Raw genomic sequence first — 72,089 nt, forward strand, 5'->3', positions numbered from 1 at the left:
ATGGATATAAAAACATCTAGTATAAATTATTCTCAAATATTAGGTTGCATCTGAAATACTGAGATATTTCTTTTTTTTTTAAAGATTTTATTTATTTATTTGAGAGAGAGAAAATGAGAGACAGAGAGCACGAGAGGGAAGAGGGCAGAGGGAGAAGCAGACCCCCTGCCAAGCAGGGAGCCCGATGCGGGACTCGATCCAGGGACTCCAGGATCATGACCTGAGCCGAAGGCAGTCGCTTAACCAACTGAGCCACCCAGGCGCCCCTGAGATATTTCTTTTATATTTAGATCCCCAGGCCTCATTCCAAGGGATTCTGAATCAGTAGATTTAGGTCAAAACAAAACCAAAACTCAAGATTTTTTTTTACAAGAGTCTCAGGTAATTCTGGTACATTTGGGTCCTAGGCTTCTTTGAAAAGCACTTATCCATGGAATAAAACCAAGGTCCTTTACAAGGTACACCAGGATTTGCACTGTTTACTCTGTGTTTACCTCTTATGCTATTGTTCCTTACTTTGTGTTTTATATTCTAGCTACTCTTAATAGCTTATAATTCTTTCTACTTCTACTCTTCTGTACTTTGACAGTCTTTCTTCTCTACCTAGTATAACAACCCCCTACTCATTCTTTAGCTCATGTGTCTCCTCCTCTAGGAAGCCTTCCCCATCTGAAGAGAGGATATCCTTTTCTTATCCTCCCAAAGTTTGCTGTGCTTACCTCTATCATTTACATCTACCTTTTATTAAAATTATGACTGTCTCTACCACCAGACTATAAACTCCTTGAGGGCAAGTAATCTGTCTTGTTCACTTTTATACTTTATATGGGAAGACTTTATAGGATACTACAGTATCTGGTTCACAATAGGCACTGGGCTTTAAAATCAGTTTTTGCTGAATGAATGAAAGAATGAATAAATGGCAGAATGATTGAAGCTGTTTGTTTGCAGATAGCTTTCAATATAAAATCCTATTAATGATACATTCTTGATTTTCTTAAAAACATTTATTTCATCTGAGATAACATCAAGAATGTGAGGAAAGGGATAGAGTACAAGAAGTTACATTTTAGCATGGGTAGAGAGGATAAAGGCAATATACCCCAGCCTCATTTTACAGAAAAGGAAACAGGTTCAGAAAAAAATAAGTGAGTAACCCAACATCACACAGCTTGCTAGTGGCAAAGCGAGATTGGAAGCTTTATCTCTTAGCTCTCATTCTCAAGCTATCTATCATCTATCTATCTATCTATCATCTATCTATCTATCTATCTATCTATCTATCTATCTATCTATCTATCTATCTATCATCTATATCTATCTATCTATCATCTATATCTATCATCTATATCATCTATCATCTGTCATCTATCTATCATCATCTATCTATCATCTATCTATCCATTCATTCATTTACAAATTTTTTTATTATAATCACCAGGTGCTCATCACAAGTATACTCCTTAATACCTACCACCTATTTCACTCATCCTCTCACCCACTTCCTCTGTTTAGTTGGGGTTTTGCAGTTCTATACAAATTTTAGGATTTTTCTAGTTCTGTGAAAAACACTGTTGGTATTGTGATAGGGATTGCATTAATGTGTAGATTGCTTTGGTTAGTATAGACATTTTCAGAATATTTGTTCTTCCAGTCGATGAGCATGGAATGTGTTTCCATTTCTTTGTGTTGTCTTCAATTTCTTTCATCATTGTTTATAGTTTTCAGAGTACAGATCTTTTACCTCTTTGGTTAGGTTTATTTCTACGTATCTTATAACTTATGGTGAAATTGTAAATGGGATTTTTTTCCTTAATTTCTTTCTGCTGCTCCATTTTTGGTGTACAGAAATGCAACAGATTTCTATACATTGGTTTTATATCCTATGACTGTACCAAATTTTTTATCAGTTCTAGTATTTTTGTGTGTGTGTGTGTGTGCAGTATTTCAAGTTTTCTGTGTCTAGTACCATGTCATCTGCAAATAGGGAAAGTTTTACCTCTTCCATACTGAATTGGATGCCTTTTGTTTCTTTTTGTTGTCTGATTGCTGTGGCTAAGACTTCTAGTACTATGTTGAATAAAGGTGGTGAGAGTAGACATCCTTGTCTTGTTCCTGACCTTAGGGGCAAAGTTCTCAGTTTTTCCCCCACTGAGTATGATGTTAGCTGTAAGTTTTTGATATATGGCTCTTATTATGTTAAGATATGTTCCCTCTAAATCTACTTTGTTGAGGGTTTTTTATCATGAATGGATGTTGTACTTTGCCAAATGCTTTCTCTGAATCTACTGAAATGATCATATATAGGTTTTTATCCTTTCCTTATGCAGTGATGGTTTATGTTGATTGATTTGCAAATATTGAACCACTCTTGCATCCTGAGAATAAATCTCATTTGATTGTGGTGAATGATTTTTTGAAATCTATTGTTGGATTTGGTTTGCTAGTATTTTGTTGAGGATTTTTGCATCTATGTTCATCAGGGATATTGGTCTATAGTTCTCTCTCTCTCTCTCTTTTTTTTTTTTTGTGGTGTCTTTTTCTGGTTTGCATTTCAGGGTGATGCTGGCCTGATAGAATGGATTTGGAGATTTCTTTTTCTATTTTTTAGAATAGTTTGAGAAAAATAAGTTTCTATTCTTTAAATGTTTGGTAGAATTCCCCTGTGAAGCTGTCTAGCCCTGGACTTTTATTTGTTGGGAGTTTTTGATTACTGATTTAGTCTCCTTTTTGGTAATCAGCCTGTTTAAATTTTTTATTTCTTCTGTTTATGTTTTGGTAGGTTATACATTTCTAAGTATTTATGCATTTCTTCTAAGTTGTCCAATTTATTGGCCTATAGTTTTTCATAATATTCTCTTACAATTGTTTGTATTTCTGTGGTATTGGTTATTTTTCCTCTTTCATTTGTGATTTATTTGAGTCCTTTTTCTTTCTTTTTCCTTTCCTTTTCTTTCTTTCTTTCTTTCTTTTTTTTTTAAAGATATTTTCTTTATTTACTTGTCAGAGAGAGAGAGAGCACAAGCAGGGGGAGCCGCAGGCAGAGGGAGAAGCAGACCCCCCGCTGAGCAAGGAGCCTGTTGTGGGACTCGATCCCAAGACCCTGGGATCAGGGCCTGAGCGGCAGGCAGTCGCTTAACCAACTGAGCCACCCAGGCGTCCCTCTTTTTTTTTTTTAATGAGTCTGGCTAGAGGTTTATCAATTTTGTTGATCTTTTCAAAGAACCAACTCCTGGTTTCATTGGTCTGTTCTATTGTTTCTTTAGTTTGTATATCATTTTTTTCTGCTGTAATCTTTATTATTTCCTTCCTTCTCCTGGCTTTGAGTTTTGTTTGTTCTTCTTTTTCTAGCTCCTTTTGGTGTAAGGCTAGGTTGTTGATTTAAGATTTTTCTTGTTTCTTGAGGTAGGCCTGCATTGCCATAAACTTCCTTCTTAGAAATGGGTGCTTGGGTGGCTCAGTTGGTTAAGCAACTGCCTTTTAGCCCAGGTCATGATCTTGGGGTCCTGGGATCAAGCCCTGCATTGGGCTCCCTGATCAGTGGGGAGTCTGCATTTTGAAATTAGTTGAGGTCAATGTACTTCTACTCATTAGCATCAGTTTAGCTAAATGAATCTGGCACTGTTGCCGAATAGGAATTGGTGATAAGTATATAAGCAAAATTTGCTCATTATGCTTCAATCTGACGTAGCTTCCCATCCATCATTGCTCTGGCACATGTCAATTACTATATAAAAAATCAAATGTGGGATGCCTGGGTGACTCAGTTGGTTAAGCATCTGCCTTTGGCTTAGGTCATGATCCCTGGTTCCTGAGATTGAATCCTGCTTCGGGCTCCTTGCTCAGTGAGGAGCCTGCTTCTCTCTCTGCCTACCACTCCCTCTGGTTGGGCTCTGTCTCTCTCTCTCTGTCTGCCTACCTCTCCCTCTGACCCTCCCCCCTCTCCTGCTCTCTCTCTCATAAATAAATAAAATCTTCCAAAAAAAAAGAACTATTTTTGCTGTGTCCCAAAGGTTTTGAGGCATTGTATTTTCATTTGTTTCCACGTACTTTTTAATTTCTTCTTAGATTTCTTGGTTGACCCATTCATCATTTAGTAGCATGTTATTTAACTTGCATGTATTTGTAGTCTTTTCAGATTTTTTCTTGTAGTTGACTTCTAGTTTCATAGGGTTGTGTTCAGAAAAGATGCCAGGTATGACTTCAATCTTTCTGAATTTGTTTTGTGGCCTAATATGTGATCTATTCTGGAGAATGTTCCAGGTGCACTTGAAAAGAAATGTGCATTCTGCTGTTTTAGGATAGAATGTTCTGAATATATCTGTTAAATCTATCTTGTCCGGTGTGTCATTCAAAGCCTTCGTTTTCCTGGTTGATTTTCTGTTTGGATAATCTGTCTATTGATGTAAGTGGGGTGTTAAAGTCCTCTACTATTATTGTATTACTATCAATTACTTTCTTTAAGTTTGTTATTAAATATTTTATGTATTTGGGTGCTCCCATGTTAGGCGCATAAATATTTACAATTGTTATATCTTTTTTTGGATTGTCTCTTTTATTATTATATAATGTCCTTGGTTTCTTGTTACAGTCTTTGTTTTAAAGTCTATTTTGTCTAACTGTTGCTATCCCAGCTTTCTTTTGACATCCATTTGCATGATAAATATTTGTCTATTCCCTCACTTTCAATCTGCAGGTTTCTTTAGGTCTAAAATGTATCTCTTGTAGGCAGCATATAGATAGGTCTTGTTTATTTTATCCTTTCTATCACCCTATGCCTTTTGATTGGTGCATTTAGGCCATTTACATTCAAGGTAATTATTGATAGATATATATTTATTGCCTTTTTTCTTGCTCTTTCAGCTTTTTCTTTTTCTTTTTTTAAAGATTTTATTTATTTGCTTGAGAGAGAGAGTGAGAGGGGACACAAGCGGGGGTGGGGCAGAAGGAGAGGGAGAACAGACTCCCCACTGAGCAGGGAGTTCGATGCGGGGCTCAATCCTGGGACCCCAGGACCATGACTTAAGCCAAAGGCAGATGCTTAACCAACTGAGCCACCCAGGCATACCCAGCTTTTTCTTTTTATTTACAGTTTGGGTTCAATGCAAATCAATTCCATAACATGAGCAGTTACCATGAATCAAAGCAGAAATATAGAAACATAATATACAATCCAAAATAGATATACAACATTCAGATATGAAACAAAACAGAATGTTCATTGACACATACAGTAGCTTGAGATCTTTTGGATATGGTTGTTCAGGTATAGGTTCCTAAAGATGGAGAAAAATAGCTTTGGTTATCAAGACTACTGTGGCCATATTAGATATTGGAACATCAAAGCATCAATGTATGACCATGCAAACAAAAGACCTTAGAGTGTGTATTTAAAAAGCTTTCTGTATATTGAGGCAGTTGTGAAATGAGTTACTTTCCAGAATCAAGCCCACTCTATGCTTAGGACCAGGTTCTAACTATCTAAAATTATTGACTAACAGAAAGTTTTCCAAATGTAGCTATTCCAATTCAGAGTTAAAAAGAAAAGTATTTACAAAAAGAGCATAAAAGTTTTTCTGAATTTAATGTAAGTAAGCTTAGAGTCTTCACTCCCCAAATACTTGATTTACAATTTTGGCTCCTGCACATATTTTGCCTTTTTAATTTCAAGATTTGTCAATTTTACCTTCAAAACAGATAATTTTTTAAATTGTAAAAAGCTTTCAACATAAGCAGAAATAAAAAGCATTTTGAAATTAGTTGACATCAGTGTACTTCTACTCATTAGCATCAGTTTAGCTAAATGAATCTGGCACTGTTGCTGAATAGGAATTGGTGATAAGTATATAAGCAAAATTTGCTCATTATGCTTCAATCTGACGTAGCTTCCCATCCATCATTGCTCTGGCACATGTCAATTACTATATAAAAAATCAAATGTGGGATGCCTGGATGACTCAGTTGGTTAAGCGTCTGCCTTTGGCTTAGGTCATGATCCCTGGTTCCTGAGATTGAGTCCTGCCTCGGGCTCCTTACTCAGTGAGGAGCCTGCTTCTCTCTCTGCCTACCACTCCCTCTGGTTGTGCTCTGTCTCTCTCTCTCTGTCTCAAATAAAGATAAAATCTGAAAAAAAAATGAAATGCAATGCCAAATCCAAAGCCTCAGAGAAAAGAGTTCATCTTTTAGACCTAGGAAAGATAAAACCTATTCTCATTTTCAAGGTAGAATTTTACATGTTCATACTTGTTAAGCCACATTTAAAGAAATTATCTTTACCTGTCATGGATGTTGTCTCTTCATCTTATATGTGAAACTCCAGTAGATTTAATAGAGATTGATCATCTAGTCAAACCCTTCGCATGTTCTTCAAACCAATCAAATTTGGGATCTTCAACATTTTCTATGTTAATAGTTTGGAGTTAACAGATTCAGTGAAGACCTGTTTTTTTCCTTGTCACACTAGATGTCTAGACACCATTTGAATTAGGTTTAGAAGATAGGAATGTACAGATATTTCTTGGCCTGAGGCTCTTAACAGTAGAGATGTCGAAGGAAGAATGAGATCATGAAGAGACTGGCTATTGACTGCAGAGCACAGCCAGTTGCTCTGGTACTGACATTAGGTGGATTTGGGGCAGTTGAGATATTCTGGGAAGGAGTTACTTGAAAGTGTTACAACAGTTGTTTGATTTGAATAAATCTGTGTGGGTAAGAACAGCACCAGAAGTAGCATCCTCAGTCCAAGCCTGGCCACCATTGCTCTGCCCATGTCTACTCTGTTGGCATTGGTGCATGGCTTGTCTCACTGTATGTGGGATAAGTGGGGAACCGCTGGCTTGGGCAGGTGCAGGCAAGGTCATATTTATTTATTTATTTATTTAAATTTTATTGTTATGTTAATCATCATACATTACATCATTAGCTTTTGATGTAGTGCTCCATGATTCATTGTTTGTGCATAACACCCAGTGCTCCATGCAGAACATGCCCTCTTTAATACCCATCACCAGGCTAACCCATCCTCCCATCCCCCTCCCCTCTAGAACCCTCAGTTTGTTTTTCAGAGTCCATTGTCTCTCATGGTTCGTCTCCTCCTCCGATTTCTCCCCCTTCATTCTTTCCCTCCTGCTATCTTCTTCTTCTTCTTTTTTTTCTTAACATATATTGCATTATTTGTTTCAGAGGTACAGATCTGTGATTCAACAGTCTTGCACAATGCACAGCACTCACCATAGCACATACCCTCCCCAATGTCTATCACCCAGCCACCCCATCCCTCCACCCCCCAGCACTCCAGCAACCCTCAGTTTGTTTCCTGAGATTAAGAATTCCTCATATCAGTGAGGTCATATGATACATGTCTTTCTCTGATTGACTTATTTCGCTCAGCATAACACCCTCCAGTTCCATCCACATTATTGCAAATGGCAAGATCTCATTCCTTTTGATGGCTGCATAATATTCCATTGTATATATAGACCACATCTTCTTTATCCATTCATCTGTCGATGGACATCTTGGCTCTTTCCACAGTTTGGCTATTGTGGACATTGCTGCTATAAACATCGAGGTGCACGTACCCCTTCAGATCCCTACATTTGTATCTTTGGGGTAAATACACAGTAGTGAAACTGCTGGATCATATGGTAGCTCTATTTTCAACTTTTTGAGGAACCTTTATGTTTTCCAGAGTGGTTGCACCAGCCTGCATTCCCACCAACAGTGTAGGAGGGTTCCCATTTCTCTGCATCCTTGCCAACATCTGTCATTTGCTGACTTGTTAATTTTAGCCAATCTGACTGGTGTGAGTTGGTATCTCATTGAGGTTTTGATTTGGATTTCCCTCATGCCAAGCAATGTTGAGCACTTTTTCATGTGTCTGTTGGCCACTTGGATGTCTTCTTTGGAAAAATGTCTGTTCATGTCTTCTGCCCATTTCTTGATTGGATTCTTCATTCTTTCGGTGTTGAGTTTGATAAGTTCTTTATAGATTTTGGATACTAGCCCTTTATCTGATATGTCATTTGCAAATATCTTCTCCCATTCTGTTGGTTGTCTTTTGGTTTTGTTGACTGTTTCTTTTGCTGTGCAAAAGCTTTTTATCTTGATGAAGTCCCAATAGTTCATTTTTGCCCTTCCTTTCCTTGCCTTTGGCGATGTTTCTAGGAAGAGGTTGCTGCGGCTGAGGTCGAAGAGGTTGCTGCCTGTGTTCTCTTTTAGGATTTTGATGGACTCCTGTCTCACATTGAGGTCTTTCAACCATTTGGAGTCTATTTTTGTGTGTGGTGTAAGGAAATGGTCCAGTTTCATTCTTCTGCATGTGGCTATCCAATTTTCCCAACACCATTTGTTGAAGAGACTGTCTTTGTTCCATTGGACATTCTTTCCTGCTTTGTCAAAGATTAGTTGACCATAGAGTTGAGGGTCCATTTCTGGGCTCTCTATTCTGTTCCATTGATCTATGTATCTGTTTTTGTGCCAGTACCATACTGTCTTGATGATGACAGCTTTGTAATAGAGCTTGAATTCTGGAATTGTGATGCCACCAGCTTTGCTTTTCTTTTTCAACATTCCTCTGGCTATTCGGGTCTTTTCTGGTTCCATACAAATTTTAGGATTATTTGTTCCATTTCTTTGAAAAGAGTGGATGGTATTTTGATGGGAATTGCATTGAATATGTAGATTGCTCTAGGTAGCATTGACATCTTCACAGTATCTGTTCTTCCAATCCAGGAGCATGGAACGTTTTTCCATTTCTTTGTGTCTTCCTCAATTTCTTTTATGAATATTTTATATTTTTCTGAGTACAGATCCTTTGCCTCTTTGGTTAGATTTATTTGTAGGTATCTTATGGTTTTGGGTGCAATTGTAAATGGGATCGACTCCTTAATTTCTCTTTCTTCTGTCTTGTTGTTGGTGTATAGGAATGCCACTGATTTCTGTGCATTGATTTTATATCCTGCCACTTTACTGAATTCCTGTATGAGTTCTAGCAGTTTTGGGGTGGAGTCTTTTGGATTTTCCACATAAAGTATCATATCATCTGCAGAGTGAGAGTTTGACTTCTTCTTTGCCAATTTGGATGCCTTTGATTTCTTGTTGTTGTCTGATTGCTGTGGCTAGGATTTCTAATACTATGTTGAATAGCAGTGGTGATAGTGGACATCCCTGCCGTGTTCCTGACCTTAGGGGGAAAGCTCTCAGTTTTTCCCCATTGAGAATGATATTCGCTGTAGGTTTTTCATAGATGGCTTTTATGATATTGAGGTATGTACCCTCTATCCCTATAGTCTGAAGAGTTTTGATCAAGAAAGGATGCTGTACTTTGTCAAATGCTTTTTCTGCATCTATTGAGAGGATCATATGATTCTTGTTCTTTCTTTTGTTAATGTATTGTATCATGTGGCTTGATTTGCGGATGTTGAACCAACCTTGCAGCCCAGGGATAAATCCCACTTGGTCGTGGTGAATAATCCTTTTAATGTACTGTTGGATCCCATTGGCTAGTATTTTGATGAGCATTTTTGCATCCATGTTCATCAAGGATAATGGTCTGTAATTCTCCTTTTTGATGAGGTTTTTGTCTGCTTTTGGGATCAAGGTAATGGTGGCCTCATAAAATGAGTTTGGAAGTTTTCCTTCCATTTCTATTTTTTGGAACAGTTTCAGAAGAATAGGTATTAATTCTTCTTTGAATGTTTGGTAGAATTCCCCCGGGAAGCCATCTGGCCCTGGGCTTTTGTTTGTTGGGAGATTTTTGATGACTGCTTCAATTTCCTTAGTGGTTATAGGTCTGTTCAGGTTTTCTATTTCTTCCTGGTTCAGTTTTGGTAGTTGATACATCTCTAGGAATGCATCCATTTCTTCCAGGTTATCTAATTTGCTGGCATATAGTTACTCATAATATGTCCATATAATTGTTTGTATTTCCTTGGTGTTGGTTGTGATCTCTCCTCTTTCATTCATGATTTTGTTGATTTGGGTCATTTCTCTCTTCTTTTTGAAAAGTCTGGCTAGGGGTTTATCAATATTGTTAATTCTTTCAAAGAACCAGCTCCTAGTTTCATTGATCTGTTCTACTGTTCTTTTGGTTTTTATTTCATTGATTTCTGCTCTGATCTTTATGATTTTTCTTCTCCTGCTGGGTTTAGGCTTTATTTGCTGTTCTTTCTCCAGCTCCTTTAGGTGTAGGGTTAGGTTGTGTATTTGAGACCTTTCTTGTTTCTTGAGAAAGGCTTGTATTGGTATACACTTTCCTCTTAGGACTGCCTTTGCTGCATCCCAAAGATTATAAACAGTCGTGTTTTCATTTTCATTTGTTTCCATGAATTTTTTTAATTGTTCTTTAATTTCCTGGTTGACCCATTCATTCTTTAACAGTATGCTCTTTAGCCTCCATGCATTTGAGTTCTTTCCAACTTTCCTCTTGTGATTGAGTTCTAGTTTCAAAGCACTGTGGTCTGAAAATATGCAGGGAATGATCCCAATCTTTTGGTACCAGTTGAGACCTGATTTGTGACCTAGGATGTGATCTATTCTGAAGCATGTTCCATGGGCACTAGAGAAGAATGTGTATTCTGTTGCTTTGGGATGGAATGTTCTGAATACATCTGTGAAGTCCATCTGGTCTAGTGTGTCATTTAAAGTCTTTATTTCCTTGTTGATCTTCTGCTTAGATGATCTGTCCATTTCAGTGAGGGGGGTGTTAAAGTCCCCCACTATTATTGTATTGTTGTCAATGTGTTTCTTTGCTTTTGTTATTAATTGCCTTATATAATTGGCTGCTCCCATGTTAGGGGCATAGATATTTACAATTGTTAGATCTTCTTGTTGGATAGACCCTTTAAGTAGGATATAGTGTCCTTCCTCATCTCCTATTACAGTCTTTGGTTTAAAATCTGATTTGTCTGATATAAGGATTGCCACTCCAGCTTTCTTTTGGTGTCCATTAGCATGGTAAATGGTTTTCCACCCCCTCACTTTCAATCTGGGGGTGTCTTTGGGTCTAAAATGAATCTCTTGTAGACAGCATATCAATGGGTCTTGTTTTTTAATCCAATCTGATAGCCTGTGTCTTTTGATTGGGGCATTGAGCCCATTTACATTCAGGGTAACTATTGAAAGATAGGAATTTAGTGCCATTGTATTGCCTGTAAGGTGACTGTTACTCTATATTGTCTGTGTTCCTTTCTGGTCTATGTTGCTTTTAGGCTCTCTTTGCTTAGAGGACCCCTTTCAATATTTCTTGTAGGGCTGGTTTCATGTTTGCAAATTCCTTTAGTTTTTGTTTGTCCTGGAAGCTTTTGATCTCTCCTTCTATTTTCAATGACAGCCTAGCTGGATATAGTATTCTTGGCTGCATATTTTTCTCGTTTAGTGCTTTGAATATATCATGCCAGTCCTTTCTGGCCTGCCAGTTCTCTGTGGATAGGTCTGTTGCCAATCTAATGTTTCTACCATTGTAGGTTACATATCTCTTCTCCTGAGCTGCTTTCAGGATTTTCTCTTTGTCTCTGAGACTCGTAAGTTTTACTATTAGATGTCAGGGTGTTGACCTATTTTTATTGATTTTGAGAGGGGTTCTCTGTGCTTCCTGGATTTTGATGCCTGTTTCCTTCCCCACATTAGGGAAATTCTCTGCTATAATTTGCTCCAAAATTCCTTCTGTCCCTCTCTCTCTTTCTTCTTCTGGGATCCCAATTATTCTAATGTTGTTTCATCTTATGGTATCGCTTATCTCTCGAATTCTGCCCTCGTGATCCAGTAGTTGTTTATCTCTCTTTTTCTCAGCTTCTTTATTTTCCATCATTTGGTCTTCTATATCACTGATTCTCTCTCCTGCCTCATTTATCCTAGCAGTTAGCGCCCCATTTTTGATTGCACCTCATTAATAGCCTTTTTGATTTTGACTTGGTTAGATTTTAGTTCTTTTATTTCTCCAGAAAGGGTTTCTCTAATAACTTTCATGCTTTTTTCAAGCCCAGCTAGTATCTTTAAAATCATGATTTTGAACTCTAGGTCTGACATAGTACTAATGTCCATATTGAGTAGGTCCCTGGCAGTCTTTACTACCTCTTGTTCTTTTTGTTGAGGTGATTTTTTCCGTCTTGTCATTTTGTCCAGAGGAGAATAGATGAATGAGAGAACAAAATGCTAATAGGGTAACAATGTCCCCAGAAAATATTCTCTAAACAAGTCAGAAAAGATCTGAAACAGGGGCAAAAGAAAGGGAAAGAAAGAAAAAAGAAAAAGAAAAAGATAAAGATAAAAACAAACAAAAACAGAACAAAACAAAAAAAACCAGAATATGATCAAATATGATCAGGTGGTGCCTAGATCAGTGCCACACACTAGATTTTGGGTGTATTTTGGTCTGTTTAGAAGGAAGTGCCTCCCAAAATTTTAAAGAAAGAAAAACTTATATATGTACAAAAATAAGGGTTAATACAATGAAGGGATGGAATATGAATGTAAAGATGAAAATTATAAAAGATATTATAAAAGGAATTGATAAGAAGTTGTTTGAAAAAAGAAAGAAGGGGACTTAAAAAAAAAAAGAAAAAAAAGGGAGAGAATGTGATCAGGCAGTAGACTAGAACAAAGCCATACACTAGAGATTTAGGGTATATTTTGATCTGTTAGAAGAAACTGTATCTCAAAATTTTAAAGAGAGAACAACTTATATATATATGCCAAAAATAAGGGTAACTACTATGAAGGAATAGAGTATGACTCTAAAAATTAAAAATAAAAATGTTTTTTAAAAAAGGGATTGATAAGATGTTGGTTGAAAAAGGGAAAAAGAAAAATTAAAAAAAAAAGACATTTAAAAAAAATTATCTTTGAAAGACTAAAGAATCATGGTATAAAGCCATGAATTCTATGTGCTGCATTCCCCTAGCATTGGAGTTCTGCCGCTCTCATTGATCAGTAAACTTGGTCTTGGCTGGCTGTTCTCGCTGATCTTCTGGGGGAGGGGCCTGTTGCCGTGGTTCCCAACTGTCTTTGCCTGAGGCGGAATTGCCCCACCCTTGCACTGTCCAGGCTAAGTAATCTGCTCGGGTTTGCTCTCCGGAGCTTTTGTTCCCTGTGAGCTTTCTGTACAGCTTTGGAGGCTGAGAGTGAAAATGGCGGCCTCCCAATCTCCGTCCCGGAGGAGCCGAGAACTCAGGGCCCCACTCCTCAGTGTGCCCCCAGAGAAAAGCAGTCACTCACTCCCGTCTCCCCGGTCTCCAGCCACACTCCGTTCTTACTCGGCCTGTGACTGAGCATTTCTATCTCTGGCACCCGACCCGGTGTGGAGTCTCCAAACCCCACAGATCCCTGTGGTGCGCTCCCGCGCTGCTCCTCCCGGGGGAGGAAGGTAAGTCTCCCCGGATCTGCCACTTGTTGGGTCCCTGCTGGAGGGGTAGGGGCCCGACTGTGCCGCGGATCACGGTTTATGGCAACCCCGAGCTGAGAGCCTGCGCCTCGGCTCTGTCTCTGCAGCCGGCTTCCCTGCTCCAATACATGGGAGCTCTGCTGCAGTCAGGCCCCCCGGTCTTTCTGTGACCCAGAGGGTCCTGAAACCACACTGTCCCACGAGGGTTCCACCCCCAGCTTAGCCACTGGAGCGATGTCCCTCAGCGGAGCTGACTTCTAAAAGTTCCGATTTTGTGCTCCGCGGCTCTATCACTTGCCAGAAGCAGCCGATAGAAGCCCCCTCCCCCACCGTCTATCCTCCCGAATATCACCTCGGATTCACTTCTCTGCACGTCCTACCTTCCAGAAAGTGGTTGCTTTTCTGTTCAGGGAGTTGTTGCTATTCTTTTCTTCAATCTCCTGTTGAGTTCATAGGTGTTCAGAATGGTTTGATCCCTATCCAGCTGAATTCCTGAGACCAGACGAAATCCAGGTCTCCTACTCCTCCACCATCTTGCTCCGCCCCCTGGCAAGGTCATATTTATTAACACTTTATTGTTTTTTGGTTGTTTCTGAAGATTTTCTCTGATTCTTTCTTGTCTTTCTCTCTTTCATGGTTTGTTGGTTTTCTTTAGTGATATACTTTAGTGATATATTTGGATTTCTTTCTCTTTATCCTTTGCATATTTATGATTTGTGGTTACCATTAGGTTTGTATATAACATCTTCTGCATATAGCTGTCTGTATTAAATTGTTGTTTAATTTTGAACCCATTTGTTACTCCTCTTCTCCCCACATTTTATGTATATGGTGTCATATTTCACATCCTTTATTTTGTGAGTTCCTTGACTGATTTTTTTTAACAGAAATATTCATTTTTACTACTTTTGTGTTTCCTACCATCATACTGTCACTTTTGGTTTTTCCTTTCAACTCAGAGTCCCCTTTCATATTTCTTGCAGGGCCGGTTTAGTGGTCACAAACTCCTTTACTTTTTGTTTGTCTGGGAAACTCTTTATTTCTCCTTCTATTCTGAATGATAGCCTTGCTGGATAGAGTATTCTTTGCTGCAGGTTTTTCCCATTCAACACGTCTAATGTATTATGCCATTCCTTTCTGGCTTGAAAAGCTTCTGCTGAAAAATTCCCTGATAGCCTTATGGGGTTTCCTCTGTATGTAATTGTCTTCTTTTGTTTTGCTGCTTTTAATATTTTTTCTTTATCACTATATTTTGCTATTTTGATTACAATATATCTTGGGGTGGATCTGTTTTTATTCATTTTGGTTGGAGGTTCTCTATGCCTCCTGAATCTGGATATCTGTTTCCTCCCTCAGATAAGGAAGTTTTCAGCTATTATTTCTTCAGATAAATTTTCTGCCCCCCTTTCTCTCTCTTCTTCTTCTGGGACTCCTATAATATGAATGTTATTATGTTTGATGGAGTGACTGAGTTCTCTAAGTCTATTCTCATTTTGCATAATTCTTTTTTCTCTCTTTTGTTCAGCTTGATTACTTTCCATTACTCTGTCTTCTAGGTCATCAATTTGTTCCTCTGCTTCTTCCAGCCACTGTTCATTCTATCAAGAGTGTTTCTCATTTTGTTTATTCAGCCCTTTAACCTGCTATGTTATTCCTTATCTCTGTTACTGGTTTCACTGATGTCCTCCACTTTTTTCTCCAATCCAGTGACTATCCTTATGATCATTGCTTTAAATTCTCCAACAGGCATATTACTTATATCTGTTTCACTGTGGCCTTGTCATGATTTTCATTTGGGACCAATTCCTCTGTCTTCTCATTTTGTCTAAGTCTCTGTGCCTGTTTCTATGTATGAGGAAAATCTGCTATGTTTCCTGTTCTTGAGGGTAATGACTTTATGAAGAAGAAGTACTGTAGTGCCCCCTGTAGTGTCCCCTGTTCTCCAGTGCCTGGTGATTCTGAGAGTGTCTCCAATGTGTGCTGTGCTGTTTTGTCCTCTTCAGGCCAGTCATCTGCAGAGGCTCTCTCTGCTTGTTGTGGGTAGTGTTTGGTCCCTGGCCTGAATATGGCACATTTTAACTAGGTGTTCTCTGGTCTGCTTGTGAAATGAGACCTGTTGCCACTGCCACTGGAACCGAGGCCTTGCAAAACTTCTGGGTTGGGATACATGGTATTGGCAGGGATTTGGGCTAGTCTTCTGTAGTAGGGGCCTGCTGCACTGAGATTGAGGCAAATGTGACTGGGAAGGGCAGTTCTTCTGAAGCATGGGGGGTGGGGCTTGGTGTAAGCAAGTTAGGTAGCAAATATAGGTATCACACTGGTTCCTGAGATGGTCCTGTGCTTATCCTGTGGAGGGGGGAGGGAAATAATGCCTGCCAGGTCCTTTGTACCCAGAGGGGTCTCTCTATGAATGCTGCCTCTGGGACATGCTCTAAGATGAGCAACTAACCTCTCCAATGTGTGCCCCAGGCACTCCTCAGATCACTCTTTCCATACTATATGTCTGTAGGCTGTTTGCCCTCCTTTTTCTCCAAGAGCAACCCAATGTCCTCCAAGTTCTCCCAGAGCCAACCATGCTGGCTTTTATTTATTTATTTATTTTTAAATATAAGCCTCCAGATTTTTATTTTGTTTTGTTTTGTTTTGTTTTTATTTGACAGAGAGAGACACAGCAAGAGAGGGAACACAAGCAGGGGGAGTGGTAGAGGGAGAAGCGGGCTTCCCGCTGAGCAGGGAGCCTGATGCTGGGCTTGATCCCAGGGCCCCAGGATCATGACCTGGGTTGAAGGCAGATGCTTAACGACTGAGCCACCCAGGCGCCCCCCACTGCTGGCTTTTTAAAACTCCAGGCTTTAAGCCCCACTGGTTGCAAGAACTCATGAAATTTGGCCCCTCTCACTTTCCAAGCCAGTTGTTATTGGGAGTTGTTTCCCTGTGTGGGTTCCCCTGTGCGTTAGTCTGTCCCTTACCCTTCTCCACAACCATGGCTCCATCCCCACCACAGCAGCCATCATTTTGTCTTCCAAACCATGTCTCCACACTTTCTACCTTCTTTGATGTGGCCTCTTCTCTACTTTTATTTGTGGAGTTTGTTCTGCCACTCTTCAGATTGATTTCTGGAGTATTTAAGATGATATGATAGTTATCTAGTTGTATTCATTGGAGGAGGCAAGCCTAGGGTCCTCCCACTCCACCACCATCTTCCCCTTCCCAAACTCTTTAGATTAACCATACTCTCTCCCTTCCACTAACTTATGGACCTACTCAAAGTCCATCTAAAGTTTTCACTGTCCTGGCTTTTTTTTTTTTTACCTCATCTGATATTGATAATGCTGTTATTTCATATTATCTGAACAATTCCTATGCCGTGTTTTCTTTACATAAATTTGCTTTCTCTGATATAGACACTATTGACGTGTTTTTAAACCTTTATTGTCTTTATTCTTACTATTTAATTAAATTTTTGTTTTTATAGCCTGTGAATCAAATTTGCTTCCTCATTTTGAATAACTAGCTTTGATCTGATAGATTTTTCTAGAGAAATCTCTCTTTCACTAGTAGTTAGGGCCTGGAAATGTGGTATATTAAAAAATAGAGTCTCCTTTGTTTCCCCGAATCATCCAAAGCACAATCAACTCCATGTGTGTTCCTTCTTTCACTTTTATAATCAGATGCAGAAAATCTTTAACATTCTATTGAGTCCTCCAGTTTAAATCAGTACACATGATACATTGCATGGGGGTTTTTAATACGCCTTGCAATGGAAACCTTTATCTTTTCCCTGTGGCCTGATTGTAACTTACTAAAATAAAAAAGAAAGGCCCTTTGAATAGAATTTGTGCAACATGGTGTCCTAACCAGGTCTATGAATAATTTATCAGGCAAAGATCTTGTTTCTGTTTATGAAATAATATTTTGGAGACCATTAGGGCTAGACCTGTGCAGTAGTCATAAAGTCCTTCTTGAGTTCCAGCTAGGAATATGCAAAAAAAAAAAAATTGTTGTTGCTGTAACTGCTCAAACATATGGCTAGGTTCAGGGAAATCTGTTAACTTCTTGTGTTGCATCCAAAAGTTTCCAATTATCAACAAAAGATGGCATACCAGCCCAATTACTCCTGATGTATTCCAGTCAAGGATTCCAAGTAATCATAGTTGTGTGGGCGTATGTGGTCTGAAATAACAGGAATCAGTGAAAATTTCAAGCAAAAATACACAACAGAGATCATGTACATATCACAACTAGACAAATGCATCCCACCAAGCTGAATGTGCTTTCAACAGGAAGCAAGAATTTTGGGCCACCTCCCAATCCCTGATTCATAGCCTTTGTAAACTATTTGAGATACATTTTGTTTCCAGTTTTGCAAGAAACTTCTCCAACAGCTTATTTGCTTCATATGTCAACAAACTTGAGGAAAGTATTGCCTGTTAAATACGATAATGAGAAATGGGAAAATTATTGTTAGGGCCTGGTTACCCCCAAAACTTGGACAAAGATATTATAGATTGTGACATGGAAGCAGGCTTATCTTGATGAACTTTAGTATGTCCCTTCAATTCCTAGATAACTCTTACACTCGTTGGAATGAATTGGTTGGGGATTTTTTTTTTTTTTTAAGATTTTATTTATTTATTTGACAGAGAGAGACAGCGAGAGAAGGAACACAAGCAGGGGGAGTGGGAGAGGGAATAGCAGGCTTCCCGCTGATCAGAGAGCCAGATATGTGGCTCGATCCCAGGACCCTGGGATCATGACCTGAGCCGAAGGCAGCCAGTTAACCAACTGAGCCACCCAGGTGCCCTGTTGGGGATCTTTTTAAAGTTTGCTTATATTTAGTGACTATGAGCCAAAAAATAGCAAAGTAAGAAAGGGAAAAAGACTCGGCATAGCTTCAGGAAAATACATGTGGCCTGCTTTGATGGTAAATCATCCCCAGGGATGAGGCCACAGGGAGATCCCTGGAGACAAACTCTTGACTGGCCAGATCCTGTGGCCACACACAACATTGCCTTCATCTATTCAAATATCAGCAAAAACTACCAAGCCTGTTTGTGAAAGTGGCAATTACTCAAGCTTGATCTTCCCAAAATGCAGCTCAGATCATGTCACTGAATTTCTATTGGTTCTTCATCTTTTATAAAACCAAGAACAAACTCCTCAGTCTAACTCTCAATGCCCTCCTATAATAATTTTTCAATCTTCCATTAATCACACAGATTTTAATAAAAACCAAGTTACTGGTTAGTCCATGAAATAGCCCCAGTCTTTTCTGTTTTGTTTTCTTTGTTCATGTGGTATTACAAATAAGACTGATAGCAGTACTGTTATTAATTCTAGCATTTGTTGAGTACTTACTATGTGCTGGATCTCATAACAACCTATAAGGTAAGGACATAGAGTTACTTATTAGCTGCTTAGGACCAGAGAAACTGAAAAAACAAAAGCAAAACCACAAAAATTGCAAACGACAGAGTAAGGACTTTGATTCGCTAATGTCACATGTCTGACATGAGAGTCCTCATTATACTACAGCTGAACTTCTATAAATAATCATATCTCTGAATGAGTTTATTTTCTCTGCAAATTTTTTAATAACCACTTATCAGTCTTTCTGATCCTCTACCCCACTATATGGTGAGCTGGTGGAGAGTAGGGATCACAACTTTGTGTTTTCTGTATCCCACACAACACCATGTAGGTCTTCCATTTGTTCTAGGCAAAGTCCCTGATTATCCAGATAGTAGAACAGGATTCCAAAAAGGAAAGAGGATTAGAACAAAAGGAGGATTTGGTGAGGTTGATCTCTGGCATCCCAGCTTTCTCTTTCCTGTTCCTCCTGAGAGAGGGTTCCATTCTCCAGGTCACCACCAGAATCAGGAGGAAAAAGGATGTAAGTGTTCTATCAGGGTCAGGCAGTTTTGTCCCGGACCGGGATTGTACCAGCTCTTGAGGATCAGTAATGAGTATGTTGTCTAGAACACGAAAGTTTGAAATTGGCCATGTAGGAGTATTTATACCATGGAAATTAGCAAACACTACAAATCAGTGCTTCTCCTGCCCCCCTCCCCCAATAACTTGTTTGCCAGTACACTAGGACCTGCCCAAAGATGAGAGAGACCCATGAGTCCAATTGCTTCTTGCCTTTTCCCTGCTCCCTTTGACCCTCTCAACTTTTGGATCTAGCATACTTTGTTAAGTGTCTTCTATGAACAGATACTCTGCCTGGTAATATGAAGAATACCATGATTACAGCTATCTGGTTCCTCATTGAGGAAATAAGAGATACATGAATAACATTAATGATTACTAGGTATATCATTTGTTTTTTTTCTTCATTTATTTTTAAGCTGAAAGTATACCTATTTCATATATGAAAGTATAGGATAAAAATGTAAGTGCCAAAAGGACAGGGACTTTATTTTTCACTACAGCTGCTTATATGCTGCCCAAATGCAGTGTGAGGCGTGTGGTAGATGTTAAACAGTAAATGAATGAGATTACACATAAAAAACTGACAAGAATATGATAAAACATGAATAATGCTTATCTCTGAATAAGGCAATTGTGGGTCATTTTAATTTTCTTTTTTTTTTTTTCTTTTTGTTTTGGGTTTTGTTTTAAATTTTGCAAAATTTCAATGTATTACATTGAAAGCCAAACAAAAAAGAAAAAAGAACTGGAATTGTGCAAAATGACAAGCATTAAGAGCAAGAAGTCACAAAAGTATGTCTTGCTGAAGTCTACTTAATTACAGGAGAGTTTTGTGGGAAGGCTTCTTAAAGGAAATAAGGCTTGAGGGGTGCCTGGGTGGGTGGCTCAGTTGGTTAAGTATCTGCCTTCTACTCAAGTCATGATCTTCAGGTCCTGGGATTGAGCCCCGCATTGGGCTTCCTGCTCAGGTGGGAGTCTGTTTTCTCTCTCTCTCTCCTTCTGCCCCTCCCACTGCTCATCCTCTCTCACATTCTCTCAAGTAAATAAATAAAATCTTTTAAAAAAAGGAAGTGGGCTTGAGATAGTTTTAAAATCTCCTTCCCTCAGAGTCATGTTAAGCTAGCTATCACAAGAGAAAAACCAGGTAAAATAGTTCACACTAAGGACTGAATGACTGGCAGCTGATAATCCTATCCCTCCCAGGCATCAAAAATCCAAACTGATGGATTATGCAGTAAAATCTTCTATAGCTTTACCAATTTTTCATTTGCTTCTTTACCATTTACTAAGAAATGTACATTAAAATATCTCACTATAGTGGTGGATTTGTTGGTTTCTCCTCCAAAGAAAGTGCTTCATTCTGTGTAATTTTTTCAGATCTATTTTCCAGATCACTAATTTTCTCTTCATCTGTGTCTAAACCAATGTTTAAACTTCCCTTTGAGGTTCATTTTTAATTATTAATTTTTTATCTTTAGATATTTTGTTTTATTTTCCCACCTTGGCCTATCAATGTTGATACTTTAAATACTTCTGTAAAGTTCTTTACATTTATTTTGTATTTGGCACCTGGTAATTCCATCATCTGCTGTCTGTTTAGGACTGATTCTGCAGATTATTCACATCATGATGTTGATGATTTATTTCCAAATATGCTCAGGGACTTTTAAAATTCCTCTGGGATGTCTTTGAAGCGTGCCTTTAAATTAATTAAATTAAAAAGAGAATTGACTTTTGATTCTGTCCAGTGTTTTATGGCACCATCAACCTCAGGGTGCTTGGAGAGTATGAGTTCTAACTCCAAATCTGTGTGAGGGTGGCCTTACTGTGAGTTAGGAATTTGGGGGAGCTTTTTCTCTCTTATTCTGCTCCATATAGAACTAAGAGTGAAAGAGCATAGTGTTCCCACCACCTATTCTTTTATTGTTTTCCCCTATTCCATCTGCTGACCTTATTATCTTTGAGGGACTCCTGAATTTATACAGTGTTATAATACAACCTTCCATATTGCACAGTCTCAGGATTTTTCTTTTGCCACTTGACCATAGACCATTAAACCCAAACTGTTAGCTACTAAAGACTTGTAAATGAGTCTCTAGTGCTTTCTTTCTTCTTTGGATTTGTACTTTTTTGTTATTTTCTCTTCTTTCCCACTGGTTCAAACGTCTGTTTAAAAATATGAGTTTTATATTTTAGAAAAAAATTATAGGTGTTCTGTACTGGGATGACTTCTCTGGAATCTAGATTGCCTTAATGCCAAAAATGGTTTCCTGTGTCCAGGCAAGAACTTGCTATATCAGTTAAGAGGAATCACTGTCCATTACTTTCCCCTCTCCTCCACAATTTTTGTCCATCTTTATCCTCTCCTCATCTTCTCATCTATTTCAACTAAAAAATAATAAAATCTCCCATTTATTTGAACATTTGCTATGTGCTAGTACTGCTTTATGTTCTTTACATGTTTTGTTTAATTAAGTCTTTTGAGTATAGGTAAAATTTTAATCTTTATCTTCAGAGGAGGACCCTGAGGTTCAGAGAGGTTAAGTTAATGTGCCCATAGAAGTCTGCATGCTTGCCCTCCAAACTATATGGTCTGTCATGACAGACTGATGGGCAAACTAATGTGAAATTCCCAAGTAAGTGTCTTGAACTCAAATAAGTTTAGGAAACACAGTTAATGAAAATTAAAGGGGTTTATTAGCAGAGAAATCTCAGCCTTTAATATATTAAATGTGCACTGTGAGTCTTTAAGGGAGTAAAGTTCATAGTTTTTGCTAAACTCTTTTGGCCACACAACTCTTTTTTTTTTTAATTTAAATTAAATTAGCCAAGGTAGAGTATATTATTAATTTTTGATATAATGTTCAATGATTCATTAGTTGAATATAACACCCAGTGCTCATCATATCACATGCCCTCTTTAATTCCCATCACCAAGTTACCCCACCCCCTCCTCATCTCCCTTTCTGCAGCCCTCAGTTTATTTCCCAGAGTCAAGGGTCTCATATGCTTTGTCTCCCTCAATGATTTCTTCCCATTCAGTTTTCCCTCCCTTCCCCTGCACTATTCCTTATGTTCCATTCATATGAATGAAACCATATGATAATTGTGTTTCTCTGATTGACTTATTTCACTTAGGATAATACCCTCCAGATCCATCCATGTCGATGTAAATGGTAGATATTCATCCTTTCTGAGGGCGGAGTAATATTCCATTATATATATGAACCACATCTTCTTTATCCATTTATCTGTTGAAGGACATCTCAGCTTCTTGCACAGTTTGGCTATTGTGGACGCTGCTGCTATAAACATTGGGGTGCATGTACCTCTTATTTTCACTACATCTGTATCTTTGGGGTAAATACCCAGTAGTGCAATTGCTTGTCATAGGGTAGCTCTATTTTTAATGTCCTGGGGAATCTCCATACTGTTTTCCAGAGTGGCTGCACCAGCTTGCATTCCCACAACAGTGTAAGAGGATTCCCCTTTCTCCATATCCTCGCCAACAATTGTTGTTCCCTGTCTTGTTAATTTTAGCCATTTTGACTGGTGTAAGGTGGTATCTCATTGTGGTTTAGATTTGTATTTCCCTGATGCCAAGTATGTGGAGCATGTTTTTCATGTGTCTGTTGGCCATTTGGATGTCTTCTTTGGCCAAGTGTCTGTTCACATCTTCTGCCCATTTCTTGACCAGATTATTTGCATTTGATAAGTTCTTTATAGATCTTGGATACCAGCCCTTTATCTGTAATGTCATTTGCAAGTATCTTTTCCCATCTGTAGGTTGCCTTTTAGTTTTGTTGGTTGTTTCCTTTGCTGGCCACACAACTCTCTTTTCCAATGGAGTGTCTCCAGCATCTGTAGTGACATAGTACACATTTGGGAAACGTTGCCCTAAAATGGTGAAATTTATCCCTCTCCTTGAAGCATCAAAAATTTTGGAAATTCCAGAGAAAGATGAAAGAGTCTTTAAACATTATAGTAATGATAATAATAAACACCAAAAACAGGTACCCAGCTTGATTATTCTAATCATGCAGACTTGTCTTCAAATGACTTTTCCAATATTCACAACCAGCCTAAGATGACTTATCACCAAGGGCATTCAAAAGACTGTCACAGTCTATAACAGACTTAGTTACTGAGGTGGATTCTCTAATTTCCTAGTATACTGACAGCATTGTTGGCGCAAGTGAAGCCTCAGGAAGACATTAAAAGGGTAACCCTCAAGGGCACCTGGGTGGCTCAGTCAGTTAAGCATCTGTCTTCTACTCAAGTTGTGATCTCAGGGTCCTGGGATCGAGCCCCATGTTGGGCTCTCTGCTCAGCGAGAAGTCTGCTTCTCCTTCTCCCTCTCTGCTTGCTCTCACTTTCTCTCAAGTAAGTAAATAAATAGAATCTTTAAAAAAAGGGGGGGGTAACCCTCACTGGGAGATATACATTCAGTGATGCTGAAGTCCCAAGCAGTGTCACCAAAAGGTATACACAAAAATGTTAACAGCGAATATCATTAGGTGGTGGGATTATGAATGATTGTTATTTTTTCTTTTATCTGTGTTTAAAAGAATTCAACAATATTATGTATTAATTTCAGAATTTAGAAAAGCGCTTTTGAAAAAGGAATTTTATAACTACTTAAAAGGGCAATTAAGTTTTGAAAATTGAGGATTTTGATTCTCAGAGAGGAAAGTAACTTTTTCAAAGTCACAATCTATCAGAAGTCAAATTGGAGTTCTTGACTCCCTGACTAGGACCATCCTCAGAATACTATACATTACCCTATAGTCACTGAGACATTACCCTATAGTCACCCTGAGCCACTGGCAGGGCTGTCCCTCCTCAGGAAAGGAGTCCTCCAAAAAGGAGAAACATGTGTCTTCTGGGCAGGTGGGTCCCCCTCCCTCTCTGGACAAACGGGAAGGCTATGCTGATAATTCCACAGATTTCTTGCCTGTGCTTCAAGATTTGCTAATATTTTCCTCACTAGGGCAGTGTCATGAAAGGAGGAGAAGGGCTTCCTATAAGAGTGGGAGAATTAATCTCTCTCAAGTAACCATCCTGTAATACATGAAGCATTGTTGTTGCTGTTTTATTCCAGCCAGTTTATTGCTGTTGAGCACCCCCAGAAGAGATGGGGAAAGAATGTTACTTGGCTTCCTCTCTTGGGAAGAATGACTAGAACCACCTAATATGAAAGTTTGGGGAGTCTTTCACTGCTGAGGTTAGGAGATTGGGAGGTCTATGGTGATTCTGGAACTCATTTAACAAAATAGACAATGAAGTAATTGATTCACTGTTTTCATTTAAAATAGCATTTTTTTGTGTTTTTTTCTTGTGGAAATAAGAGCTTAGAAGGATGATGGTATAACATTGGAGAAATGGTGTTGGAACCTCATCCACCTGTATTTGCCTTCCTGTATAACTTGAGCAGTAGAAGTTGCGAAATGAGGGATGAAACAAGGACTGGGAACAGATATCCTTTCTCACAGTGACATAGAATTGGAGGAAGCACTCAGAAAGCCTTGGTACCAACATCTTAATTTTTTATATGGGGAAACTAAATTCTACAGGTGTGGATATGTTAGGTATTTAACTGTTTATTGAGTCCTTTAAAGGTCTTCAGAGTATCTATGAATTCTTGTACTAGTTTCATGTACTTTCTTATTCTATTAAAATCTGCTTTTCCTCAAGCACTGACAATAAAATACAATCAAAGCTTAAATAAATAAATAAATAAATAAATAAATAAATAAATAAGCATCTATTACGTACTAGATACTGAGCTAGGCATTGAAGGTAGAGCAGAAAACAATATAGATGAGTCCCTGCCTTCTGCAATCTAGAGACCAAGAGAGGTAAAATGACAAAACAAACCCTGAACCAGAATCCATATCTTTTAGGTCCCAATTGGTAATCTTTCTTACATTTTCCATCTAATATACTTTAGAAACCTAATATTTTCTTTATGATTTTAGGCAACTCACTAAACATGTAGGCTTCAGTTTTACTAACATACAAAAATAAACTTGTGTGTTTACTCATTCACTTATTTATTTGCCAGCTATTTACTGAGAACTGTCTATATCCCAGACATAAAGCTCACTGAGCTCACAGAATAGAACCTTTTTACTGAGAGCAAATTTACATATGTCAGCAATGCTCTCCAAATAGTGACCAAATTCCAGGGTTGGCTGTATTTTATTTTTGCCATTCAAAGTTGGCTTACTCCCCTAGGTACCCAAATCCCAGCTTGGATTTCCTCTCCCCTTTTTCCTTCCTCTCTCTCTCTTTTCTGTCCATCCATCAATGTCCCCTGCTTTCCTTCCATCATTTTACTCCTCCTTTTCCTTCTTTCCTTTCTCCTTCCCTCTCTTATTTCTACCCATCATCTTTCCACTTGAGGAAACCTTAACCTTAACCTTAATAGCAGTGAATTAATTTATAGTAAGAGATTTCAAAGTCATAAATCTAAACACTTTCATTGGCACAGTTAGCATATTCTTGCTTTGTAGCTGCTGCAAATTGTAACTTTTATTTATTGTTCCTAAATAAGAACTGTTCCTAAGTTTCAAGCTTTTATTTAACATAGGGAACATTAATACTGGATTATATTCACCACTGTATCAGGAAAACATGTTACTAGCATTAACCCCCAGATGGGCAAGGGCAAGAGGGAGAAAAAGGAAAAATGTAAGACGACATGACTGATTTTTGACAAGTCCAGATAAAAAGGAAGAAAAAAACACTGGTCCTTATCAAGGCAAAAAAAAAAAAAAAAAAGTACTGGTCTTTATCAGGGCAAATAGTGTTATCTCCCAATGTACATAAGAATTTCCAATATTAACTAACCTGTACTCTTCAAAAGACATTTTCTCATAGCTGAAGAATCACATTCACGTTGGCAGCTGATTTATTTATTTATTTATTTATTTTTTTTTAAAGATTTTATTCATTTATCTGACAGAGAGAGACACAGCGAGAGAGGGAACACAAGCAGGGGGAGTGGGAGAGGGAGAGGCAGGCTCCCCGGTGAGCAGGGAGCCCCATGTGGGACTCGATCCCAGGACCCCGGGATCATGACCTGAGCCGAAGGCAGACGCTTAACGACTGAGCCACCCAGGCGCCCCTGGCAGCTGATTTATAAGGGCAAGAATGTGGGTTCTTGGATCATTGCCTCATCAGAATGGAGAAATCATAGAAATAAGTGGTGCTCATCTGTTTGTTTATTCAGTTCACTTGCATGTAATTTTTTCTTTCAATTTTCAGGTTAATGAAAAGCAGTTACTTGAAGTTAGCAAGAGTTTATTGGCATATTGCTAAACACTGCATAACAACCCTTTCAGGGTCTTATTTCAATAAGTAAACAAGACGAATTTGCATATTCTTTTTGAAGGTCATTATTATAGTAGCTCAGAGACTGACCATCCCACTGAGATGTTCTTCCTGTTAATCTGGGAGCTGCATTCATTCACTGTTCATGGTTGTGTGTGTGTGTGTGTGTGTGTGTGTGTGTTTCAGCAAGTACAGTTGATGTCTCTATGGTCTAATTGGTGAAGAAAGCAAGTCCTAGCTGGAGAAGCACAAAGCTGGCTTACTCTCTTGGCAGGATCTTCATGCTGCCAGGATTTGGTTTTTCTTAGGCTGGAAGCACTCTCCTGAAGACCACGAGCATGTCATTTAATGCATTTTTGTATGGGTAGGAAAAATGATAATTTCTTTAGTTCCCATCTATCCCAGAGCAGGAAGATCACAGACAGTAGTCTGGGAAGAAAACTGTTCTACAGAAAGTCCCACTTGATACTCCATCCCACTGTGTTTTTACTCTTTTACTTAATGTCTGTACTTCTGTTTCCTCTTCTACAACACTGTGCTATCATATTTTAAATGCAAAGTTTTTTGCAGAGTGCCACAGGTAAGTGCTTAGTATCTCGTGGTCATAATTACTATTATTTGACTACTACTCTCACTACACCATGATGCTACTACTGTCAGTATTTCTATAATTACTACTCTAGGTCATCTCAGTACTGTGTTTGTACACTTAACAACTACAGTATTATTTTAAATTTCACAGAACTGATGTTTACCAAGTCTGTCTTTAAGTAACAGAAAACTCAATTCACACTGGCTTAAGAAAACTTAGAAAAGTTTCATGGCTAGTAATACAGTGAGCTAAAATAACCTGAAATCTTCCCACTACAAGCCAAAAGAAATGCTGGATACATTTTTTTCAGAAGATTTTAAACTATCAATTCAATTTAAAAAATAGTTTTCGACTATTCATATTATCTGTATCATCATGGATGAGTTTTGGTATTTGTGGTTTTTCAGGAAATGGTCCATTTCATCTAAGCAGTCAAATTTTTACGTGTAGAGTTGTTCAAAGTATCCCTTTATCCTTTTACTCTCTGCAGGGTCCTCTGGTAATATTTTTCTCTTTCGTTCCTGATATTAGTAATTTGTGTCTTCTTTCTTCTTTTGGTCAGTTTTGCTATAGGTTAATTTGTATTTTCTTGATCTTTTTACACAACAAGATTTGGCTTATTTTGACTTTATTGTTTTTTGTTTGTTTATTTGTTTTCAATCTATGGACTTCTGATTTTATGTTTATGATTTCCTTCATTCTGTTTATGTTGGGTTTATTTTGCTCTCCCTTTTCTAGTTTCTTAATGTCCTTTCTGTAAGCATTTGATGCTATAAATTTCCCTTGAAGCACTGATTTAACCATCACACAAATTTTGATAGGTTGTGTTTTATTTTTGTTTAGTTTAAAATATTTTCTAATTTCTCTGGAGAGTTCTCTGATGCATGGATTCATATAGAAGGGTGTTGTTTAATTTCCTAGTGTTTGGAGATTTCCTGTTATCTTTCTATTATTATTGGTATTTTAATTCTATTATACTCAGAGAACATACTTTGTGTGATTTCAATTCTTTTAAATGTGTTAAGGTGTGCTTTATGATCAATATATAATCTATCTTGATAAATATTCCATGTGCACTTGAAAAGAATATGCATTCTGCTCTTGGTGGTGGAATGTTCTAAAAATTTCAGTGAGATCCAATTGGTTGATGGAGTTGTTCAGTTCATCTACCTCCTTGCTGATTTTCCATTAGTTCTGTCAATTACTGAAAGAGGAAAGTTGAAGTTTCCTGATATAATTGTGGACTTGTCCATTTTTGTCTGTAGTTGCATCAGTTTTGCTCAGTACATTTTGAAGCTGGTATTAAAGGTGCAAACATATTTAGGATTATTATGTCTTCTTGGTGAAATGAACATTTTATCATTATGTGATGCCCCTCTTCATCTCTAGTGACTTATTTTGCTCTGCAATCTTCTTTGTTGATATTATTACAGCCACCTCAGCTTTCTTTGGATAGGGTTTGCATAGAATCTCCTCTTCTATCCTTTCAGTTTTAACCTACCCATATCATTACAGTTGAAATAAGCTTCTTGGAGACAGAATATAGTTGGATCATTTTTTAAAATTTTTGTTGTTGTTTTGACAGTCTGACAATCTGTCTTTTTCTGATAATCTCTGTCTTTTAGCTAGTGTTCCTCAACTAAGGATGCTTTTGACACTTCCCTCACAGATATGACAATCAAAAATGTCTTCACATATTGACAAATCTCCCTTCTTCTTTCTCTTAATCTGTCTCTGTGTCATTTATTTACTTATTTTCCAGATACCTCTTTTTTTAAAACATTATTTTATTTATTTATTTGAAAGAGAGACAGCAAGAGCGAGAGACGGAACACAAGCGGGGTAGTGGGAGAGGGAGAAGCAGGCTTCTTGCTGAGCAGGGAGCCCGATGCGGGGCTTGATCCCAGGACCCTGGGATCACGACCTGAGCTGAAGCCAGACGCTTAACAACTGAGCCACCCAGGTGCCCCTCCAGATACCTCTTGATGGGAAAAATTGCTCCCAACTGAGAGCCATTGCCCTAGAGATTTCAATATGCATCCTACACTTGTTATAATCTACTTTGCCAGTACATTTCCTGAAAAATGCAAGAATCATAACTTGATTTCATTTGCCCTGTCCTACCTCTTGTGCTATTCTTGTCATGTATTTTATGCTATATGTTCTAAGTTTCAAAAGACATTATTATCATTTTTGCTTTAAACAGTATTCTTTTATATTTATCCACATGTGCTTTTTCAATGCTTTTCTTTTCCTTCAAATTTTCTATTTCTAGCCAAGGAAATTTCCCATCTGCCTAAGGAATTCTTTTTACTATTTATTTCAATGGTGTGTTGCTGGCAAAGGATTCTCTTTATTTTTGTTGAAAGGAAATATTTTCACTGTCAATTCTAGTTAGGCTCTTATTTTCTGTCACCACTTTAAAGATGTCATTACATTGTCTTCTGACTTCAGTGGTATGTCAGTTTGAGTTCTATAAGAAGGAAACATAGGATTAAAAGTGCAACAGATTTGTTAGAGGGAAATGCCCATGAAAGATAAAATGAGAAGGAGGGGAGTAGAGTAGGGAGAACTTTTAGACAACCAGGAAGTTCTGGCACCAATGAAAGAAGAGAAGAAAGAAAGGAATGGGTCAGAAGAGACTCATACTGTAGAGCAGTTCTGAGAAATGCTTGGCCAGGCCAATGGAGACCTCCTGAGTCAAAGCTGTTAGAGAACTCTTATATCTACTGAAATGACCTTGTTCTAATAACCCACTATGCTCATTCATTGGCTGGAAGAAGCCCAGAGGAAGTATGACGTGACCTAAAGATTTCATTGGATTCAAAAGTGCAGCAGCTGTCCATCAGATATGCTTGTTGCATAGCTTTTTAAAATTTTTAAATTTAAGTTCAATTAACATATACTGTATTATTAGTTTCAGAGGTATTTAGTGATTCATCAGTTGCATACAACACCCAGTGCTCATTACTTCAAGCGCCCTCCTTAATGCCCATCATCCAATTACCCCTTCCCCCCATCCACCCACCTCACCTCCAGCAACCCTCAGTTTGTTTCCTAGAGTTAAGTCTCTTATGATTGTATATATATATTATAATATTGATGATAGTAATATAATATAATATTAATTAATAAATCAATATAATATTGATGATAATATAATATAATATATATTATAATACATATAATATAATAACTATAATATACATTTTATATATATATATAACATCTTCTTTATCCATTCATCTGTCAATGGACATTTGGGTGTTTGGCTATTGTGGGCATATAAACATTGGGGTGCTGCTATAAACATTGGGGTGCATGTACCCCTTCAAATCACTATGTTTGTATCTTTTGGATAAATACCTAGTAGTGCAATTGCTGGGTTGTAGGGTAGCTCCATTTTTAACTTTTTGAGGAGCCTCCATATTGTTTTCCAGAGTGGCTGCACCAGTTTGCATTCCCACCAACAGTGCAAGAGGGTTCCCCTTTCTCTTCATCCTCACCAACATCTGGTGTTTTCTGACTTGTTAATTTCAGCCATTCTGACAGGTGTGCGGTGGTATCTCATTATGGTTTTGATTTTTATTTCCCTGATGCCAAGTGATGTTGAGCTTTTTTCATGTGTCTGCTGTCAGTTTGCATCTTTTCTTTGAAGAAATGTCTGTTCATGTCTTCTGCCCATTTCTTGACTGGTTTTTTGTTTTTTGGGTGTTGAGTTTGATAAGTTCTATATAGATTTTAGATACTAGCCCCTTATCTGATAAGACATTTGCAAATATCTTCTCCCATACTGTAGGTTGCCTTTTTGTTTTGTCAACTGTTCTTTTGCTGTACAAAAGCCTTTTCTTTTCTTTTTTTTTTTAAGATTTTATTTATTTATTTGACAGAGAAAGACAGCAAGAGAGGGAACACAAGCAGGGGGGGTGGGAGAGGGAGAAGCAGACTCCCCGCCGAGCAGGGAGCCCGATGCGGGACTCGATCCAGGGACTCCAGGATCATGACCTGAGCCGAAGGCAGTCGCTTAACCAACTGAGCCACCCAGGCGCCCCAAAAGCCTTTTCTGTTAATGAAGTCCCAATAGTTCAATTTTGCTTTTGTTTCTCTTGTCTTTGGAGACATGTCTAGCAAGAAGTTGCTGTGGCTGAGGTCAAAGAGGTTGCTGCCTGTGTTCTCTTCTAGGATTTTGATGGATTCCTGTCTCACATTTAGGTCTTTTATCCATTTTGAGTTTATTTTTGTGTATGGTGTAAGGAAATGGTCCAGTTTCATTCTTCTGCATGTGGATGTCCAATTTTCCCAGCACCATTTATTGAAGAGACTGTCTTTTTTCCATTCGATATTCTTTCCTGCTTTGTTGAAGATCAGTTGACCATAGAGTTGAGCGTCCATTTCTGGGGTCTCTGTTCTGTTCCACTGATCTGTGTCTGTTTTTGGGCCAGTACCATACTGTCTTTATTCTGCAACTTTGCTGAATTCCTGTATCAGTTCTAGCAGTTTTTGAGCGGAGCCTTTGGGGTTTTCTACATAGAGTATCATGTAGTCTGCAACAGGATCTCCTGAAGGAAGATTTGAGGGGCACAGTTCCATGGCTACCATACATAGTTTCTTTTGAAAAGTTAGTTGTCAATCTTCTTGTAGCTCTCCTTAATATAATGAGTGTTTTTACTTCTGGGTGCTTTTAAGAATTTCTCATTGTCTTGTTTTTCAACAGTTTCTATAATGTGTCTAGGTATATGGTTTTCTTTGTATTTATCATATTTGGGGATTGTTGAGCTTCTTGGATTGGTGGGCTTATGTCTTTAATCATTATTGGAAATTTCTCAGTCCTTGTTTTCAAATATTGCTTCTGCTCCATTCTCTTTCCCTTCTCTCCTTTTAGACCTCCATTATATGTATATTATGGTGTTTAAGTATGTCCATTTGGATGTACTCTTTCTCTCTGGTTTGGTTTCTGTGGCTCAATTTGAATAGTTGCTATCAATCTCCCTTTGAATGAACTAATCCTCTCTTATATGTCCAGTTTGCTCTTAAACCCACCCAATGAGTTCTTAAATCCAGAAATTATATTTTTTTTCAGAAATTATATTTTTCAATCCTAAAAATATCCATTTGTTTTAATTTTAGATTCTGATTCTCTTTTGAAATCTTTTAGTATTTCCTGTGTTTTCTTTGACATGTTTGCTTACTTACTGTATTGTGCTTTTATTACAACTTCATTATCTCAATCCTGTGTGGGTTTGTGTTTATTTTATTTTATTTCTTGATTATGGATCACCTCTCCTACTTCTTTGAATGTATGATACATTTTGCTGTATGCTGGATATTGTATATAAGAATTGTAGACACTTCTGATGATATCTTCTACCAGAGAGAGATCCTTTATTTGTTTGCTAGGCCTATGGGGCCAGGGGTTAATTTCCTCAATTTAATCATATACTGATTAACAATATTAGCAAGATTTAATCCACCCCTGGTTTGTCCCTATTCTTTACATATGGTCTTTCCAGGCTTTTGACTGAGAACCCAGAATGTCTATGTCTTAGCCCTAAGAAGAACTTTTCCCTCTGGATTTAAGTTCATCAAATTATCCACAGCTTTTATGTCTTTAACATGTTTCTTTCTATTCAGCCATTTGTTTTTATTTGTTGCAGCAAGAGCTTTGACCTGCTGTGACCTGCTACATTGTATCCAGGAGGAGAAGTGTATTTAATCTGTTATTCTTATTAATAATGTTGTATCAAATAATATTATACATATCCCATTACATACAAGTACTAGTACAGTTATAGGATAAATTTTTAGATCAGAGATACATGCATGTGTAATTTTGATGGACAGAATGTTAATTCAGTGACAACTTGATAGATGGGTTGGAAAAGACCAAGGATAAAGTTTACTTACCTCTAGTTTTGTTTCTGTTTCTAGTGACCTACTAAGTAAAAGCTAATTGTACTCATGCTTAAAACATTCTCCAACTTTTCCTATCAGTTTTTTTTTTTTTTTTTTTAAGCTGGAATGTTGATGGCTCTAAGTGCTTTCATGGGCTCAGTACAGATGTTAGGAGATTTTTAATGGCTGCAGTGTAGTGCATCCGTTTTTCACACCAATCTCAGATTCTGAGTCAGGAATAGCTAGTTTTGTGATTCAAGAATAGAAGGGACAGAGATGGCTGTAATTTCTCCTTAGGGCTGTAGCAGAGGAGAAAATCTGAGGATAGTAAAGAACATGAGATGATGTCTCTGTTAAGAAGAAATCTGTTCCTGCCTCATTCTTGGCCCAAACAGCTGTAAGCCTGATAAAACAATATTGCATGTTAGTTTCAGGAATGTAACTCAGCCATTTCAGTGTTTCCTTTCCGGGTCTCTGTGGACTTCTAACCCTCACTTTAACAGTAAGGCTATATTATCCTCATTTTCTCCTGCCATCACTCGGCTGTTTTTCTTTCTCCTGGGTTCAGTGAGTCATTTCCTCAAGTCTTCCCTGGTTTGGCTTCAACAATTTAGGATAATCATCAAGAGCTGTCCTTTTCTCTTCTTCAGGCTTGAATTCCTCTCACTGTCAGAGATCCTTTGCTTCCCAGTGTCTGAGGTAGGTGGGATCCACCTAACATCCTTCCTTAAATCTTAGTGTGTGTGCTAGAGAGCCAGACAGACAGACCATGAGGAAAAGGTAACAAAATGAATGTTTCAGGGGGGAGGTGAGGGGAGGGAGAGAGAGAGAGAGAGAGAGAGAGACACTGACTCATGCTTTCAAGTTGTTGATATGAATGTGCTATTAAAATATTTAAACTATTAGAAGTTTCCTTCAGAATAACATGAAAACATTCAATGTTTTGTGAGAAACTTGATGTGGCTTTCTGTTCTGTCTCCCAAGTATCTGTATTCTTTCACCTGGTATAGTTGTCAAGCACTGGAGTCCTGAAGTGAGACAGGATCTGTGTTCAAATACTGACACTACCACCTTCTAACTGTATAACCATTGGCAAGTTATTCGACTTGCATGTGTTTTTGTTTCCTTATCTGAAAAAATGGAGAGCATAATAATATTCATCACACAAGACTGATGGAGCAATTAGATGAGGAAAATCACATAGGAAGTAGTACTTCATCACTGGCTGCCATTGTTACTGTCATTCCTATGGGAATTTAATTTATGCCTGCCAATTGCTCATATGTTTTCCTGGGATGTTCACATGGTATTTAATAAACAACTAGGTCCAGATCAGGTGTCAATAAACTACAGTCTACCGGCCAAGGCTTGCCCACACCCTGTTTTTGTAAATAAAGTTTTATTGGAATGCAGCCACATCCATATGTATATATGTTGTTTATGGCTGCATTTGCTGTATAATGGCAGAGTTGAGTGGGTGTGACAGAGACTATATGACCCTCAATGCCAAAAAAATTTACTAGTTGGGCCTTAATAGAAAAAGTTTGCCAATCTCTGGTCTAGAAAGTCATATTTTAATTGTTTTAAAGTATATAAATAGTTGTGGACAAATTTGTAATTCTGTGTCTCAGTTTCTCTAACTGAAAAATGCATGTATTAGATAAGATGACTCTTAAATAGGACCTTTCTAGAACTATTCAGATATCATTGTAACTCCTGGAGTCTGGGAATTTGTAATTGGTTTGCTCTTTCTGGTGGGCTCTTCTACAAGCTGTAAGGAGAGATAAAAAGCAGAAAACAACCCTCAGTAACTGAGATGTCAAATATTGTGGTAAATCATAAGAGGTGATTTATTCCAGAGAGGGAGATGGCAGTTTTGTGAGACTTTAACTTTTTTCTCTGGCTAGGTACAGGAGATCTTAGTAATCACTGCGCCTCTTCCTGCCGATTTAACAATTTTCCTAGTTCTTTGGCTTTAAAAAAAAAATCATTATTTCTGTCTCCCCACTGCCTGCCCTCCATACCACTTTCCTTTCCAGGTTGGCCCCTGCCTTTTTGTCTTCCTCCAGCATGACTCCTTTTTCCAGTGGTTTCTCAGCTCCCTGTTTTCCACCCTCTCCTTCCTTCAAATGTGATGGAGGTGGAGGCAGATTGCCAAGTCTCCCAGCCATCCTCAGGCAGGATAAGGGTACTGTTGCTGGATAGCTCAGGGCCTGAATTTCAAGCAGTTGGGGGAGGGGGTGGCGGTGGGGGACTTGGACAAGTGAGTCATATGAAAAGGGAAATACCACCAACTGGTAATCTGTGTCCTTTGAAATTTAGGGTTGAAAAGCAGGGAAGCCTGGGGGAGTCTCACAATTTCCAGTGGGTACCTGGGGAAGAGCCTTAGACCATGAGTCAGGATTTTCTGTTTTAGATCTGCCACAAAGTAAGTGTAGTGTCCTCAGGCTGGTCCTTTGTCTTCCCTGAGCCTTGGTTTCTCTTTGTAAAACGAAAATAATTGCTTTCCTGCTTTCCTCACAGGGTTTTATGATGGTCACATGTATGTGGAAGAGCTTTTTTTTTTTTAGATAAATCTTTGATTTATGTTTTTCCCATTTCAAAACTATCTTGTGTTTATGTGATATAAGAACATCTACCATTTTATGGCCACTCAGCAGCATCCACCCTCCTTCAACAGAACCCTGATTTTCTTCAAGAGTCAATCTTCTACCATTGTGTATAATCTTGCTGAGAGGGAAAATCCAGCTGCCTGGGCCTCAAAGGCCCAGATTGTTCCTTCCCTGCTTCCTGTAGCCGAAAGGTGGGCAGAGGCATCAGCTCAGCCCATGGAAGCCTTCTGCTGAGACTTTTTATTTTATTTTATTTTTATTATTATTAACATATAATGTATTATTTATTTCAGGGGTACAGGTCTGTGATTCATCAGTCCTACACAATACACAGAGCTCACCACAACACATACCCTCCCCAGTGTCCATCACCCAGCCACCCCATCTCTCCCACCCCCCTCCACTCCAGCAACACTCAGTTTGTTTCCTGAGATTAAGAGTCTCTTATGGATTGTCTCCCTCTCTGGTTTCTTCTTGTTTCATTTTTTTCCTCTCTTGCCCTATGATCCTCTGCCTTGTTTCTCAAATTCCACATATCAGTGAGATACATATGATAATTGTCTTTCTCTGACTTATTTAGCTTAGCATAATACCCTCTAGTTCCATCCATGTCATTGCAAATGGCAAGATTTCATTTTTTTGATGGCTGAGTAATATTCCATTGTATATATATATATATATATATATATATATATATATACCACATCTTCTTTATCCATTATTCTGTCAATAGATATCAATGGACATCTGGGCTCTTTCCATATTTTGGCTATTGTGGACATTGCTGCTATAAACATTAGGGTGAAGGTGCTCCTTAGGATCACTACTTTTGTATCTTTGGGGTAAATACCTAGTAGTGCAATTGCTGGGTTGTAGGGTAGCTCTATTTTCAACTTTTTGAGGAACCTCCATACTGTTTTCCAGAGTGGCTGCACCAGCTTGCATTCCCACCAACAGTGTAGGAGGGTTCCCCTTTCTCCTCATCCTTGCCAACATCTGTCGTTTCCTAACTTGTTAATTTTAGCCATTCTGACTGGTGTGAGGTGGTATCTCATTGTGGTTTTGATTTGTATTTTCCTGATGCTGAGTGATGTGGAATATTTTTTGATGTGTCTGCTGGCCATTTGGATGTTTTCTTTGCGGAAATGTCTGTTCATGTCTTCTGCCCATTTCTTGACTGGATTATTTGGTTTTGGGTATTAAGTTCTTTATAGATTTTGGATACTAGCCCTTTATCTGATATGTCATTTGCAAATATCGTCTCGCATTCTGTCAGTTGTTTTGATTTTGTTGACTGTTTCCTTTGCTGTGCAAGAGCTTTTTATCTTGATGAAGTCCCAATAGTTCATTTTTGTCCTTGCTTCCCTTGCCTTTGGCAATGTGTCTAGGAAGAAGTTGCTGCAGCCAAGGTCAAAGAGGTTATTGCCTATGTTCTCCTCAAGGATTTTGATGGGTTCCTGTCTCACATTTAGGTCTTTCATCCATTTTGAGTCTATTTTTGTGTATGGTGTAAGGAAATGGTCCAGTTTCATTCTTCTGCATGTGGCTGTCCAATTTTCTCAACACCATTTGTTGAAGAGACTGTCTTTTGTCCATTGGCTATTCTTTCCTGCTTTGTTGAAGATTAGTTGACCATAGAGTTGAGAGTCCATTTCTAAGTTCTCTATTCTGTTCCACTGAAAGACTTTGACTTTTGAGTGTATGAAATTGGTGAGACTGTTCCACTACAAGAGCAAGTCTATCATTCCTGCTTTCTAGCCCCTGAAGTTGAACTGGTTTCTGCCTATTTCCAAGCCTGGTTCTTCAACTTTCCTATATTATTATTATTTTATTTATTTATTTTTTTAAAGATTTTATTTATTTTTTTGACAGATAGAGACATAGAGAGAGAGGGACCACAAGGCTTTTCGCTGAGCCGGGAGCCTGATGTGGGGCTCAATCCCAGGACCCTGGGATCATGACCTGAGCCAAAGGCAGACACTTAACGACTGAGCCACCTAGGCCCTCCCCTATATTATTTTTAATGAATTACTTTTTGTTTGATTTAGCCAAAATTTACTTCTGTTACCTGTAATCAAAACACCCAAATGTCATACATTCAATGTGGAGAACCATTTATGGAATACAAATTATGTATGGGGTCATGTCCTTAGTTCTCTGCATATATTATTTAATGAATCTTTACAAAAGCCTTAAGAGGTGAATATTATTATTTACTAATGACATGAGTAAACTGAGGCTCTGTGAGGCTGGAAAGCCTACCCACATTTGGATAGGGAGCCGATGGTAGAATTGGATGTTGGAACCAAGATTTGAACCAAGATGTTTTGACTCCAAACATTTTAATCCTTATGCCTTGTGAAAATGGTATAATAGTGGACATTGTGTTTTGTAAACTATGTTTTTGGGTTAGCAATTTATTACAAACATCTCTATGTTGATAATATTCCTGAACATAAAATGGCCACCTAAGAATCCATTGTTTGGATATTTGATTCACTAGCATTTATTTAATCAAATTCATATTTATTGAATTATAAAATGCACTTAATGAATATCCTTAAAATTACTTTTTGTACTTACATCAAATTTTCTTCTTTTTTTAAAAGATTTTATTTTATTTTATTATTATTATTTTTTAAAGATTTTATTTATTTATTTGACAGCGAGAGACACAGCAAGAGAGGAAACACAAGCAGGGGGAGTGGGAGAGGGAAAAGCAGGCTCCCTGCAGAGCAAGGAGCCCGATGCGGGGCTCGATCCCAGGACCCTGGGAACATGACCTGAGCCAAAGGCAGATGCTTAACAACTGAGCCACCCAGGCGCCCCTAAAAGATTTTATTTATTTATTAGAGAAAGAGAGACAGAGAGTGACAGGGATAACGAGAGAGAGCACAAGCAGGGAGGAGAGTGAGAAGCAGGCTTCCGCTGAGCAGGGAGCCTGACGTGGAGCTCGATCCCAGGACCCTGGGATCATGACCTGAGCCAAAGGCAGATGCTTAATGGACTAAGCCACCCAGGCACCCCCAATTTTTTTCTTAAAGTAAGTTCTTAGATGTGAAATTTCTGGGTTTAAAGCTCCTGCGTAATATTAAGGTTTTTGATGCATATGGACACATTGCCCACCAGAGAAATCTTGCCAAATTTTATTCCCATCAGCAGTGTGTTTGAGTACCAACAAAAGGGTTTTTTAGGTGGGGAAAAGTGCTAACAAGTGTAAAAGGCTGATTAATGAATGCCATCGCCATTTAGAGAAAAGTTGAAATGCCTTTTCAAATTATATCTACCATAACAAAATAATGTAGAAATAAAAATAAATACATAAGGTCCAAAATTTGGGTACAACCTGAAATGAGATTAGTATTCAAAGTGTAAACACTGGGTTCCTATACAGATCCTGGAGAAAGGAATTACTTTCATTCTGAGGTTTTATTTTTAGGAGCCAAATCAAAGATGAAAGCAAGAGGATGATGATGAGGATGAGGATGATGATGATGGAGAGGAGGAGGAAAAAGAGGAAGATGATCCCTTAGTGCAAGTTTGGGGGTTAAAGTAGCTGCTTAGATTTACTTTATTTCTGAGACTTTGCCTCTGCATTCATGTCAGAGACAAAGGAAAGTGAGGTTTCTCTTCAGACTTTAGGTAGCCCCTTAGTCACCCAGATTTACATATTTGAGGGAATAAATAGATCATGCAGTATGATTTAAAGGGAACAAAACTTTTCCTCTAATATTCTACTCTCATTTTTCAATAAATGCTTATTTGGTTTCTTTTGGTTAAAAAAAGCCTACATTAAGATTAAAATCTAAAATCTAAAAAATTTATTGCCCACAATGAAAACACTAGCCATAATTATTTCATAAATTTTATTCCAGTCATTTAGCAAGACCTAACAGAATGAGATATAAGATGAATTATTTTCAGAGGGACAGGGGAGCTAGAAAAGTCACAATTGTCATGGTTTGGAATAAGGGTTACTTCTAGGAAGTTTTGGAGACATTTGGGAACCAGGTGGGACATTAAGACTTCAGGAAGCCTGGAGTGAGGGTATGAAGAACCACTGATGGAAAGGGGGAGGTGTAATAGGGAGAAATGAAAATGAACTTAGCACCATGTGATAGATTTGTATAGGTATGTTATAGTAAATGCCAATAATGCAAGAAATGAGAGTCTCCCAACACCTCAAACATTCCCACATATATACACACGCATGCACACGTGCACATACACTGCATTTCATCGATTCCAGGACCCATATTGTTTTGCTGTTGAACATCTCTGAAACTGAAATGTACCTTACAATCAGTGGGTTTATGGTTTAGTTGGCAGCATTTTTTCCCTCATTACTGGTACATAAAGAAATTGTGTATATGAAAATCTATAGTATCTTCAATGTGTGTGATTGAGTGAGTGAGAGAGAGAGAGAGAGAGAGAATAAAACTGTCTTACCACAGGAAATGTCTGAAAGAATATTTTGACTACTTATTCCATTTACCTTAATCATTGTTATTATCTTAACTTTTTTGACCATTTTTAAAATTTATTCATTTGAGACAGACAGAGAAAGAGAGAGAGAGCACGAGCAGGGGAGAAAGGCAGAGGGAGAGGGAGAAGCAGACTCCAGCTGAGCCAGGAGCCTGATGTGGGGTTCAATCCCAGCACCAGGAGATAATGACCTGAACCAAAGGCAGATGCTTAACCATCTGAGCCACCCAGGCACCCCCTTTTATGACCATTTTTAAATGTACAATTTAATGGCATTAATTTTGTTTTTACAGTGTTGTACAATCATCACCACTATTTATTTCCAAAACTTTTCAACACTCCAAACAGAACTCTGTAATCATTAAGTTATAATTCCTTATTCCCCTAGGCCCTGGCAACCATATGTATGTATGTATGTATGTATGTATGTATGTATGTATGTATTTTGAAGTATAACTAACATACAGTGTGATATTAAAACATAATGGTGTACAACATAATGATTCAATGATTCTGTACATTACACAGTGCTCACCAAGTTAAGTGTAGTCACCATCTGTCATCAAACAACATTATTACAATCTTGTTGACTGTATTCCCTATGCTTTTCATCTCCATGACTTATTTATTTTATAACTGGAAGTTTGTACCTCTTAATCCCCTTTATCTATTTCACCCATCCCCCCCCCCCCCCCCCCCCCCCCATTTCCCCTTTTTTTTTTCTCTGTATTTAAGAGTCTGGAGTTTTTTGTTCATCTATTTTTCCTTTGTTTGTTCATTTGTTTCTTAAATTCTGCATATGAGTGAAATCATATGGCATTTGTCTTTCCCTGTCTGACTTATTTCACTTAGCATAATGTCCCTTAGGTCCATCCCCATTATCACAAATGGCAAGATCTTATTCTTTTTTTTTTATGGCTGAGTAATATTCCAGTGTGTGTGTGTGTATCTTCTTTATCCATTCATCTACAGATGGAAACTTTGATTGTTTCCATATCTTGGCTATTGTAAATAATGCTGCAATAAACATAGGGGTGCCTGCATCTTTTCAAATTAGTGCTTTCATTTTCTTTGGATATATACCCAATAGCAGAATTACTGAATCATATGATATTTCTATTTTTAATATTTTGAGAAACCTCCATACTGTTTTCCATAGGGGCTGCACTAATTTGTTTTTCTACCGCAGTGCACGAGAGTTCCTTTTTCTCCACATCCTCATCAACACTTGTTATTTCTTGTTTATATTCTAGCCATTCTGACAGTTGTGAGGTGATACTTCATTGTGGTTTTGATTTGCATTGCATTTCTTTTGATGATTAGTGTTGTTGAACATCTTTTCATATGTCTATTGACCATCTGTATGTCTTCTTTGTAAAAATGTCTATTCAGGTCCTCTCCCCATTTTTAAGTTGGATTATTTTGGGGTTTTTTGGTGTTAAGTTGTTTAAGTTTTTTTGTTTGTTTTTTTTTTTTAGACTTACTTATTTTAGAGAGAGCACAAGCGGGAGGGACAGAAGGAGAGAGAATCTGAAGCAGACTCTGTGCTCAGTACAGAGCCCAATGCAGGGCTTGATCTCATGACGCTGAGATTATGACCTCAGTGGAAGCCAAGAGTCAGATGCTTAACTGACTGCACCACCCAGGTGCCCCTGTATAAGTTCTTCATATATTTTGGATATTAACCCTTTATGGGATATATCATTTGCAAATATCTTCTCTCATTTAGTAGGTTAATTTTTTGTTTTGTTGGTTTTCTTCACTGTGTGGAAGCTTTTTATTTTGGTATAGTCCTAGTAGTTTATTTTTGCTTTTGTTTCTCTTGCCTGAAGAGACATATCTAGAAAAATGTTTCTATGACTGATATCAAAGAGAATACTGCCTGTGGTTTTTTTCTAAGAGTTTTATGGTTTCATGTCTCACATTTAGGTCTTTAATCCATTTTGAGTTTATTTTTGTGTATTGTGTAAGAAAGTGGTCCAGTTTCATTCTTTTGTATATAGGTGTTCGGTTATCCCAACACTGTTTGTTGAGAAGTCTGTCTTTTTCCCATTGTATATTCTTGCCTCCTTTGTCATAGATTAATTAACCATATAAGCATAGGTTTATTTCTGGGCTTTCTATTCTATTTTATTGACCTATGTGTCTATTTAGTGCCAGTACCATAATGCTTTCATTCTTGTACCTTTGTAGTATATCTTGAAATTTGGGATTGTGATACCTCCAGCTTTGTTCTTTCTTCTCAAGATTGCTTTGACCATTTGGTGTCTTTTGTGGTTACATACAAATTTTAGGATCATTTGTTCTAGTTCTGTGAAAATTGCTTTGTATTTTGATAGGAATTACATTAAATCTGTAGATTACTTTGGGTAGTATAGACATTGTAAGAATATTGTTTCTTCCAATTCATGAGCATGGAATATTTTTTCATTTGTTTGTGTCATCTTCAATTTTTTTCATCAGTTTTTATAGTTTTCAGCATACAGGTCTTTAACCTCCTTGGTTAAGTTTGTTTCTAGGTATTTTATTATTTTTGATGCAATTGTAAATGGGATTGTTTTCTTAATTTCTCTTTCTTCTCCTTCATTATGAATATATAGAAATGCAATAGGTTTATGTAAATTAATTTTGTACCCTGTGTTTTCCTCAATTCATTTATCAGTTCTAGTAGTTTTCTCGGGGAGTTTTTAGGGTTTTCTATGTATAGTATCATGTCATCTGTACATAGTAAAAGTTTTACTTCTTCTTTACTAATTTGGATGCCTTTTATTTCTTTTTGTTGTCTGATTGCTGCAGTGAGGGCTTCCAGTACCATGTTGAATAAAAGTAAGAGTGAACATCCTTGTCTTGTTCCTGATGTTATGGAAAAAGCTCTCCATTTTTTACCATTGACTATGATATTAGCTGTGGGTTTTTCGTATATGGCCTTTATTATGTTGAGGTATGTTTCCTCTAAACCTACTTTGTTGAGTTTTTAGCATGAATGAATGTTGTACTTTGCCAAGTCCTTTTTCTGCATCTGTTCAAATTATCATGTGGTTTTTATCCATTCTTTTATTAATGTGATGTATCACATTAATTGATTTGTGAATATTGAACCACCCTTGCATCCCAGAAATAAATTCCACTTGATCATGGTGAATGATTTTTTAAAATGTATATTTGAATTTATTTGATAATATTTTATTGAGGTTTTTTGCATCTATGTTCATCAGAAATATTGACCTGTAGTTTTCTTTTTCTGTAGTGACTTTGTCTATTCTTGGTATAGGGTTATCCTGGCCTTGTAGCATGAATTTGATATCTTTCCTTCCCATTCTAGTTTGTGGAATAGTTTGAGAAGAATAGGCATTAATTCTTCTTTAAATATTTGTAAATTCACCCATGAAGCCATCTGGTCCTGGGCTTCTGTTTGTTGGGAATTTTTTGATTACTGATTCAATTTCTTTGCTGTTGATTGGTCTGTTCAAATTTTCTGTTGCTTCCTGATTAAGTTTTGGATTATTATGTTTCTAGAAATTTGTCCATTTCTTCTAGGTTGTCCAACTTGTTAGCATATAATTTTTATAATATTCTCTTATAATCCTCTGTATTTCTGAAAGTTGGTTATTATTTTTCCTCCTTTATTTCCAGTTTTATTTATTTCAGTCCTCTTCCTTTTTTTCTTCATGAGTCTAGCTAAAAATTTATCAGATTTTTTCTTTTTTCAAATTACTAATTCCTGGTTTCACTGAACTTTTTTTTTTAAAGATTTTATTTATTTATTTGACACAGAGAAAGAGATAGCGAGAGCAGGAACACAAGCAGAGGGAGAGGGAGAAGCAGGCTTCCAGCGGAACAGGGAGCTGGATGTGGGGCCCCATCACAGAACCCGGGGATCATGACCTGAGCCAAAGGCAGATGCTTAACAACTGAGCCACCCAGGTACCTCAGGTTTCACTGATATTTTAAAAGTGCTTTTAATGGGGCACCTGGGTGGCTCAATAGGCTAAGCAGCTGACTTTGGCTCAGATCATGATCCCAGCGTCCTGGGATCGAGCCCCGCATCAGGGTCCATGCTCGGTGGGAAGCCTGCTTCTCCCTCTCACACTCCACCTACTTGTGTTCTCTCTCTCTCTGTCAAATAAATAAATAAAATCTTTAAAAAATTGCTTTTTAGTCTCTATTCCATATACTTCTTCTCTAATCTTTATCTGATCTAATCTTTTTTCTATTGGGTTTGGGCTTTGTTCTTTTTTTTTTCTCCTCTTCAGTTATAGTTTTAGGTTGCTTATTATTATTTTTTTTTCATGTTTAAAAAAATTTTTTTTTAATTTTTTATTTTTTTAAAGATTTTATTTCTTTATTTGAGAGAGAGACACAGCGAGAGAGGGAACACAAGCAAGGGGAGTGGGAGAGGGAGAAGCAGGCTTCCCGCCGAGCAGGGAGCCCGATGCGGGGCTCGATCCCAGAACCCTGGGATCGTGACCTGAGCCGAAGGCAGATGCTTAACAACTGAGCCACCCAGGCACCCCTAGGTTGCTTATTTGAGGTTTTTCTTGTTTCACGTGGTAGGCCTGTGTCATTGTAAACTTACCTTTTAGAAGTGTTTTGCTGCATCCCCAAAATTTTGAACAATTCTGTTTTCATTTTCATTTGTCCCCATGTATTGTTTGATTTTCTCTTTGATTTTTTGATTGACCCATTCATTGTTTAGTACCATGTTATTTAGCCTTCATGTATTTGTGTTCTTTCCAGATTTTTTTCTTGTAATTGATTTCTAGTTTCATACTGTTGTGGTAGGAAAAGATGCATGATATGATTTCAGTCACCTTGAATTTATTGAGACTTGTTTTGTTCCTGAAAATGTGATCTATCCTGAAGAATATTCTTTGTGCCCTCGAAAAGAATGTGTACTCTGCTGGTTTTGGATGGAAAGTTCTTTATATATTTGTTAGGTTCATCTGTTTTAACGTGTCATTCAAAGCCACCATTTCCTTGTTGATTTCTGTCTGGATGAGCTATCCATTGATGTAAGTGGGGTGTTAAAGCCCCCTATTATTGTTGTATTTCTGTCAATTTCTCCTGTTATTTCTGTCAGTGTTTTTTATCTATTTAAGTACTCTCATGTTGGGTGCATATATATTTACAATTGTTATATCCTCCTGTTGGATTGTTCCCTTTATCATTACACAGTGTACTTCTTTGTCTCTTGCTACAGTCTTTGTTTTAAAATTTATTTTGCCCAGTATAAGTATTGCTACCCAGCTTTCTTTTCACCATAAATAGGAATGACATCACAAGCACAGAGAAGTGAAAGGAGCAGACCCCATGCCAGGTACCCCAGGCATGGAGGACCCCACTAGGAAGACAAGTCCCCATATCATTTGGTTTTGAAAACCAGTGGGACTTTGTTTTTAAAATTGGTGGGGTTTAACTCCAGGTAATTTAAAAATTAGTGCACTTAGCTCTGGAAGAGCTGGAGAGTGATAGGAAACTGAGCCCCTGCCCTTAAAACGTAACAAATAACCTGGCTGAGATATAGCCCTAGGGAGAGGGGAAATAACCACACACACCAGTTCTCATGAGCCTTTTAGGTGGTAGCATAAGGAGAGTGCCCTGTAGTTTGGGGTAACTGCAGCCCCAGTGGATGGACTGAGAGCAAATACCTGGTCTGCCTACAGGTTCTGCTGACCAAAGAAAACCATTCAGGGGGCAGTGCAGGGAGAGTGCCCTGAAGTTTGGTGTGCACACAACTGCAGCAGACAGACTGAGTGCAGAAAGTTAGCCTAATGACTGGCACTACCTAACTATGAGCCTACACTGGCCTCAAACATGCCCCTCAACAGTGCAGGGACCAATCCCTGCTCAGTGTGCTCACAGCAAGCAAAGTGGGCCATTGCAGACAACTAGACTGAAGGCAAACCTGAGTGCACAGTAGGGTGCATGTAGTAGGATGCACACAGTCCCCATAGAAGACATCCCTGAAGCAACTGGTTCTGGTGAACAGGAGGCATTGTGCTATAGGGTATCATAGGACTTCTTCATTAAGTCACTACTTTCAACATCAGAAAATGTAGCTGACCTTCCTAATACATAGAAACAAACACAGAGAGTTAGATAAAATGAGACAGAGGAATATGTCCCAAATGAAAGAACAAGACAAAATCACAGCAAAAGAGCGAAAGTAAGCAGAGATAAGCAATAATTCAAAGTAATGATCATAAAGACACTAGACTTGAGAAAAGAGTGGACAACCTTAGCAAAGAGATAGAAAATATAAAAAAGAATGACTCAGAGATGAATAATTCAGTAACTGAAATAAAAAACACATTAGAGGGAATCACTAGCAGTTTAGAGGATGCAGAAGAATCAATCTGTAATCTGGAAGATAGGCTAATGGAAAGCAACCAGTCTGAACAGCAAAGAGAAAAAAGAATTAAAAAAAAAAAAGAATAGTTTAAGGGAACTCAGCAACATCATCAGCATCATTTACATTATAGAGATCCTAGAGGGAGAAGAGAGAGAGAAGGGGGCAGAAAACTTATTTGAAGAATAATAGCTGAAAAATTCCCTAATCTGGGGAAAGAAACAGATATCTAAATCCAGGAATCACAGAAAGCCCCTAACAAAATTACCCCAGTTAATACCAACACACATAATAATCAAAATAGTAAAAAGTAGTGATAAAGAGGGGCACCTGGGTGGCTCAGTCGTTAAGCATCTGCCTTTGGCTCAGGTCCTGATCCCAGGATCCTGGGATCGAGCCCCATATCGGGTTCCCTGCTCCGCAGGAAGCCTGCTTCTCCCTCTCCCACCCCCCCTTCTTGTATTCCTTCTCTCGCTGTGTCTCTCTCTGTCAAATAAATAAATAAAATCTTAAAAAAAAAAGTAGTGATAAAGAGAATTTTAAAAGCAGCAAAAGAAAACAGTTACATATAAGGGAACCCTCATAAGGTTATCAGCTGATTTTTCAGCAGAAATTTTGCAGGTCAGAAGAGAATGGTCTGATATATTCAAAATGCTGAAAGGAAAAACATCTGCAGCCAAGAATAATTCTATCTAGCAAAAATATCATTCAGAATAGAAGGAGAGATACAGTGTTTGCCAAACAAACAGAAGTAAAGGAGATCATCCCCACTAAACCAGTCTTACAAGAAACATTAAAGGGAATTCTGTGAGTGGGAAGAAAAGACAAAAACTAGAAGTAAGAAAATTATGAATGGAAAAAATTTCACAGGTAAAAGCAAAGATATAATAAAGGTAGTAGATTAATCACGTAGAAAGTGATTCCTACGTAGGAATTAATCAAGTAGGAAGGTTAAAACACAAGAGTGGTAAAATCAATTATATCTATGTATTAAAATATGACACTGTATATATAAAATATGGGGAGGAGAGTAAAAATTTAGTGCTTTTAGATTGTGTTCAAACTTAAGCAATCATCAACTCAATATAGACTGCTATGTATAAGTTGTTACCTATGAACCTATGGTAACCACAAATAAAAAACCATAATAGATACACAAAAAGGAGAAAGGAATCCAAGCATAACACTAAAGAAAGCTATCAAACCACAAAGGAAGTGAATAAGAAAAATAAGAACAGAGAACTACAAAAACAATCAGAAAACAAGTAATAAAACGGCAGTAAGTACATACCTATCAATAATTACTTTATTTTTTTTTAAAGATTTTATTTATTTATTTGACAGAGAGAGACACAGCAAGAGAGGGAACATAAGCAGGGGGAGTGGGAGAGGGAGAAGCAGGCTTCCCGCCAAGCAGGGAGGCCGATGCAGGGCTCGATCCCAGGACCCTGTGATCATGACCTGAGCCGAAGGCAGATGCTTAACGACTGAGCCACCCAGGTGCCCCTCAATAATTACTTTAAATGTAAATGGACTGTATGTTCCAATCAAAAGATATAGGGTGAATGAATGGATAAAGAATTTATTCACTTACTTTACATTTATTAATATTTTTTGAGAAAGAATCTTAGTGATCCCTAAACCCAATGTCTTCATTCTACTGATGATGAAATGGGCCTCAGGTATCAGGTTACTTTGTCCCCATCACATGTGTTTGGGGAGCAGTAGTCTGAGTGAGACTTTAGAGCATATCTATGTGTTCACATATATGATTTACACAAATGATTTACAAATTCACTATGTTGGGAGCCCCAAGAAATGGGATGTGTTTGGAGCTGGAAGGACTAAGAGTGATGAGAGTCGTGCCCTGTGAAAAAGGACCCCCTTGGTAACTTAATCCAGAGAACCAGAAGGAAAATGGAGTATAGAGATACTGATCATGGCCTGGAGGCAGTCAGTATTAGTGTGGTTCAGTTTTTCTGACTGGACATCTTTCTTTTTTCTTTCCTGCCTTCCTCTTCCTTCCTTCCTTCCTTCCTTCCTTCCTTCCTTCCTTCCTTCCTTCCTTCCTTCCTTCCTTCCTTCCTTCTTTCCTTCTTTCCTTCACCTTAAATGGCTGTGAGGCATGATAGGATAGTGAGTTAAGAGGCATCAAAGGTGGCGGCAAGTAGGAGGACCCTAGGTTGTCTCTTCCCATGAACACAACTAGATAACTATCAAATCATCCTATATACCCCAGAAATAAGCCTGAAAACTGACAGAACAAACTCAACAACTAAAGGGAGAGAAGAGGCCATATCGAAGAATGTAGGAAGTATGGAAACATGGTTTAGGGGAGAAATGGATTGCAGGTGCTGCTGAGGGGAGGGGGCTGTGGTTGTGGAGAAAGGGAGCCCCACTGGTTGCAAGAACTCACAAATTTTAGCCCCTCTGATTTTCCAAGCCAATGGCTTTGGGGAAATGTTCTTGTGCGTTCCCCTGCCCAGAGGGCACTGCCCTACTCCTGGAGAGAAGGCAGGCAAACAATCCAGGGGCAGACAGAGTGGAAACAGTGTTCTGCAGAATTCCTGGGGCACACAGTGGGGAAATTATTTGCTCACCTTGGAGCATGCCCCTGGTAGGCAATGTTCACAGAGATGCCTCTCAGAACAGGGAACAAGAAAAAAACAATACGATATCCAGAGAAATAGATTAATAAAGATTTTGTTTAATAATAATAAAAAGAGATCATGAATTTAGTTATCCCTAAATATGATGAGGAGGGTGCGTCTTGAATGAGGAGGGTACCTCTTGCTTTCTTGGTCACAGAAGAGACAACTATTGTCCTGGGTTCTCTCCCTATACTTGTGGGGATGAGTCAGAGTTGCACTTGTTATTTAAATATAGATATGGGTTCAAGGGGCCCTAAAGAGACAGAATGGCCAATTTTTTCCCTCTTGAAGGTTCTAAAATTGTTCCACCTCATTTTTAGCCCCTTCACTACAATTGATATTGTATCCTCCTTTCCCCATAACTTTTTCCTTCTTCAATTAAATGATATTCTTGTCATCCTCAGATCAAATTGAAACATACCTGAATAGTGCCCTCAGGGTCTCTTGTTCAGTGACTCTTCTTTGAGCCTTGGTGCTGCCATTTTAGTCATGTGATTTTGGGAATCTTGAACCATAATTTGCTTATCACACATAGGGCTTTTGAGTAGATTAAATATAATAATGCATACAAAGTCTTTTTTTTAAAGATTTTATTTATTTATTTAAGAGAGAGAGAGAGCCAGGGCAGGAGCAGAGGAAAAGGGAGAGGAAGAAGCAGACTCCCCCTGAGCAGGGAGCCCCATGTGGGACTCAATCCCAGGACCCTGGGATCATGACGTGAGCCAAAGGCAGATGCTTAACTGACTGAGACACCCAGGTGCCCCTATGCATACAAGGTCTTATCATTTCTTGATGTCAGACACATAACCAATATTGGAAAAAATGATAGCTACTTTTATTATTTTCTTGTGGTAGCCCCCTTCTCCTTCATCAAGTAAGATATTATAATTCTTTTACCATTATAGCAAATTTATTCTCTACATATTTATAGGTTATAATTACTGTAATAGTAATTATTGATATTCGTGTGATTTTAAGTTGTTACTCTCCCAAGAGTGTTTGCATTCTTTTCTTCAATTTATTTTTGCAGAGTGTAATGATGCTTCTTATATTGAAAGAAGTTCAGTGAAGTCATTTCGTGGGGTATGTTGGTGGAGAAGTGCAGAGGAGTGTCTTCACATCCACTTTCTCTCCTACTTCCATCTTCAGTTAAGACTGATCCTATTGTTTACATAGGCATTTCCTCTGGTTCTAAATGCCCACTTTATGCCAATCTCAGTCTTGTGTACACTGATTCTACTTCTCGTCTTCCTGCAGGCCACTCCCATTTAACTCCTCTGTTCTAGAAAAACATTCTAGGCCTTTGAAGGCCAAGAAACTCCCTTCTTTAACTAGTGCCTCCTTCCTTTCTCCTGATGATAGTACCCCAGCCAAAACTACAGCTCAGATATTTCCACCTTGGATAACTCTCTAACATAGCTCAAATTCTCTTTAACACTCTCTCTTTCTCTGCACCTCTGCACAATAAAATACACTCTTTTATTTGTGAACTTAAAAATGACTTGGACCATAAATAGTAAGTATAGGACATTGTGGCAAAACAACAGTATCCAGGAAGAGGAAGCTTCAAAGATTTTTGTATTTTTATTGCTTTTATTCAGATTATAAAAGTAGTGCTTGGTGGCTTGAAAAGTTCAAATAAAAATGTATTAAGGAGAAAGAGAGTCTCATATAACCTCACCTATAAGAGGCAACCACTGATAACAGGTTGGGGCATATTGATTCAGTTTTTTTTGTTTGTTTTCTGGCAGTAATAACTTTTGAGGTGTAAATAGGCATAATGGAGAAGAATTGGTTTCCTGAAACTCCAAAGAGCCTTTGAAAAAGCCCAGCCTTGTTCTTACGAATCAGCATAAAGCCTCCAATAAAATCTGTTCTTCCTCAAACCAAATATTCAAAATACATAGAAAGAATTCTTATTCAATTTACTGTTTTGTTTAATAACTACCATTACTACAGTATTGTATTGCGCTATTTTCTTAATAAACAAAATGGGTTTCAGATTGACAATAGGTAAAACAGGCCTAATCTTGAAATCTGGCCACCATTAAAATATTATTTCTGCAAGAAAATGTGTACCAACAAACTTTGGGAAGATAATTTGGGAACTGTTAATATTTACTTCCAAGTGAATGTAGCTTTTGGTTAGAGGCATGCAGAAAAGGAACAGATTTGGAGCAAATTTCACTTTGTTAGGTGGTAAAGAAAGCCTGACTTAGGACCCAGTTCTAGCTTAGATGATAAAACTTCGGGCCAGTCATTAAACTTTGCTTGGTTGTTTGGATCTTGCTGGGTAATACTGTAGTGGCTATCATCTGTATGCATTTTGGCTGCCAGGAAGGCAACAAATAATAACTTAGGAAGGAAAATGGGACTGTTTTGTTTAAAAAAAAAAAAAAAAGAATCCAGTCAAGTTATTTTAGAAAAAAAGATTATTTTAGGGCTAAATCTGGCAAAAGGCAACAAATTAAAAACAGCTGAGTCATACAGGCAACAAAAGTGAAACCTGGGAACTACCACTTTTCAAAGGCAGCATAGTCTGCATTTTTGTGCTTTTCTTTGCGCACTGGTTATCTCTGCTTTCTCATAATTTTGACTTATAGGTGATCACTCTGGCCATGAGCTTGACTCTGATTCAGATTTTAATGTCTTTGCAACTTGGTTTCTCCAGCTAACTGAGCCAGTCTGTCTGTGTCCCAATTTCAAATTCCCAGGATGCAAAAATCTGATCGGCCCAGATTGTGTCAAATGTCCACCTATCATCCAAAGAACTGTGATTAGAAATGGATGCAGTAGCAGCTGGGAGTGGGAGTAGATTCCCTTAGAAAAAGCTGTGGCAGCAATGGCTGCCATCTTTGATATAACTTAAGAGAAAATTGGGGCTTTATATTTTCTATTCTATTTCTCCTTTGGAGGGTTTTTATTTTATTTTAATTCAATTCAACAAATACTCAAATCTCTTCAATTCTAAGACATCTTTTTCAAAATTAAATGCATCTGATATCTAGTCATGCCTCACAATCAGCATGTTCATTTGATGATTTCTGTTGTAGTATTTCTCCTTCTTATTCTCCCACAGCCATTATTAAACTGGTGAGATTTTAAAACTGAGGAAATACCACATATATTATCGACAGAAAATCAATTGCTTTCCATGGAGGTCATAATAAAGTTGCCATTAGATATGGGGCTGGGTTAGAAGGTGGGGAAATATTCCAATATCTTTTTTCCACCACCCCTTAAGTCCTGTACCAAAAGAAAAAGGAGGCTGTATTCCTCCTTGCTGTAAGAAATGAAGTCCATTAAAGATTCTGAGGTGGTCTCAGGATTTATAGCCCTGAGAAGCAAACATTTATTTTATAGAATAATAACTATCAGTGCTGACTGAACAGGAAGTCAATACTAGAGCACATGTGGGCACAAAATGTAGCTTTGTATGCAACAAAATTCCAGGCAATTGCCTCGTCTAATTCACTCAGAATTTTAAGAAAAGAATGCTTCCTTTGGAACTGAAGTTCTTTCTACTTGGTTTCAGCCCAAAGGTGAGCATTTTTGGAGAAGGTTAAATCTTTTCAGATGTTTTTGAGGGGTACAAAGAAGAAAAGCTAAACCATTCTCTATTATGCATACTTCTAGCTTCTGTTACCCAAATGGGTTTGAACTTTAATATTTTTGTTCTATTTTGAGAATCCCACAATGTGCTCAAAAAGTAGCTTAAGGAAAAAAAAATTCTTCTCAAATCAATCCTGAAAATAGCTATGTTTGTACTTGCTTAGAAGAGTAAACTTTTCAAGCTATGTGGGAGGTACACATAAGATAAAGCCTAAATCGAGAAACTAATCAATTGGAAAACTGGCGGATAGAATCTATTAAAGTTTCAGGAAAAAAAACCTTGAATCAAGTTTTTAAAAATTTTGTTAACCTTTAAAGCATAACTGGATTGGAAAAAAACAGAGCATTCAAACTAATTATTGAGACTGCATTATATAGTAGATCAGCTTTGATGCTTATTAGCTGTGTGTGGTTGGTTAAATTGCTTCTTTCTGTATTTCAGATTTTTATTTTATTTATTTATTTATTTTCTTAAAGATTTTATTTACTTATTTGACAGAGAAAGACACAGCAAGAGAGGGAACACAAGCAGGGGGAGTGGGAGAGGGAGGAGCAGGCTTCCCACTGAGCAGGGAGCCTGATGCGGGGCTCGATCCCAGGACCCTGGGATCATGACCTGAGCCGAAGGCTGATGCTTAATGACTGAGCCACTCAGGCGCCCCTGCATTTCAGGTTTTTAATTTATAAGAGGATCATGATAAAATAACCTATTTCAAAAAGTTATTGTGAGCAATAAATCAGATAATAAACATAAAGCACATAGAACAGTGTGTGGCACATTGTAAGCTATCAAAAAATGTTTTCTATTAATTACACTAAAACAGAGATAGTTACACATACAATTTAATTAAGAAATAGGGGGGTACCTGGGTGGCTCAGTTGGTTAAGCGACTGCCTTCGGTTCAGGTCATGATCCTGGAGTCCCAGGATCAAGTCCCACATCGGGCTCCCTGCTCAACAGGGAGTCTGCTTCTCCCTCTGACCCTTCCCTTCTCATGCTCTCTCTCTCTCAAATAAATAAATAAAATCTTAAAAAAAAAAGACTGGTATCAAAAAGAAGAAGTAGACATTGTCATTTTAGTGATCACTCAGATTTTCAACTCATCATTTTCAAACTCAATAGCATCTTTTTTATTTCAGTGATTTCAAGTTTTTCCTTATAGGTGGTGCGAGTTCTCCCTGCCAAATTGCAGATAGATCGGCCCATTTGGAAGTGGGAGAGTTTCTGAGTATGAGCATTCAATATGCATGGTACAAATTCCATGATTCTCACTAGACCACATATTTGGAGATACTCTTCTTTTTTTTTTTTTTTAATTTTATTATGTTATGTTAGTCACCATACAATACATCATTGGTTTTTGATGTGGTGATCCATGATCCATTGTTTTCGTATAACACCCAGTGGTCCATGTAGTACGTGCCCTCCTTAATACTCATCACCGGGCTAACCAATCCCCCCTCCCTGCTCCCCTCTAAAACCCTGTTTGTTTCTCAGAGTCCATAGTCTCTCATGGTTCATCTCTCCCTCCAATTCCACCCCCCCATTTTCCCCTTCCTTCTCCTAATGTCCTCCGTGCTATTCCTTATGTTCCACAAATAAGTGAAACCATATGATAATTGACTTTCTCTGCTTGACTTATTTCACTTAGCATAATCTCCTCCAGTCCCATCTATGTTGATGTAAAAGTTGGGTATTCATCTTTTCTGATGGCTGAGTAATATTCCATTGTATATATGGACCACATCTTCTTTATCCATTCATCTGTTGAAGGGCATCTCGGCTCTTTCCACAGTTTGGCTATTGAGGACATTGCTGCTATGAACATTGGGGTGCATATGGCCCTTCTTTTCACTACATCTGTGTCTTTGGGGTAAATACCCAGGAGTGCAATTGCTGGGTCATAGGGTAGCTCTATTTTTAAATTTTTGAGGCACCTCCACACTTTTCCAAAGTGGCTGTACCAACTTGCATTCCCACCAACAGTGTAAGAGGGTTCCCCTTTCTCCACAACCTCGCCAACATTTGTTGTTTCTTTCCCTGTCCATTTTTGCCATTCTAACTGGTATAAGGTTGTATCTCAGTGTGGTTTTGATTTGGATTTCCCTGATGGCTAATAATGATGAACATTTTTTCATGTGTCTGTGAGCCATTTGTATGTCTTCTTCAGAAAAGTGTCTTTTCATATCTTCTGCCCACTTTTTGACTTGATTATTTGTTTTTTGGGTGTTGAGTTTGAGAAGTTCTTTATAGATCTTGGATACCAGCCCTTTATCTGTAGTGTCATTTGCAAATATCTTCTCCCATTCTGTGGGTTGCCTCTTTGTTTTGTTGACTGTTTCCTTTGCTGTGCAGAAGCTTTTTATCTTGATGAAGTCCCAAAAGTTCATTTTTGCTTTTGTTTCACTAGCTTTTGGAGATGTATCTTGAAAGAAGTTGCTGTGGGCGATGTCAAAGAGGTTACTGCCTATGTTCTCTTCTAGGATTTTGATGGATTCCTGTCTACATTGAGGTCTTTCATCCACTTCGAGTTTATCTTTGTGAATGGTGATAGAGAATGGTTGAGTTTCATTCTTCTGCATGTGGCTGTCCAATTTTCCCAGCACCATTTATTGAAGAGACTGTCTTTATTCCATTGCATGTTTTTTCCTGCTTTGTCAAAGATTATTTGACCATAGAGTTGAGGGTCCATATCTGGGTTCGCTATTCTGTTCCATTGGTCTATATGTCTGTTTTTATGCCAGTACCATGCTGTCTTGGTGATCACTGCTTTGTAATATAGCTTGAAATCGGGCAGCGTGATGCCCCCAGCTTTGTTTTTCTTTTTCAACATTTCCTTGGAGATTCAGGGTCTTTTCTGATTCCATACAAATTTTAGGATTGTTTGTTCCAGCACTTTGAAAAATGTCATTGGAATTTTGATTGGGATGGCATTGAAGGTATAGATTGCTCTGGGTAGCATAGACATTTTAACAATGTTTATTCTTCCAATCCATGAGCATGGAAGATTTTTCCATCTTTTTGTGTCTTCTTCAATTTCTTTCATGAGTGTTTTGTAGTTCCTAGAGTATAGATCCTTTACCTCTTTGGTTAGGTTATTTCGAGGTATCTTATGGTTTTGGGTGCTATTGTGAATGGAATCATTTCTCTAATTTCTCTTTCTACAGTTGCATTGTTAGTGTATAAGAAAGCAACTGATTTCTGTGCATTGATTTTGTATCCTGCCACATTACTGAATTGCTGGATGAGTTCCAGTAATTTGGGGGTGGAGTCTTTTGGGTTTTCCACATAAAGTATCATGTCATCTGAGAAAAGAGAGAGTTTGACTTCTTCTTTGCCAATTTGAATACCTTTTATTTCTTTTTGTTGTCTGATTGCTGTTGCTAGGACTTCTAGTACTATGCTGAACAATAGTGGCGAGAGTGGGCATCCTTGACGTGTTCCTGATCTTAAGGGAAAGGCTCTCAGCTTTTCCCCATTGAGGATGATATTCGCTGTGGGTTTTTCATAGATGGATTTTATGAACTTGAGGAATGTTCCCTCTATCCCTATACTCTGGAGAGTTTTAATCAGGAAAGGATGTTGTATTTTGTCAAATGCTTTTTCTGCATCAATTGAGAGGACCATATGGTTCTTCTCCCTCTTCTTATTAATGTGTTCTATCACATTGATTGATTTGCCAATGTTGAACCACCCTTGCATCCCGGGGATAAATCCCACTTGGTTGTGGTGGATGATCCTTTTAATGTATTGTTGGATCCTATTAGCTAGGGTTGCGTTGAGGATTTTGGAATCCATATTCATCAGGGATATCGGTCTGAAATTCTCCTTTTTGATGGAGTCTTTGCCTGGTTTGGGGATTAAGGTAATGCTGGCCTCAAAGAATGAGTTTGGAAGTTTTCCTTCTGTTTCTATTTTTTGAAACAGCTTCAGGAGAATAGGTATTATTTCTTCTTTGAATGTTTGGTAGAATTCCCCAGGGAATCCATCAGGCCCTGGACTCTTGTTTTTTGGGAGGTTTTTGATTACTGCTTCAATCTCGTTACTGGTTATTGGCCTAGTCAGGTTGTCAATTTCTTCCTGTTTCAGTCTTGGGAGTTTATAGGTTTCCAGGAAGGCCTCCATTTCATCCAGATTGCTCAGTTTATTGGCACATAGTTGTAGCTAATAATTTCTAATAATTGTTTCTATTTCCTTGGTGTTAGTTTTGATCTCTCCCCTTTCATTCATAATTTTATTGATCTGTGTCCTTTCTCTTTTCTTTTGGATAAGTCTGGCCAGTGGTTTATCGATCTTACTAATTCTTTCAAAGAACCAACTTCTAGTTTCGTTGATCTGATCTACTGTGTTTCTGGTTTCTAATTCATTGATTTCTGCTCTAATTTTAATTATTTCTCTTCTAATGCATGGCTTAGGCATCGTTTGTTGCTTTTTCTCTAGTTCTTTAAGGTGCAGAGTTAGTTGGTGAATTTGGGATTTTTCTATTTTTTTGAGTGAGGCTTGGATGGCTATGTATTTCCCCCTTAGGACCGCCTTTGCAGTATCCCGTAGGTTTTGGACCGATGTTCGTTCTCATTGATTTCCATGAATTGTTTAAGTTCTTCTTTGATTTCTTGGTTGACCCAAACATTCTTGAGCAGAGTGGTCTTTAGCTTCCAAGTGTTTGAATTTCTGCCAAATTTTTTCTTGTGATTGAGTTCCAGTTTTAGAGCATTGTGGTCTGAGAATATGCAGGGAATAGTCTCAATCTTTTGGTATCGGTTGAGACCTGATTTGTGACCCAGTATATGGTCTATTCTGGAGAAAGTTCCATGTGCGCTCGGAAAGAATGAATATTCTGTTGTTTTAGGGTGGAATGTTCTGTAAATATCTATGAGGTCCATCTGGTCCAATGTATCATTCAAAGCTCTTGTTTCCTTGTTGATTTTCTGCTTAGATGATCTGTCCATTGCTGAGAGTGGAGTATTGAGGTCTCCTACAATTAACGTATTGTTACCAATATGACTCTTTATTTTGGTTAACAGTTGGCTTATATAGATGGTTGCTCCCATGTTGGGGGCATAGATATTTACAATTGTTAGATCTTCTTGTTGGATAGACCCTTTAAGAATGATACAGTGTCCTTCTGTGTCTCTTATTACAGACTTTAGTTTAAAATCTAATTTGTCTGATATAAGAATTGCTACCCCAGCTTTCTTTTGAGGTCCGCTGGTATGGAAGATGGATCTCCATCCCTTCACTTTCAGTCTGGATGTGTCTTTAGGTTCAAAATGAGTCTCTTGTAGACAGCATATGGATGGGTCCTGTCTTTTTATCCAATCTGCAACCCTGTGCCGTTTTATGGGAGTGTTTAGGCCATTCACGTTGAGAGTGATTATTGAAAGATATGAATTAATTGTCATCATGATGCCTGTGAAGATGTTGTTTTTATAGATTGTCCCTGTAAATTTCTGTTGTAGATCACTCTTGGAGTCTTTCTCCTTTTATAGAACCCCCCCCTTAATATTTCTTGCAGGGCCGGCTTAGTGGTCACATATTCTTTCAGTTTCTGCTGGTCGTGGAAGCTCTGCATCTCTCCATCCATTCTAAATGACAGCCTTGCTGGATAAAGTATTCTTGGCTGCATGTTATTCTCATGTAGTACCCTGAATATGTCTTGCCAGGCCTTTGTGGCTTGCCAGGTCTCTGTGGATAGGTCTGACATTATTCTGATGTTTCTCCCTCTGTACATAAGGAATCTCTTCCCCCTAACTGCCCTTAAGATGGTTGCCTTGGTTCTAAGATTGCAAGTTTTACTATTACATGCCAGGGTGTTGGTCTGTTTTCCTTGATCTTAGGAGGGGTCCTCTCTGCCTCTAGGACTCAAATGTTTGTTTCATTCCCCAAATTAGGGAAGTTCTCAGCTATGATTTGCTCAAATACATCTTCTAGTCCTCTCTCTCTCTCCATTCCCTCTGGGATTCCAATGATTCTGACATTGGAACGCTTCATGGTGTCACTTATTTCTCTGATTCTATTTTCATGGATTCTGAGTTGTTTTTCCCTGGCCTCCTCTTTTCCCTTTTTATCTATTATACTGTCTTCCAGGTCGCTTATTCTCTCTTCTGTCTCAGTTACCCTAGCTGTTAGATTATCTAGATTGGATTGGATCTCATTGATAGCATTTTTAAGTTCTGCCAATTCACCTTTTATTTCTGCCCTTAGAGACTCTATGTTTGCATTAATTGATTTCTCCATTCTAGCCATTGTCTTCACAATTGATAGCCTGAGTTCCATCTCCAACATCTTGGTTATATCTGCATCCATTTGTAAATCTGCAGCATAAGTCATAATCTCTGAGTCTTTTCTGTTTTGCGGGCTCCTCCTCCTAGTCATTCTGTTGATGGGTGTTTGAGGGAATGTATAGAGTCCAAATTATTGACCAGAACCCAAGCAAGATGCACCTGTTTTCTTGGGACCTTAGGGTTGCTGGCCTCTTGTTTACCCGGGCTGTCTTCTGTGGGAGGGGCCTGCCGGGCTGTTACTCAGGCAACCCTGTTTGGGCAGAGTTGCCCTGGACCCCTGTGGTGGGGGATGGGCTCAGCAGGAATCAGTCTTTGGGGCTTTTGTTCTCTGGCGGCTTTCCCTGGTGGTTTCCGCATCTCTTCCGCGAGTCAGAGCAGAAGAGACCGTTTCCAACCCTCTGCCTCAGAGCAGAGACCGCAGTCTGTTCTTCAGTGAGGTCTCCAGGCCACTCCGTCTCTGTTTCTGTCCGTGCTGCTATAAACTGCAGCGTCCTGGGTTGTGCGCCCCTTCACAGTGCCCCCAGTCCTGCCTCCAGGTCAGAGCACGTCTCTGCCCTTTGTGCTTCTAAAACCACCAGCCGCTCCCAGTTCACGTGCGTGTGACCCCGCCGCTCCGGGTTTCCGTCCAGGGGCTGCAGTTCGCCAGTGCGACCCCCACCGCTCTGGGTTTCTGCCCCGGGGGCTGCCCTAAAGTCCTTTCCCCACCACTACCTGTCTGCGAGTCTGTGCCTGTCCACAGTGCGCGAGGCTGTCGCTCACCGGAGGTGTAGGGTCCCCACGGCCAGGCTCCCTCCTGCTGCCATTTATCCTCCGATATCTGCCCGCGGAATCACGGCTCCCCGCTTTGTACCTCAAAACCAACCGCCTGCGATATTCTGTTTGTAGAGATCCAGATCTTCTTACATCTCAGGCTGGTTTCATGGGTGCTCAGAGTGGTCTGGTAGATATCCAGCTCAATTCCGGGGACCAGTTGAAATAGGGTCCCCTACTCCTCCGCCATCTTTCCCCCCCTCCCCTGGAGATACTCTTCTGACATTTGATCTGTTTCTGGAAAAACAAAAGATGACTCATGAAGGAACAGTAGACTGTTGGCTCCTGGGCCCATCTGTGCCCCACCACCTCCAGTGTTAGCTTTGCCTAAGAGCTAAAAAATGTAGGGATCACTGATGCCACCAAGAACTTTAAATGGCAGGGCACCTGGGTGGCTCAGTTGGTTAAGCGACTGCCTTCGGCTCAGGTCATGATCCTGGAGTCCCTGGATCGAGTCCCGCATCGGGCTCCCCGCTCAGCAGGGTATCTGCTTCTCCCTCTGACCCTCCCGACCCTCCCCCCCCATGCTCTCTCTCTCTCAGTCTCTCTCTCTCAAATAAATAAATAAAATCTTTAAAAAAAAAAAAGAACTTTAAATGGCTTAACACATTTCTTTTTATGATGCTAATAGATTCCTGATTTTCATTTTAAGGCTGGCTAGGCCATAGGTCCATGATTATCATCAGTGACTATTTTGTGAAGTGCCTTGAAACAAGGCAGACAGTCAATTTGATCAGTGTGTTAATAAATGAAAGACAGATTTCCACTATAGATGAATTTTGATTTCCAATTACATATCTTCCTAAAATTTGTGTTATGGGTTATTTTTTTAATAAACAGGATACGTGTAGTATTTCTTTTTCATAGACTTACAATTCCAGATAACTTTTTACTTGTCTATAGACATTGAAAACTGAAGGTTTAAGAGTGTTTCTTCCCTTTTCCAGTTTTGCAACCTACCAACAACCTCTCCCTCTTCTCTGTCAAGAAGTTCATGATATATGGACATCTCTTTTGAATTAGAATAACCACCCCCTCCAATTTACTTCCTGTAAATTTTAATTTCCAAGTGAAAGTTGGTCTTAAAGTAGGTGCATACTTGTAAATACCTTTATTTTGCCATCATAAAGCAATAGAAAATAAATTTCAAATGTACGTAATAACTCAAATTTTAAAACCTTAAAATTAGTGATTAACAACAGTATCAATCCTAAGAAAATAAAAGATGGAAATTTTGGGTAAAATCTCTTAAATGTAACAAAAAACCTTGTTACATTTATGACACAAAAACAAGGTATCTATTTTCACTTGGCATACATAATGTGTGTTGGCTGGCTAGCAATGGTTGTAATTATGTGGTATACAATAAAGGGTTCCACTGATGCCAAAAACAGAAAAATGGGTGAACCAGGCCAGAAACCATGCATTGGGTAAATAACTTCCTAGACAAATGAATTTAGCTGATTTTAAGAAAACAATTTCTTTTACTTTCAGTTTTATGAGCTTTATGGATAGATCCAAACTCTTTATTTTAAAAAAAGTGGTCCAGTTTCATTCTTTTGAATGTAGATGACCAGTTTCCTCAATACAATTTGTTGAAGAGACAGTCTTTTTCCCAGTTGGTATCCTTTCCTGTTTTGATAAAGATTAATTGACCACATGGGTGTGAGTTTATTTCTGAGTTTTCTATTCTATGTGTCTATTTTTGTGCCAGTACTGTACTGTTCTGATTATTACAGCTGTGTAAAATGACTTGAAGTCCAGAATTGTGATGTCTCCAGCTTTGCTTTTCTTTTTGAAGATTGCTTTGGCTATTTGGGGTCTTTTGTGGTTCCACACAAATTTTAGGATTATTTGTTCCAGTTCTGTGAAAAATGCTATTGATATTTTGATAGGGATTGCATTAAATGTGTAGACTGCTTTGGTTAGTATGGACATTTTCACAATATTTGTTCTTCCAGTCCATGAGCATGGAATGTGTTTCTGTTTCTTTGTGTTGTTTTCAATTTCTGTCATTAATGTTTATAGTGAAATTTCAGCATACAGGTCTTTCACCTTCTTGGTTAAGTTTGTTTCTAGGTATTTTATTATTATTATTATTATTATTATTATTATTATTATTATTTTAAAGATTTTATTTATTTATTAATGAGAGATAGAGAGAGAGACGCAGAGGCAGAGGGAGAAGCAGGCTCCCCGCGGAACAAGGAGCCCGATGCGGGACTCGATCCCAGGACCCCGGGATCATGACCTGAGCCGAAGGCAGATGCCCAACCGACTGAGCCACCCAGGCGTCCCGGTATTTTATTATTTTTGGTGCAATTGTAGATGGGATTGTTTTCTTAATTTCTCTTTCTGCAGCTTCATTATTAGTGTGTAGAAATGCAATAAATTTCTGTACATTGATTTTTGTAACCTGCAAATTTCCTAGATTCATTTATCAGTTCTAGTAGTTTTTTTCTGGGAGTCTTTAGGGTTTTCCATATATAGTGTCATGTTGTCTGAACATAGTGAAAATTTTACTTTCTTAGCAATTTGGATGCTTTTTATTTCTTTTTGTTGTCTGATTGCTGTGGCTAGGACTTCCAGTAGTATGTTGAATAAAGTGGTGAGAGTAGACATTCTTGTCTTGTTCCTGATCTTAGGGGGAAAGCTCTCAGTTTTCCCCATTGAGTATGATTTTTCACTGTGGGTTTTTGATATATGGCCTTTATTAAGTTGAGGTATGTTGTTGAGGGTTTTCATCATGAATGGATGTTATACTTTATCAAATGCTTTTTCTGCATCTATTGAAATGATCATATGGTTTTTATCCTTTCTTTTATGGATGTGATGCATCATGTTGATTGATTTGCAAATATTGAGCCACATTTACATGCTGGGAATGAATCCCACCTGATTGTGGTGAATGATTTATTTATTTGTTTGTTTTTAAGATTTTATTATTTGAAAGATAGAGAGCATGAACAGGGGCAGGGGTAGAGGGGGAGGGAGAAGCAGGGAGCCCAATGCGGGAGCAGGGAGCCTGACACAGGACTCAATCCCAGGACTCTGGGATCATGACCTGACCCAAAGGTAGACGCTTAACTGACTGAGCCACCTAGGCACATGGTAAATGATTATTTTAATGTATTGTTGGATTTGGTTTGCTAGTATTTTGTTGAGGATTTTTGCACCTATGTTCATCAGGGATATTGGCCTCTTTTTTGGTGGTGTCTATATCTGATTTGGTTTCAGGGTGATATTGGCCTCATGAAATGAATTTGGAAGTTTTCCTTCTTCTTCTGTTTTTTTGGAAAAGTTTGAGAAGAATAGGTATTAATTCTTCTTTAAATGTTTGGTAGAATTTGCCTGTGTAGCTGTCTGGCCCTGGACTTTTGTTTGTTGGGGCTTACTGATTCAGTCTTCTTGCTTGTGATCAGCCTGTTCAAATTTTCTATTTCTTCTGTTTCTGTTTTGGTAGGTTATACATTTCTAAGTATTTATGCATTTCTTATAGGTTGTCCAATTTGTTGGCATATGGTTTTTCATAATATTCTCTTACAATTGTTTGTATATCTGTGGTGTTGGTTATTTTTCCTCTTTCATTTGTGATTTATTTGAGTCCTTTCTTTTTCCTTTTTTCTTTCTTTCTTTCTTTCTTTCTTTCTTTCTTTCTTTCTTTCTTTCTTTCTTTCTTTCTTTCTTTCTTTCTTTCTTTCTTTCTTTCCTTCCTTCCTTCCTTCCTTCCTTCCTTCCTTCTCTTAATGAGTCTGGCTAGAGGTTTATCAATTTTGTTGATCTTTTCAAAGAACCAGCTCCTGGTTTCATTGATCTGTTCTATTATTTCCTTTGTATATAATTTATTTCTGCTGTAATCTTTTTTATTTCCTCCCTTCTGCTGGTTTTGGGTTTTGTTTGTTCTTCTTTTTCTAGCTCTTTTAGGTGTAAGGTTAGGTTGTTGATTTAAGATTTTCCTTGCTTCTTGAGGTAGGCCTGTATTGCTATAAACTTCTCTCTTAGAATTACTTTTGCTGTGTCCCAAAGGTTCTGAGCTGTTATGTTTTCATTTTCATTTGTTTCCATGTACTTTTAAATTTCTACTTAGATTTCTTGGTTGACCCACTCATTGTTTAGTAGCATGTTATTTAACCTGCATGTATCTGTGGTCTTTCCAGATTTTTTCTTGTGGTTGATTTCTAGTTTCATAGGGTTATGGTCAGAAAAGTTGCCTGGTATGACTTCAGTCTCTTTGAATTTGTTGAGGCTTGTTTTGTGGCCTAATATTCTGAAGAATGTTCCATGTACACTTGAAAAGAATGTGTATTCTGCTGTTTTAGGATGGAGTGTTCTGAATATATCTGTTAAGTCCATCTGATCCAGTGTGTCATTCAAAGCCATTTTTCCCTTGTTGATTTTTTTTAGATGATCTATTAATGTAAGTGGGGTGTTAAAGTCCCCTACTATTATTGTTTTACTATTATTAGTCCCTTTATGTTTGTTATTAAATGTGTTATGTATTTGGGTGTTCCCATGTTAGGTCCATAAATATTTATGATTGTTATATCTTTTTGTTGGATTGTCTCCTTTATTTTTATATAGTGTTCTTCCATGTCTCTCTCTCTTTTTTTTTTGAAGTCAGTATCTTTTATTTAGTTAATTTTGTTTATTTATTTATTTTATGATTTTTTTTATTATTATGTTATGTTAATCACCATACATTACATCATTAGTTTTTGATGTAGTGTTCCATGATTCATTGTTTGCGTATGACACCCAGTGCTCCATGCAGAACGTGCCCTCTTTAATACCCATCACCAGGCTAACCCATCCTCCCACCCCTCTCCCCTCTAGAGCCCTCAGTTTGTTTTCCAGAGTCCATAATCTCTCGTGGTTCATTTCCCCCTCTGATTTCCCCCCTTCATTCTTGTCTCTTTTTATGGACTTTGTTATAAAGTTTATTTTGTCCAAAATAAGTATTGCTACGCTGGCTTTCTTTTGACATTCATTTGCATGATAAATGTTTGTCCATCCCCTCACTTTCAATCTGCAGGTGTCTTCAGGTCTGGCATGATTCTCTTGTAGACATCCTATAGATGTGTCTTATTTTTTTTTTATCCATTCTGTCACCCTATGTCTTTTGATTGGAGCATTTAGTCTATTTACACTCAAAGTAAGTTTTTTTTAAAGATTTTATTTATTTATTTGACAGAGAGACACAGCAAGAGAGGGAACACAAGTAGGGGGAGTGGGAGAGGGAGAAGCTGGCTTCCCGCTGAGCAGAGAGCCTGATGCAGGGCTCCATCCCAGGACCCTGGGATCATGACCTGAGCCAAAAGCAGACACTTAATGACTGAGCCACCCAGCACCCCCACTCAAAGTAATTTGTGATAGATATGTATTTATTGCCATTTTGTTACTTGTTTTGTGGTTGTTTTTGTAGCTTTTCTCTGATACTTTCTTCTGTTTCACTCTTTCATGGTTTGTTAGTTTTCTTTAGGGATATACTTGGATTCCTACTCTATTTTTTGCATATCTATTACTGTTTTTTTATTTGTGGTTACCATTCAGTTTATATACAACATCTTCTGCATAAAAAGTCTATAATAGGGCTCCTGGGTGGCTCAGTTGGTTAAGCGACTGCCTTCGGCTCAGGTCATGATCCTGGAGTCCTGGGATCGAGTCCCATATCGGGCTCCTTGCTCAGCAGGGGGTCTGCTTCTCCCTCTGACCCTCCCCCCTCTCATGTGCTCTCTCTCTCTCATTCTCTCTCTCAAATAAATAAAAAATAAAATCTTTAAAAAAAAAGTCTATAATAAGCTGATGGTCGCTTAATTTGGAACTCACTTTTTACTCCTCTCCCCTCCACATTTCAGATATTTAATATAGTGTTTTACATTCTTTTATTTTGTATTTCTCTTGACTTATTTTTATACTTCATTTTATACTTCATGAAGTATATTTATATTTATACTTCATGAAGATATACTTCATTTTTCTTTTGTCTTCTCGATTTTTAGTTGTGGAATTTGTTCTGCCAGTGTTCCAATTGCTCTCTGCTTTATTTACTTAGATGTGAGTGATATCTAGTCTTAAACGTTGGACAGGGTGAGCTTAGGGTCCTTCAACTCTGCCGTCTTCACAAGCTCCCCATAGCATGTACTTATAACATAATACCATAAATATGATTGTTAAAGCTGTTTTTTAAACCTAACAGTATATGGCATAGACATGTTTCCATGTCACTGTTTGGAAGTTTTGGCATTTCCTATTTATGTATAGGACCCAGAAAGTAAAAAATTACTGGTGGCTCTGGAAGCATCCAGTTACTGTAAACATCCAAATAAAGTCTGCAAACGTCCTTAGCAGGGGAGAAAGTGCTTATTTATAAATGTGACCCCTATTTACATCACAATCTGCTGGAGGGAGACCAGATATCCTTGTTTCCTTATGTATAAAATATACATATACGTTCACAACCACAATCAAACAAAGCATCAGAGCCCAGTCAAGAAAACAAAAAGCACAGTAATTATTTTTAACAGAGCATTTAATAAAGAAGATTGATTAACAGTATCAGATTTAAGCAAAAAGGGAACGTTAAAGTAAAACATGTAAATACTTGCAGATAGCAACTGTGACCCCTGTGGCTGGGGGAACAGAGGGAAGAATTAGATTAGCAAACCTGCAAGGTTGGAGGGTCCCTGAGATGCTGGGACTAAGACTTCCACAGAGCGGGTGCCTCCACTTCCTGGTGGTACCTCTGAGTATGAGGCTGGTTCCAGCAGTGATGGAAGAAGCTCAAAACTGGAACTATACTTTGCTGCTAGGGCAAAAGGACATTGCTGGGGTAACAATGACAGGATTTAGGGGAACAAGGGAAGGAGCAAATCCCTTCTTCCTCCTCCAGGCTTCTCCTCTCCCTCTGTTGTTTCCATTTGCAAAATCTAACAGGAAATGCTCTCTCAAAAGAGAATGGCATTTGGAGACCCCAGGTCCCAGCTTCCTGGAGTAGAATAGAAAAAGGTGGGTTTGTAGCTGAGAGAAAATAGGTTAATCCAGCACAGAGAGTGCTTGGATGTAAATGTGATTCCCATTTTGTAGTTACAGGGTGCTAAAGCAGATCTGGACATTCTTGTTTCTCTGGTTATGAGTTATTTGTAAGTACAACCAAAGAAAACTATAAAACAGACAAGTTGTCTAACTAAGTAAACATAAGTTCATGGCAATAGAGTTCTCTACTAATCTGTGCTTAAGAAGTAAGTCTGATTTGTCAATAAACCAATAGCAGTAGTTTCCAAAATTATTTTAAAAACATTTTTGATAGAAAAACTTAGTGAAGAAATTATTTATCAATTTATTTTTTTATTTTTATTTTTAAAAAGATTTTATTCATTTATTTAACAGAGAGAGAGAAAGGGAGAGAGCAGGAGCCAGGGGGAGCAGGAGAGGGAGACGCAGACTCCCCACTGAGCAGGGAGCTCAATGTGGGGCTCCATCTAGGACCTGTGATCATGACCTGAGCTGAAGGCAGATGCTTAACTGACTGAGCCACCCAGGCTCAATCAGTTATTTATTGTTTTTAAATAAATTGGGGGGAAAGTTTGCATTATTTGACTTGGGAATTTGAAGACTTAACCCAACTCTGCAGTCTACCACATATATTTAAAACCAGCATTTAGCTGGTAGTAAGTGGCCATAAAGTGCAAATAGGCTGCATATACCAAAAGGATATTTCTCTTTTTCTACTTGTGTTATTTAATTCCTTCCTTGAAGTAGCTCTCCTTTTAAAGTCCATGGAAACAAGGGTGCCTGTGTGGCTCAGTCGGTTGGGCACCAGACTCTTGATTTCTGCTGGGGTCATGATCTCAGGGTCAAGCCTTGTGTTGAGCTCCCCGCTCAGTGGGGAGTCTGCTTGAAATTCTCTCCCACTCCTTCTCCCTCTGTGCCTCATCTGCTTGGGTGCAGCTGTGCACACTCTCTCTTTCTAAAATAAATAAATAAAATATTTTTTAAAAAGTCCATGAACACAGCCAGCCACTTGAGAAATAAGTAACCTATTGGTTACTTTGTGCTTGAGCAGAACTCTTGGTTATTTTATCTTTTTTACTTTTTATTCAGTTTTATTGGAAAGTAGAACATTAATTCATTCACTTTATTTAATGCCTTCAGTGTGTCTACTTTGTTAAGTGGTGGGGATATAAAGATAAAGAGACAGACCCTGCACTCAAGGGACTTGTGATCTAATAGAGGAAGATGGCTATGTACACAGTAACTAATTTAGCAGGATACCATGATACAATCAGATAGATGGTGCCATGAAGACATTAGAGGAATGGTCAATTCTGTCTTTGGGATGGGGATGCTTAAGAAAGTATCCACTGAGGAAGTAGTAGATTTCAAGTAGATAGTGAACATAGGTGAATAGCCTTCATCGATTCTTCTTTTTACTTTGTGCATCAGATATTGTATGTGGAAATGTCAGAGATACTATACCAGTGAAATAGTAAGAACAAAACCACAGTGGTATAAGAGCCAAAAGGAAGAAGAAAGAATTCAGAAATATAAAAATCTTTGCCAAGAAGAGCAAGTTTTTTCAATTGTTTGAGAAATTTCTGTACTAAATTTGTTGGCATTGAAAAAATTAGCCAAAGGTAGGCTAAACTTTTTATATCTGACCTTGAACTTTTATAATACACTATTTCATTTTCAGTTTAGTTAATCACATGTTCCCTTTGAATGTTATTTCAGCCATTTTTCCTTTGGCCTTATAAAATGCAAATTATACTGTACAAAAGCAATTTTAATATAGGAATTGCAGACTCCATTTGTCTTCACAAAGTATGTGTCATAATCAGAGAATATTTAGCTGTATAACTAATGGTAGAATTTAGCTTGGAGTGAAAATATGGCAGCAAGTGAAGCATATTTGAGGGAGGAATTCAGTCACAAATACGTGGAGTTTTGGTAGTTTGGATTTTTTTAAAGATTTTATTTATTTATTTGACAGAGAGAGAGAGAGAGCACAAGCAGGGGGAGCAGCAGGCAGAGGGAGAGGGAACACAAGAAGGGGGGAGTGGGAGAGGGAGAAGCAGACTCTCCACTGAGCAGGGAGCTGGATGCAGGACTTTATCCCAGGACCTTGAGATCATGACGTGAGCTGAAGGCAGATGCTTAACCGACTGAGCCACCCAGGCACCCCTGGGTAGTTTGGATTTTTGAACAACGTATTTGATCATGAATTGAAGGATGGGTCTGGGAGTTTTCCTCGTGATTTTTAAGGGGAAAAATATCATCAAAGGGTTTAAATTCTCTTTTTATTAAAAAAAGGAATATGTAATTGGATACTTTATTACTTCAGTGAAAGACATATTTCAGGTATAGTCCATTGTAATTTGAGCTCCAGCTAACAAGACCTAGCTTTAGAGGAAGGGATTATTCCTGGACATAGAGATTATGTTTTGTTGGAGTAAGAATTTGGAATAGTGATTTTCAAATGACTTCTGAGCCTTCTGGAAAACATGTTAATATGTAGATTTTCAAGCACTCTCCCTCCAACTCCCACCGTGAGATTCAGAATCAGTTGGTTTGGGAAAAGTTCTATAAATTTGCATTTTTTAATAAGAACACCAAGTGATTCTAATATAGATGGCCTGGCCTACACTTTAAGAAAGACCATAGAAATTTCTTCCTTCTGAAATTTTTTTAATCTAAAATTTCTTTTTCATAATGCAGAATACAGAGCTATTGGAAGGTAAAAGTATTAGAACAATTCTTGCATTCTTATCAGTGATTTCTGCTAAAGAAAAATGACTTTCCTAACTTAATTAATGCCTGCAAGCATGAGAGTGATGATTGTGTATGGTCTTGTTAGTGATTTGTTCCCTTTCTTTTTCTTCCTTTTTTTTTCTTCAGGTTTTTCTATTTTTCATACACTCTCCTGATTCTTCCTCCTTTCTTGCGATTGTACTGTATCTACATTGTCAGTATGTACAGGCATTACATACTACACTAACTCCTTTATAACTAAGATCATTTAGACTTAGCTCTATGGGTAAAATATATTTAATGTTCAGTTCTTATGTTGGATATCTCCCAAATCATTTTGTGTGCTGAAAGCTTCTGTAAGAAGGGTTCATGGGAGCAATCAGTATTTCCTAAGTATATTCATAACAGTTTATCTGTAGCCTTTTTATACTAGCAAACAAGGTTAGCTGGATTTAAATCCCTCATGTGAGAGTTTCCCTGTTTTTTTTCCTGGAATACCTTAACTTTTCTCTTCTTGAATACTTTAAATATGTTATTCCATTGTCTCGTGGCATAAAGTGTGTTGCTGTTGGAAAGACCAATGACAATCATATTTTTTTTCCTTATAAATGACTTGTTCATTGTGTCTGGTAGTCCAAATGATTTTTTCTTTTTACTTAAAACCTAATACCTTTCACTAGAATGTGTTTCCGAGTTAGCTACTTCAGGTTGATTTTTCTAGGTTCAAGAAATTTCCTTAAAATATGATTTATGTCATCCTTTATTTCATGAAACGTTTCTTAAATTACAGATTTTAATGTTTGTTCTGTCCCATTGTTTTGATTTTCTTCTTCAGAGACTCCTATTATATAGAAGTACCTCCTCTTTATATTCCATCTCTATCACTTTCTCTAAAATTTCTTTTAAAAATATTTATTTTTAAAGATTTTATTTATTTGACAGAGAGAGAGGGAACACAAGCAGGTAGAGTGGGAGAGGGAGAAGCAGGCTTCCCGCTGAGCAGGGAGCCCAATGCAGTGCTTGATCCAGGGACCTGAGACCATGACCTGAGCCAAAGGCAAACACCTAAGCCTAACGACTGAGCCACCCAGGCGTCCCTCTTTTTTTTTTTTTTTTTAAAGATTTTATTTATTTATTTGACAGACAGATAGAGAGCACAAGTAGGCAGAGTGGCAGGCAGAGGGAGAGGGAGAAGCAGGCCCTCCACTGAGCAGGGAGCTGGACATGGGGCTCGATCCCAGGACCCCAGGATCATGACCTGAGCCGAAGGCAGCCGCTTAACTGACTGAGCCACCCAGGCTCCCCAGGCGTCCCTCCTTTAAAAATATTTTAAAAAATTTCATTTTGCCTTAAAATACTTCCATTTTCTATATCTCTTCAGTTATTTTTCACCATGTTTGTTTGTACCTTAATTTCTTCTAATGTAATGTTAATTTCTTAATTTAAACTTGTTTAATTCTTTCCTGAGTTCTTTATCCTCTTTCTCAAATCTTCCCTTTTGCCATTCATAGTAAAGTTTTTTTTTAAATTCTGAGTTATTTCTTCTTTTATAGCTTCTATTATTTAAAACATTTCTTTTTGCTTGTTCTGAAATTTTAAATTGGAGTGCATGTCTTTCTGGCCTATTTTCACGCTCTCTAGGGATATCTCCTACATTATTTGACTTCTTTCTTTCTTTTTCTTTTCATAATTCAACCTCAATCCATTTCTGTTGCTCACTTTTAAGTGAAAGTATATCTCTTTAGCAAAGAGATAAAAGTATATGACCCCTTGGGGCACCTGGGTGGCTCAAATGGTTAAGTGTCTGCCTTCAGCTTGGGTCATGGGATCGAGCCCTGCATTGGTCTCCCTGCTTGGAAGGGAGCCTGCTTCTCCCTCTCCTTCTACTGCTCTCCCTGCTTATGCTCTCTTGCTCTCTCTGTCAAATAAATAAATAAAATCTTAAAAAACAAACAAACAAATAAATAAAAATAAAAATATATGACCCCATAATTTTAAGGTTTGCCTCTTCTGGTTCCTTCTTTACTTAAATCCTGAACTACTTTTTCCTTGACCACTATTTTTCTGTCCTACTTAATTTGATCCTATTTCCAGGAGTTTCTACTCAATATAGGAATTTGACTTGGGAGAGAGCTTTGGTTTCTGAGTTTGAGAGTTCACAGGGTCCAGACTGCTTTAGCACCAGCTATCCCTCTGCCCTCACCTACACATTGATCTTGCAGGGCTCCCACCTAGTCTAAGCTAGTTTCAGATTAGCTTTTTGTGCTTTCTAAGGAGTACTTGATGGAAGTTTTGGAGTTCTTCTGATACTGTCCCCTAGTATCCCCTGATACTAGCCTCTATTCTGGGGTTTGTGAAGATATGTAGTCATCTATTTTTCTTGTGTACATTCTTGGTGGGTTTT

The sequence above is a fragment of the Neomonachus schauinslandi genome, chromosome 6 (genome assembly GCF_002201575.2).
Source record: "Neomonachus schauinslandi chromosome 6, ASM220157v2, whole genome shotgun sequence".
Classification (NCBI taxonomy): Eukaryota; Metazoa; Chordata; class Mammalia; order Carnivora; family Phocidae; genus Neomonachus; species Neomonachus schauinslandi.